At 49.9% G+C, this 71,697-nt stretch overlaps 2 protein-coding genes across 2 annotated transcripts; both read left to right on the top strand.

Annotated features, from left to right (window-relative positions):
- Positions 1-40,404: 40,404 nt before the first annotated feature.
- Positions 40,405-41,241, top strand: LOC109944240 (probable amidase At4g34880). The gene is made up of 2 exons (XM_020548935.1): positions 40,405-41,019; positions 41,224-41,241. The coding sequence occupies exons 1-2, from the start codon at positions 40,405-40,407 to the stop codon at positions 41,239-41,241; spliced, it is 633 nt and encodes a 210-aa protein (XP_020404524.1).
- Positions 41,242-65,640: 24,399 nt separating this feature from the next.
- Positions 65,641-66,928, top strand: LOC103646736 (probable amidase At4g34880). Its single transcript, XM_020548372.3, has 4 exons — positions 65,641-65,849; positions 65,914-66,153; positions 66,220-66,421; positions 66,517-66,928. Exons 1-4 carry the CDS (start codon positions 65,704-65,706, stop codon positions 66,871-66,873), a joined length of 945 nt encoding a protein of 314 aa, XP_020403961.1. The 5' UTR covers positions 65,641-65,703; the 3' UTR covers positions 66,874-66,928.
- The last annotated feature ends 4,769 nt before the right edge of the window (positions 66,929-71,697 follow it).

The raw sequence follows: 71,697 nt of genomic DNA, 5'->3' as shown, positions 1-71,697 counted from the left end.
CCATGCCGAGCAGTCGGTCGACGTTGTCCTGCCACTGCTTCATGGCCCCCGGTGAGGCCGTGGAGCTTGGAGGGTGACGCAGCAACTCCCTGGCTGCTGACAATGCTCCCGGAGCCGCCCTCGACGGAGTCCGGGATGTCTGCGCAGTTGTATGCTGTCGTGCAGCCTGCACAGCAGTAGTGCCCGACACTTGGCGGTTGGGAACTTGTGGCGTGGAAGAAACAGTTTCTTCCTCCACTAGGAAATCCGTTGATGTCTCGGCGCGGTGCTCAACGATTTGCACCATCATGCTGAGCGAGGAAACAAGCAAAAACCTAATGTCTGGTCCCCTACCTGGCGCACCAAAATGTCGGAGAGGGAATTCTCCGACCGGGTGGCGGAGTGCACCCGCCCTAAATCCTAAGATGAGGAAGGGGCTTAAGCGTTTTACCTATCCTTCTAAGCGATCACCGAGCACATGAACACGTGAGGATTTAGAGTGGTTCGGGCCGCCAAAGCGTAATACCCTACTCCACTATGTGTTGGATTGTTGTGGAAGCTTGAGCGTTCAAAGTTTCAGTTAGGTCACAGCCAACCTATTTTGTAACGTTGCATGCCTCCTCTTTTATAGCCAAAGGGGGGCATGCACAAGGATACTGAGCCCCGACATGTGGGCCCAGGAACATAATAGATGTAGTACTTGGCACTACTCATGTTTGCTGCTGGGGCAATCTTCTTATGCCCTGACGTCTGAGATCTGCGTAGCATCGGCGTGCAGGGGAAGCTTCTCGTATAAGGGATGATGAGCACAGCGCGCCCCGCAGCACTGGTGCACTATTTAACAATGGACTCGATAGGTGCACCGACTGCATGATGGCCCTGGCACCGCCTGCCAGCGGAGTGGACAGGACGCATTAAATGCTGAGGGGGCACATCGCCTGTCAGCAAGGTGGACAGCCGGTGCGTCCTCTCCGCAATAAATGCAAAGACCGCGCGACCTAGAGTCCTTACGTCAGGCTCCGCCCGTTGGCTAATGTCACGGGCAACGAGCTACGTGGTAGCATCGGGCCTCCGCCTGAGCGGGGAGCGTAAGCGCACAGGATAAGGCCTGGACACATGTCAGTACCGGACCCTTGCTTATGCCAGGGTCTCCCCTGTCCCGGGACCTCGTTGTGGCCCGGACCTTACTCGGGGGGATCTGGGCCCCATCCAAGGGGCTCGGCGTGCTTACTTGGGAGTCCCAGGCCGTAATCGGGGGTCCGAGCTGTGCGTACAGGGGTCCGGTGCACCCTCATGGGGGTCCGGTCCAACTGATACATTCTGGGATGTATCATCTTTCCTTGCCACGTGGTGCCCCTTGAGCGACCCATGTGGTGGGGTCGGGTGCTGCTCACCGTGTGGCTAGGGAAAGCCGTACGGGCACCGCTTCTTCATACTATAGTAGGGGGTACCCCTGGTTTAGGGTACCGACACTAGCGCTTCCATAGAGTCTACCCTCGTGTCGTGACGGAGGCAGACCTATTGCAACCTGGTCTTTTAGTATACTATTGCAAAATGGTCCTCCTGACTCAATGGCCTCTTCGGTATAGTACCCCTCTATCATGGATGCCTTGGCACGAGCAAGGGTTGATACATAACCATTCAGTATTGACATGAAACGCTCGTACGTCCACATTTCGTGCAAGTACATAGGACCCAATGCCTCTATTTATGGTACCAAGTGCACCACAAGGTGCACCATAATATCAAAGAACGATGGAGGGAAACACATCTCAAACTGTGATATTGTCTCCACTGCGAATTCCTGAAGAGATGCTAAATCATCCCGGTCAATTACCTTCTGTGAAATTCTATTGAAAAAGTAGCACAATCGTGCGATTGCCATCTTTAAAAATAAAGGATTTATAGCCCTGATGGCAATAGGTAGGAATGTAGTTAACATGACATGACAATCATGTGAGTTGTAGTTGGTGACCGTCAGGTCTTTGATTGACACAATACTCCATATGCTAGAACAGAATCCGGATGGGACTCTCAAATTCTTGAGCCAAACACACATCGCATGTTTCTCATCTACATTAAGATTGTAGCTTGTTGCCGGGAGATGGTACTTCCCATTTTCTTGAAGAACAGAATGTAGTTCTTTTTTTATGCCTAAGTTTACCATGTCCACGCGTGAATTGAGCCCTTCTTTTGTTTTGCCCTTTATGTCTAGCAAGGTGCCAATTATGCTTTCAAAAACGTTTTTCTTAACGTGCATACGATCGATTGCATGTCGCACATCAAACTCTTTCCAGTAAGACAAGTACTCGAAGAAAATAGACTTCTTTTTGAATATAGTCCCCAAAGCTGGTTTGGCATTGTTGGGGCGAAGGCGAAAATGCCACCCTTCGCTCGATGCCTTCGTCGTCCTCGCTGCACCAACGGAGACAAGACAACGGGCAGACTAACCCTTCGTCCCATACGTCACCGGACGAAGGCCTGTGACGAGGTCGTCTCATCTTGCGACCTCGTCCAGCATGGAGGCCCACGTGTGATCCGGCCCATTGTAACAGGCCCTGCGTGGCCGCTGCGCATTACGGGCCTAATTTGTAAAGGCAACCCTGTAATTACGGTCTGTAACCCTGCTTTATGGGAATATTCCGGGGATAACCTAGGTGTCTGAGGGCACATGCGTCTTTAACACAGGACGCTGGGCACACGGATACCTATAAATACCCCCGCACAGTGCCCTTGAGAGGCTAGATTAACAGAGCTATTGCCATCTCGTGCAAAAACCCTGTTTGCGTTGCTACACTCCCCCATTGGATCAACTTGCACCGGAGAGCAAGTTCCAACATTTGGCGCCCACCGTTCGTGCTACGAAAAAAACCACCCGCGATGGCACCCAAGAAAGCTAGCTTGAAGGTTGACGAGGCTACGAAGGCAGCACTGCTGGCCGCAAAAAAGGGCAAGGCCCTCGCCCTCACCCACTCCACCCACCAAGAGGCCACTGAAGACGACGTTCTCCGCACCTGCGAAGACGACGCTCTCCGCACCTACGGCCCTGAAGGACAGCCGCAACCTCCCCCAGGCTTCGCTCCACCAGAGGGCACGGACTTCACCGAGGACGGCGAAGTCATCGGTGTCTCAGTAGAAGAACAGCTACAGCTGCGCGCCCTGTGCATCAAGAACCGCAATCTCCAGAAGCAAAAAGAGATACTTGAGGCCAAGCGCCAACGTGTGTCTGCACAAGCCAAGGTGCGGCAAATGATACGAGACGAAGAGCAGAAGGCCCAGGAGCTCGAGCAAGAGATCGCGCTAATGCAGCGCGAAGGCCACTTCGGCCTGCAACACGGGCCACCCCTACAACAGCGCGCACAAGTCGAAGACCTGCACTTTCCCCACCGCGACCATGCCATCCCACACGCCGCGGCATTCCAAGGTGTCAACTACCTCGACGAGCGAAGTCCCCTGACGCCACACCTGCAAGTGACACCCTGGCCTGCCAACTTCCAGGCATGGACCTATCCCAAGTACAACGGCAGTACTGACCCAACACAGTACATCATGAGTTATCAGGTCGCCGTTGCATCTTCTGGAGGGGACGATGCCACGATGGCCAAGTCTTTCATCATTGCCCTCGAGGGCCCAGCTCTCACCTGGTTCACCAGGTTGCCCCCGTTGTCCATTGACTCCTGGAGAAGCCTCCGGGACAAATTCCTGCTCAACTTCCAAGGGTACCGCCCAGACACCGACGCCTTGGCCGAACTCTCACTCTGCAAGCAACTGGAAAAGGAGACTCTGCGGGAGTACTACCGCAAGTTTCTGACACTCAAGTCACAACTACCCTCGGTCGATGACCAAATCGCCATCCACTACGCCATCAGTGGCCTTCGGGCCGACGTCCTCTACAGCCACTGCATCAGGGATCCACCCAAGAACCTCCAGAAGTTGTATCAGCAATTCGAAAAGTACGCCAAATCCGAAGAACTCCACCAGCGCAAAATTGAGTCTCAAAGGAAACCCAAAGACGCTCCACAGTCCAGCCGCACGTGGACGAGGACTCTGCAACCAGACTCCGGTCGGGACGACCACAATCAGCAGCAGGTGCACAACATCGCCAACCAGCACCCCGCTGGTGAGGCCCCTCGCCGCCAGGAATATCCCCCTAGGGCCGTGGAAACGAAACTCACGGACGGGGCTGGGGAGGTGCGCAACCGCCGTGCCGATTTTACTGCCTGTTCCACGGCGAAGACTGCGCCCACCAAACGAGAGACTGCCCAGAGACGAAGGCCACCAGAGACAGGATGGCACGAGCGCAACCAGCCGACAACCCTAGAGTTGTCGCGCACACATATCAGCAGCCCCCTCCACCATACATCCACGCCCCCGCTCCGCATCCACCGCACCACGCATACCAACACCACCAGGAAGTACAAATCGTACCTCCCCCACCCCCACCTCCACATCAGCAACAACAAAACATCCACCACCCCCATGCCCCAAAACAAGAGGACTTCGCCGATCAGCCATATCGCGGAGTCATTCATATGATCACTGGGGGGTCCAGCACCGACTTCGACACGAAGCGGTAGAAGCGGGACCACTACCGCAGCATCAACCACGTCGCCATCACCGGTCCGGTCGTGCAGACGAAGTGGTCCCATGTGCCACTAACCTTCGATGCCCGAGACGTCGATCTGCGCAGCGCCCCCCACATCGACGCCATGGTTATCAACAGCAGCGTGGCAGGCTGGGACCTGCACAAAGTCCTAGTCGATAATGGCAGTCAGGCAGACATCATTTTCCTCCATGCCTTCGACCGCATGGGCATAAGCCACAGTCTGCTCAAGCCTTCGGACAACCCGTTGTATGGTTTCGGCGGCAAGGGCACATTTCCAGTCGGCAAAATAGAGTTGCCTCTCTCCTTCGGTGTAGCACCCAATGCCCGAAGTGAGCAAGTGACCTTCGATATCGTCGATATGGTGTATCCGTACAACACCATTATGGGACGGGGCTCCATCAACAAGTTTGAGGCCGCCATTCACGGCCTTTACCTGTGCATGAAGATACCAGGTCCGTTAGGCGCCATCACGGTCTACGGCAACCAGCAGACTGCACGAAACATAGAATGGGACTTCGTCCCCGGCCAAAGAAACATGCACTGCCTCACGGCCCAGTGCGAGATCCCTGCGTCCACCAGCCCAACTGACAAAGAACATGACAAAGCACAGCTACAGAGCAACGACGGGACCAAGACTGTTCCCCTCGACCAGGCCACGCCCAAGCAGACAGTCACCATCAGCGAAGACCTCATTTCGCATGACGAGGAGAAACTCCTCTGTTGCTTATCCAAGAACAAAGACGTCTTCGCCTGGTCCGCCCTCGACCTGGTCGGGGTCAGCCGATCCATAATTGAGCACATCTTGGGAATCGACCCTTCGGTGCGACCGAAAAAACAGCGGCTCCACAAAATGTCTGACGAGAAGACAGAAGCCGCCAAGGCCGAGGTACATCGCCTCCTGGAGGCCAAATTTATCGAGCCAGTGGCTTACCCCACGTGGCTCGCCAACGTTGTGATGGTGCAGAAAAAGAGCGGCAAGTGGCGAATGTGCATCGACTTCACCAGTCTCAACAAGGCCTACCCAAAGGACAACTTCCCGCTGCCTCGGATCGACAAAATAGTCGATAGCGCGGCCGAGTGCGAAGTCATGTCACTCCTCGACTGCTTCTCCGGTTACCATCAAATATATATGAAGGAGGAGGACAAGGCCAGCACCAGCTTTATAACACCCTTCGGCACATATTGCTTCATCAGAATGCCGGAGGGACTCAAGAACGCCGGGTCCACGTTCTCCCGGCTTACCAAAATAGTGCTCGAAGGGCAAGTCGGCAGAAATATATTCACATATGTGGACGACATCGTCGTCGCCAGCAGGAGCAAGGAGGACCATCTTGCTGACCTCGCTGAAATATTTGCGAACATGCGGGACGCACGACTTCGCCTAAACCCCGAAAAGTGCGTCTTCGGCGTTCGCCAAGGGAAAATATTGGGCTACCTGGTATCACACCGCGACATCGAGGCCAACCCAACCAAAATTCAGGCCATCATCAACATGACGCCCCCGCAGTTAGCCAGAGACGTCCAGCGCCTGACGGGCAGATTGGCCGCCCTCAACAGATTCATCTCCAAATCCGCAGAGCGAAGTCTCCCCTTCCTCAAAACTCTCCGCGGCGCAAAAGACTTCGCCTGGGGACCAGAGCAGGCGGCGGCCTTCGCCTCATTAAAACAGTACCTGTCGGAATTGGCGGTTCTTACAAGCCCCGACTCTTCGCTACCCCTGTTGCTTTATGTTGCGGCCTCGCTGCACGCGGTCAACGCGGCACTAGTTCAGGAGCAGACAGTAGAGGGCGTGATCAGGCAGTGTCCAGTTTATTACGTCTCCAAAGTGCTCACACCATCAAAATGTAACATGACGGAACTGCAAAAGATTGCCTATGCAGTCGTTATGTCTTCGCGCAAATTGCGCCACTATTTTGAAGCATTCAAGGTCCGAGTCACCTCAAACAGGGGACTCGGCGAATTGTTTAGAAACCCGGAGGCATCGGTACGGATCGCCAAATGGGTGGCCGAACTCTCCGGCTACCACATCACTTTCGAGCCCAGGACAGCCATCAAGTCACAAGTTCTAGCAGACTTCGTCGTCGACTGGACTGGGCCAATAACACAGTCGGACCTGTCCACAGAGAAATTTTGGACAATCTACTGCGACGGCGCATGGTGCCATGCGGGGGCAGGCGCTGCTGCAGTCATCACCTCACCCGCCGGGGTCAAGCATAGATACGCGGCACGCTTTAGCTTCGCTCTGGAATCTGACAGATGCACAAACAACATAGCAGAATACAAAGCTGTCATCCTCGGCCTCCGCAAGCTAAGGGCTCTTGGTGTCACCACCTGCATTGTCAGAACAGACTCCAAGGTAGTCGCCGGCCAAGTCGAGAAAGACTATGCAGCAAAGGACTCCGCACTTATGCAATACCTCGCGGCCATCCAAAGTCTCGAGAGACAATTCAAGGGATTCACCTTGCAGCATGTGGACCGGGCCAAGAATGAAGAAGCCGACGCATTGGCCAAGGCTGCCGCCAGAGGCGAGTCCCCGCCCTCCGACGTGTTCTACCATGTTATCGGCACGCCAGCCGTCCGGAGCCCCGAAGGGCTCCAAATAACCAATGACAGCGAGGGCCACCGCATAGTCAACCTTATTATGACCGAAGACTGGCGGGCACCAATAACCCTGTTCCTACAGGGGTACTACCACCCAACCGACATCAACGAGGCCAAGCGCCTCAAACATCGAAGCCGAGACTTCGCACTGATTGAGGGCCAGCTCTACAAGAAGGGGGTCAGTCAGCCAATGCTTAAATGTGTCACCGAGACCGAAGGCGTCCAAATCCTGCGCGAAGTCCACAGTGGTACTTGCGGCTCTCATGCAGGGCCAAGGGCCCTAGCCGCAAAGGTGATCCCTCAAGGTTTCTACTGGCCCGCAATGATCTGCACCGCAAATCGGGTCACAAGGTCCTGCGAAGCCTGCCAGAAGTTTTCTCCTCGATCAGGCAGCCCTTCGCAATTCACAAAACTGATCGCCCACAGATGGCCTCTTCAGCGCTGGGGCCTGGACATTGTCGGGCCCCTGCCCACGGCTCAGGGGAACCTCAAGTTCACCTTCATCGCTGTCGAGTATTTTACCAAATGGATCGAGGCGAGGGTTGTTTCCACAATAACATCAAAGACTGCACAGAAATTCTTCTGGCAAAACATTGTTTGCCGCTTCGGAGTACCGTCCGAACTCACAGTTGACAACGGCAAGCAGTTTGACAGCCAAGACTTCAAGGATTTCTGCTTCTCCATTGGCACCAAGCTTGCCTTCGCCTCAGTATACCACCCGTAGTCCAACGGAGTTGTGGAACGCGCCAATGGAAAAAATTTCACAGCTATCTAGAAGATGCTCCTCGACGAAAAAAGGGCAGGTGGGCCGATTTGTTACCTGAAGCGGTCTGGGCGCTAAACACGACTGAGTGTAGGGCGACTGGGTTCACACCTTTTCGCCTTCTATATGGATCGGAGCCCATGACCCCGCAAGAAATAAAACATGGGTCCCCGCGAACAGTTTCGTCAGCTGTCCCCGACGTAGACGAACCCACTTCGAAGGATCTTATCGATGGAGACCACGTCTTCGCTCTACAGGCTCTAAACAAATACCAAGCCAGACAAAAGCATGGCGCGACCATGCAGTCATCCCGAGGGAATTCAGCGAAGGGGACCTCGTACTCGTCCGAACAGCTCGGACAGAGTCCAGGGGCAAGCTGGAGCCCAAGTGGGAGGGCCCCTTCATTGTCAAGACGAAGGCATCCCCCAGCGCATACAGGCTCGCAACACCAAACGACGAAGACTTGGAGCATTCCTGGAACATCGATAATCTCCGCAAATTTTTTGTCTGACTCATCAGGGCCAGCTCGCCCTTGTAATTCGCAAAAACAATTTTATTCTGGCCCGCACTCTTTTCCTCCCGGGGGGTGAGGTTTTTAACGAGGCGGAGACATGTAATATACAAGTGAAAAATCCCCCGCAAAAATCTACGTCGAAAAAAGACCGTGCCGACGGTCTTCGACATTCGACCAATACAAAGTCACCGCGAGGCCCAGCGCTAGCTACCCTCGCGTGCGACAATCCGTGCAAAAGTCGCCGAAGGGTGCAGCCGGACTAGCACAACAAGTGCGAAAAAATCAAAGTCTTCCTCAAAAAAGACTATCCGTGCAAAAGTCGCCTAAGGGTGCAGCCGGACTAGCACAGCAAGTGCGAAAAAATCGAAGTCTTCCTCAAAAAAGACTATCCGTGCAAAAGTCGCCTAAGGGTGCAGCCGGACTAGCACAGCAAGTACGAAAAATCGAAGTCTTCCTCAAAAAAGACTACCCGTGCAAAAGTCGCCTAAGGGTGCAGCCGGACTAGCACAACAAGTGCGAAAAATCGAAGTCTTCCTCAAAAAGACTATCCGTGTAAAAGTCGCCTAAGGGTGCAGCCGGACCAAGCACAACAAGTGCGAAAAAGACTACACCAAACTGTCTGCGCAAAGATCGACTACATGCGCGCCAGACCGACATAACAAATACACCAGACCAAGTGCGCAACGCCTTCGTGAGCATAGCCGAATGTGCGAAGGCACTCAACCTCATCATACAAGCCATTACATATGTACAGCGAGGGCATCACACTTTACATTGGTTCAACCTTCGGAATGATTCCCATCTTCCTATAGTTAAATAGCATTATCCTCAGCTCCTCACACTCAAAAGACTTCGCAGCTCCTCCTCACCTACACTCGCAACGGCCAGCAAGGACAACAGTTCCTGCCTGCCAGCCCTGCCCACACGAAGCCGACCGCCGTCCGCCTCACTCACTCTACGCTTCGCAACCGCCCTTCGCCGCCTCCGCCCAGCACTTGGACCAGGCACAACTTCAGCATCCGCAGCACGCGGCGAAGCCTCCGCCGCTGCCACATCCAAGGCTGCAAAGTAATCCAAGTCCTCATCCGACGACTCTTTAGTCCACTCAACCGAACTCCCAGAGTCACCAAAATCAGAAAACTTAGACGCAGATTCATCCGATTCATTCCCATCATCCACGGTCGAAGCCGCCAAAAAATTAGCAGTAGCGGTTGCGTGCGCAGGCCCAAAATCTTGAACCTGCGCAGCAACCAAGGTTTAGCAACATATACAAAATTCCCTAACTACCCACACCCACTAAGCCACCTGCGAAGATGTTGGTACTCGCTCTCAGTCGCAAGGAGGCCAACAAGGGTGAACAGTGATGACAACAGGGTTACGTGCTAGGAGGCAATAGCTCTGTTAATCTGGCCTCCCACGGGTACTGTGCGGGGGTATTTATAGGTACCTGAGCGCCCAGCGCCTTGTGCTAAGGACGCATGTGCCCTCAGCTACCTAGGTTATCCCCAGAATATTCCCATAAAGCGGGGTTACAGACTGTAATTACAGGGATGCCTTTACAAATTAGACCCGTAACGCGCGGTGGCCACGCAGGGCCCGTTACGATGGGCCGGATCGCACGTGGGCCTCTGAGCTGGACGAGGCCGCACTGTGGGATGACGTCGTCGCTGGTCTTCGTCTGGTGCCGATCAAGCGAAGGGTGTCCCTGCCTGTTTTGTCTCTGTCAGACCAGCGGCTGCAGCGAAGGCTTCGAGCGAAGGGTGGCGTCTTTGCCTTTGCCCCAACATTTGCCCTCCGAGGGACCAGTTCGACAAAGTCACCTGGTGCCGAAGACGTCGCTAGATGGCGGAGACGCTGCCCTCGCTCGAAGTGGTTCCGCGGGGGTTTTTGATGTGACCATTGATTGACGGCGTACTGTTGGATTGCGGGTTTCCCGAAGCGCCGCGCCCTGTTGGATTGCGGGTTTCCCGAAGAGCCGCGCCCTGCCTATAAAAGGGGGCGGGGGTCGGCGCTTTTTGAACTTCACTTTCCGCGCTCCGTGAAAACCCTAGCCGCCCGCCGTCTTGCTGCTCGTCTACCCGCCTTGCTCTTATTCGCCGGAGATCTGGCTCGAGTGAAGCAGACCGCCCGCCGCCATCGACGGTACGTAGCGATGCCGACCTCCTCTTCTTCCGCTGCCGCTACGCCGCCGGTCGATCCCTCGCCGCCGGCCGCTGCCTCGTCTGAGGAGACGCTGAGTAGTTTGATGGCGGAGGAGTTGCGCGCCGGCGATTCTGTTGATTTTGGCGTGTCGCGGATGTCGTCGGTCCGCGTGCAAGATATGCAGCGGTTGGGTTACTTCGGCGGCGGAGTTGCTCGTGTCCCGGGGACGGAGGAAGTCCCCGAGCCGGAGGGCGAGTTGGTTGTTTTCGAGGCGTTCTTCGCCGCCGGTCTCCGCTTGCCTGCGCACCGATTTGTTGGCGAAGTCCTGCGCAGGTTCAACGTTCAGATACATCAGCTGACACCGAATGCTGTGGTGTCTCTATCGAAGTATGTCTGGGCGACGACTTCGTACGGCGGACAGCCATCGGTCGAAGTTTTTGCGAAGTATTATTGTTTGCACTGGCAGAAGAGGATGATTGGAGACGAAGTTGCTCAGTTTGGGTCCTGCACATTCACGCCGAAGACCGGCAAGACCACGATGCAGGTAGTCGAGTTGGTTCCTTGCGCCCGCAACAAGTGGGGCAACTGGAATGAATTTTTGTTCTACGTTGCTGAGGGTACCGTCGAAGGCCATGAGGGACTCCCCGTGTCCGAGATGTGTTCTCATTTTTACTCAGCGTACCCGCCCTTTGAAGTGGCAGAGGAGGATGTGGACGAAGGGGCCCTTCGGTGCGCCGCCGGCCTGAGCAGTGGGCGCGATTTGGTTGAAGAGTTTGTGGCGTACGGGGTATGGCCCTTGGCGCATGGCTGGGCGTTGGGAGAAGTGTGCCCTCGCTAGATGCCTTTTCATGGTGGAAGGGTGGTGCGAAGTCCTGCCTTCGCGCTGAATCTGCAAAGCCGCGACCCGGCCGCCTTTGTGCGTGAGGCGGAGGATGGGGCGGTGCGGCTCGTTGGACGTTACGTGCCGAGGACAGAGGGCCAGCGCAGCTTTGATATCCGCGGGTCGAATGACCGTTTGAACAGGGTTTTTGAATTAAATCAAGTTCCGTATGACGGCTATCCTGGTCAAGACGATGTGGACCGCCGTGGGAAGAAGCCGGTGGTGGAGACTGGAGACGACCCTGCCCCGGCGGCCGCCCCATCCTCTAAAAAGAGAAAATTAGGTACTGCTATGGGAGGACTTGGGGTTTCTGATAGTTTTGCTAGAGAGTTGATGAGGACGTGCGCGGCCCCGGGGGGAAGGATGTCTTCGCCCGAGCTCCGGGAGTCTTCGGCTCGGATGTTGAGGGTTACCGGGGGTTGCTGGCCTAGGAATGTTCCTATCCCCCGCGCGGCTGGCGAGGACTTTTTTACATCTCGCATGGTTCGTGAATGGAGAGTTTTTCCTTACGGGCGGAATATTGCTGCTGTTGTGTCGGCAGTGATGGACAAGGATCGCCAGGGAGCAGCACAAAAGCGCCAGGCGGTTGTCAGGCTCGTTGAAGCTAGGCCGAAGAGGCAGCGGGGGTCTGCGAAGGCTGCGGCCCCCGGCGGAGGCAAGCCGCCGCTGGCGGCGAGGTCGGGCGCCCCTGCGTCTAGCAAAGCGCAGGAGGCGACGGCAGGCGCCGGGGGCTCCAAATCGACGAAGGTAGTGCTGCCGGCCAGCAGAGTGCCGGAGGTCGCGAAGGCGGCCCGAGCATTGCCGTCGGCAGGCAAGCGTGTCGCCGACTTCGCCACCGATATTAGTGTGGAGGACTATCTTGGTGGTAAGTCGTTGGCTCCTTTTTTTTATTATTTATTCGATGATACTTCGCAGGGTCGGACGAAGGCCAACTTGCTATAGTTGCGCCTGCCGCGGCGACAACGACGGCTGCCGTAGCGCCGAAGGCGAAGGGCGGGGCTCTTAGCGTCGGAGGCGAGGTGGCGGCCCTCGCGGCTGTCAGGGATGAGGCGGGCGCTGCATCCCGCCGGCTGAAGGAGGTGGCGGAGTCGCTAAGTCAGGTCCGCTGAGCCAGACTTCGTTTTTTTTTATTATTATTATTTGCCGGGGCCGCGGTCTTATGTGTGTTGTGTAGGTGGCTGACTTCGCCAGCCGCACGGCGTCGGGGGCCCTCACGACAGTTGTGTCTGCCGAAGTCGAGAGACTTCGGACACAACATGCTGACGCCGTCCGAGAGAAATCGGTCGCCGACAGCAAGTGCCGCAAGCTGGCGGACAAGGTGGCCGCGCTGGAGGGAGAGAAGGCTGACCTCCGGCGCCAATTGGCGGGGGAGATGAGGGAGACCAACGAGGCCCTCGTCAAGGCATAGGCTGCGCAGGCGGAGGCCAATCTGGCACGGGCGGAGGGCAATCTTGCCAGGGAGTGCGTCGAGCAGCTGCAGGAGCGGCTCATCGCCCTGGAGAGCCGTGTGGAGCGGGCCGAGGCCACGACGCGCGCGGAGGCCGAACGGACGCGCACACAGCTTATGGATACATATCGTGAGCCGGGTGCGCGGATCGGTGACTTCGAAGTGCCGGACCGAGAGCCCGGACTTCGCTGTCTGGAATGGGTGCAGGAGGAGCTGCAGGCACTCCCCACTATCGTGGAGGGGTTTATGTCGTACGCCTCCCTGGTCACCTGCGAGGGGGCGATGAACACGCTCTCCCGCGAAGGGTGCCGGCACTTCGAGGTCTTCGACCAGGCCGATGAAGATTTTGAGCGAGATATCTATAAGGTTGAAGACCCCGTAGTGAAGGAATCCGCCGGGGCCATCTACGACCGGATGTGGGGTCCGCACGGTCGCGAGGTGGTCAGGGAGCGGGCCGAGACGGCGAGGGCTCAGGTAAGGTTTTCGTTTGTTTGGCGTTTGTTGGATGTGGGCTGTGCGTGTGTTTGCTGAATTTTGTGTGTTTTGTCTTAGGCGGCGCGTGGCGAGCGGGTGGACGACTTCGGGGCGTTGAACAGCGCGCTGCCTGACCCGGAGCCGACCCCGGCGGAGGCCGTGTCTGGGGTCGCCCTGGAGCCGACCTCGGAGACTGCGGAAGACGCACCGGATGCCCCCGCATCCGCTGCGGCCAGCGAAGACCTGCCCCCAAAGGTCGCCGAAGGCGCGCCTGATGCCCCCGTAGCTGCTGTGCCGAGTGCTGAAGATCCCGCGGCGGTGGCGGCAGAAACAACAGCGGAAGCGATGGCGGAGCCAACGGCGGAGGCTCCCGCAACGTCAGGGCCTTCGCAGGTGGCGTAGTGGGTGTAGAGGGTTGGGGAATTTTGGATATGTTGCTGAATTTTGTTTGCTGCGCAGGTTCAAGATTTTGGGCCTGCGCACGCAACCGCTACTACTAAATTTTTGGCGGCTTCGACCGCGGAAGGTGGTAATGAATGTGGTGGATCTGCATCTGAGTTTTTTGATTTTGCTGACTCTGGGAGCTCGGTTGAGTGGACTGAGGAGTCGTCGGAGGAGGACTTGGACTACTTTGCGGCCTTGGATGTGGCTGCGGCGGAGGCTTCGCCACACGCCGCGGACGCACAAGATGTGCCAGGTCCTAGCACCGGGCGCCGACGACGAAGGGCGGTTGCGAAGTGTAGGGTTAGTGGGGCGGAGGGGGCTCGGCTTCGTGTGAGTAGGGCTGGTCGGCAGGAACTGTTGTCTTTGCCGGCCGCCGCGAGTACAGGTGAAGGGGAACTGCGAAGTCTTTTTGCGGGTGAGGAGCTTAGGATAATGTTATTTAATTATAGGGAGATGGGAATTATTCCTATGGTTGAGCCGATGTAGAGTGTGGTGCCCTAGCTTGTATATGTGTAAAGGCTTGTATGATGAAGTTGTGTGCCCTCGCTTGTCTATGCATGCGAAGGCGTTGTGTACTTTGTCTGGTGTGTTTTGTTATGCTGTGCTGGTGCGATTATAGTCGGTCTTGGCGCGGACGGTTTGGTGTTGTCGTTTCTGCTTTTGTTGTGCTAGTCCGGTTGCACCCTTAGGTGTCTTCTGCACGGACAGTCTTCGCGGTAGTCTTCGGTTTTTTTTTCGCACTTGTTGTGCTAGTCCGGCTGCACCCTTAGGCGACTTCTGCGCGGATAGTCTTCGCGATAGACTTCGGTTTTTTCGCACTTGTTGTGCTAGTCCGGCTGCACCCTTAGGCGACTTCTGCGCGGATAGTCTTCGCGGTAGACTTCGGTTTTTTCGCACTTGTTGTGCTGGTGCGGCTGCACCCTTAGGCGACTTCTGCGCGGATAGTCTTCGCGGTAGACTTCGGTTTTTTCGCACTTGTTGTGCTAGTCCGGCTGCACCCTTAGGCGACTTCTGCGCGGATAGTCTTCGCGGTAGACTTCGGTTTTTTCGCACTTGTTGTGCTAGTCCGGCTGCACCCTTAGGCGACTTCTGTGTGGATTTGTCGCACGCGAGGGTGGCTAGCGCTTAGCCTCGCGGTGACCTCGTATTGGTCGAATGTCGAAGACCGTCGTCGCGGTCTTTTTTCGACACATGTTTTTGCGGGGGATTTTTCACACATATATTACATGGCTCCGCCTCGTTAAAAACCTCACCCCCCGGGAGGAAAAGAGTGCGGGCCGGTACAAGATTGTTTTTGCGAATTACAAGGGCGAAATCAGCCCTGATGAGTCAAACAAAAAATTTGCAGAGGTTGTCGATGTTCCAGGAGTGCTCCAGGTCCTCGCCGTTTGGCGTTGTGAGCCTGTAAGCGCTGGGGGAAGCTTTTGTCTTGACTATAAAGGGGCCCTCCCACTTGGGCTCCAGCTTGCCCTTGGACTTCGTCCGAGCTGTTCGGACGAGTACGAGGTCCCCTTCGCTGAACTCCCTCGGGATGACTGTGTGGTCGCGCCATGCTTTGGTCTGGGCTTGGTATTTGTTTAGGGCCTGTAGGGTGAAGACTCGGTCTCCGTCAATGAGATCCTTTGAAGTTGGCTCGTCCACGTCGGGGACGGCTGATGGAACTGTTCGCGGGGACCCATGCTTTATTTCTTACGGGGTCATGGCCTCCGATCCGTATAGAAGGCGGAAGGGAGTAAACCCAGTCGCCCTGCACTCAGTCGTGTTTAGTGCCCAGACTGCCTCGGGTAACAAATCGGTCCATCTGCCCTTTTTTCATCAAGGAGCATCTTCTTGACAGCTGTGAAGATTTTCCCATTGGCGCGTTCCACGACCCCGTTGGACTGCGGATGATAAACTGAGGCGAAGGCAAGCTCGGTGCCAATGGAGAAACAAAAATCCTTGAAGTCTTGGCTGTCAAACTGCTTGTCGTTGTCAACTGTTAGTTCGGACGGTACTCCGAAGCGGCAAACAATGTTTTGCCAGAAGAATTTTTGGGCAGTCTTTGATGTTATTGTGGAAACAGCCCTCGCCTCGATCCATTTGGTGAAGTACCCGACGGCGACGAAGGCGAACTTAAGGTTCCCCTGAGCGGTGGGCAGGGGCCCGACAATGTCCAGGCCCCAGCGCTGGAGAGGCCATGTATGGGCGATCAGCTTTGTATACTACGAGGGGCTGCCTGACCGAGGAGAAAACTTCTGGCAGGCTTCGCAGGACCTTGTGACCCGATTTGTGGCGCAGATCATTGCGGGCCAGTAAAAGCCCTAGCGGATCACCTTGGCAGCTAGGGCCCTTGGCCCTGCGTGTGAGCCGCACGTGCCACTGTGGACTTCACGTAGGATCTGCATGCCTTCGGTTTCGGTGACGCACTTAAGCATTGGCTGACTGACCCCTTTCTTGTAGAGTTGGCCTTCAATCAGTGCGAAGTCCCAGCTTCGATGTCTGAGGCGCTTGGCCTCGCTGACGTCGGTTGGATGATAGTACCCCTGTAGGAACAGGGTTATTGGTGCCCGCCAGTCCTCGGTCATGATTAGGTTGACTATGCGGTGGCCCTCGCTGTCATTAGTTATTTGGAGCCCTTCGGGGCTCCGGACGGCTGGCGTGCCGATGATATGACAGAACACGTCGGAGGGCAAGGACTCGCCCCTGGCGGCGGCCTTGGCCAATGCGTCGGCCTCCTCGTTCTTGGCCCTATCCACATGCTGCAAGGTGAATCCCTTGAATTGTCTCTCGAGACTTCGGATGGCCGCGAGGTATTGCATAAGTGCGGGGTCCTTTGCTGCGTAGTCTTTCTCGACCTGGCCGGCAACTATCTTCGAGTCTGTTTTGATGATACAGATGGTGACTCCGAGGGCCCTTAGCTTGCGGAGGCCGAGGATGACTGCTTCATATTCTGCTATATTGTTTGTGCATCTGTCGGATTCCAGAGCGAAGCTGAGGCGTGCTGCATATCTGTGCTTGACCCCGGCTGGTGAGGTGACGACTGCAGCGGCGCCTGCCCCCGCATGGCACCATGCGTCGTCGCAATGGATCATCCAAACCTTCTCTGTGGACAGGTCTGGTTGTGTTATTGGCCCAGTCCCGTCAACGACGAAGTCTGCCAGGACTTGTGACTTGATGGCTGTCCTGGGCTCGAAGCTGATGTGGTAGCCGGATAGTTCGGCTGCCCACTTGGCAATCCTCACCGATGCCTCCGGGTTTCTGAATAATTCGCCGAGTCCCCTGTCTGAGGTGACTCGGACCTTGAATGCTTCAAAGTAGTGGCGCAGTTTGCGCGAAGACATAACGACTGCGTAGGCAATCTTCTCCAGCTCTGTCATGTTGCACTTGGACGGTGTCAGTACCTCGGAGACATAGTAAACAGGGCACTGCCTGACCACGCCCTCAACTGTCTGCTCCTGCACTAGTGCCGCGCTGACAGCATGCGGCGATGCCGCGACGTAGAGCAATAGGGGGAGCGAGGAGTCGGGGCTTGTGAGGATGGCCAGCTGCGACAGGTACTATTTTAGTGAGGCGAAGGCCGCTGCCTGTTCCGGTCCCCAAGCGAAGTCCTTTGCACCGCGGAGTGTTTTGAGGAAGGGGAGACTTCGCTCGGCGGACCTGGAGATGAATCTGTTGAGAGCGGCCAATCTGCCTGTCAGACGCTAGACGTCCCTGGCGAACTGCGGAGGCGACATGTCTACGATGGCCTGGATCTTGGTTGGGTTGGCCTCGATGCCGCGGTGTGATACCAGGTAGCCCAATATTGCCCTGGCGAACGCCGAAGACGCACTTTTCCGGGTTTAGGCGGAGTCGTGCGTCTCGCATGTTCGCGAATGTCTCGGCGAGGTCGACGAGATGGTCCTCCTTGTTCTTGCTGGCGACGACGATGTCGTCCACATATGTAAATATATTTCTGCCAACCTGCCCTTCGAGTACCGTTTTGGTGAGTCTGGAGAAGGTGGACCCGGCGTTCTTGAGTCCCTCCGGCATTCTGATGAAGCAATATGTGCCGAAGGGTGTTATAAAGCTGGTGCTAGCCTTGTCTTCCTCCTTCATGTATATCTGGTGGTAACCGGAGAAGCAGTCGAGGAGTGACATGACCTCGCATCCGGCCACGCTATCGACTATTTTGTCGATCCGCGGCAACGGGAAATTGTCCTTTGGGCAGGCCTTGTTGAGACTGGTGAAGTCTATGCACATTCGCCATTTCCCGCTTTTTTTCTGCACCATTACAACATTGGAGAGCCACGTGGGGTAAGCCACTGGCTCGATGAATTTAGCCTCTAGGAGGCGGCGCACCTCCGCCTTGGTGGCCTTTGTCTTTTCGTCGGACATTTTGCGAAGCCTCTGCTTTTTTGGTCGCACCGAAGGGTCAATTCCCAAGCTGTGCTCAATTATGGATCGGCTGACTCCGACCAGGTCGAGGGCGGACCAGGCGAAGACATCTTTATTCTTGGATAGGCAGCAGAGGAGTTTCTCTTCTTCATGCGAGGTGAGGTCTTCGCTGATAGTGACTGTCTGCTTGGGCGTGGCCTGATCGAGGGGGACAGTCTTGGTCCCGTCTTGGCTCTGCAGCTGTGCCTTGTCATGCTGTTTATCGGTTGGGCTAGCGGGCGCAGGGACCTCGCGCTGGGCCGTGAGGCAGTGCACGTTTCTCTGACCGGGCACGAAGTCCTGCTCTATGTTGCGCGCCGTCTGTTGGTTGCCATAGACTGTAATGGCGCCTAGCGGACCTGGTATCTTCATACATAGGTACAGTCCGTGAATGGCGGCTTCGAACTTATTGATGGAGCCCCGGCCCATGATGGCGTTGTATGGATATACCATATCCACGATATCGAAAGTCACTTGCTCACTTCGGGCATTGGGTGCTACACCGAAGGAGAGGGGCAACTCTATTTTGCCGACGGGAAAGGTGCCCTTGCCGCCGAAGCCATACAACGGGTTGTCCGAAGGCTTGAGCAGGCTGTGGCTTATACCCATGCGGTCGAAGGCGTGGAGGAAGATGATGTCCGCCTGACTGCCGTTGTCGACTAGGACTTTGTGTAGGTCCCAGCCTGCCACGCTGCAATTGATAACCATAGCGTCGATGTGGGGGGCGCTGCGCAGGTCGATGTCTCGTGCGTCGAAGGTTAGCGGTATGTGGGACCACTTTGTCTGCACGACTGGGCCAGTGACGGCGACATGGTTGATGCTGCGGTAGTGGTCCCGCTTCTGCCGCTTGGTGTCGAAGTCAGTGCTGGACCCCCCCAGTTATCATGTGAATGACTCCGCGATATGGTTGATCGACGAAGTCTTCCTGCTTTGGGGCATGGGGGATGTTTTGATGTTGCTGGTGTGGTGGTGGGGGTGGAGGAGGTACGATTTGTACTTCCTGGTGGTGTTGGTAAGCGTGGTGCGGTGGATGAGGGGCGGGAGCGTGGATATATGGTGGAGGGGGTTGCTGGTAATTGTGCACGACAATTCTGGGGTTGTCGGCTGGCTGCGCCCGTGCCATTCTGTCTCTGGTGGCCTTCGTTTCGGGGTAGTCTTTGGTTTGGTGGGCGCAGTCTTCGCCATGGAAAAGGCAGTAGAATCGGCGTGGCGGCTGCGTACGCCCTCGGCCCCTACCACGAGTTCCATTTCCGCGACCCTGGGGGGGATATTCCTGGCGACGAGGGGGGTCAGCAGCGGGATGCTGGTTGGCAATGTTGTGCACTTGCTGCTGATTGCGGCTGTCTCGACCGGAGTCTGGCTGCGGAGTCCTCGTCCACGTGCGGCTGGACTGTGGGGCATCTTTGGGTTTCCGCTGTGACTCAACCTTGCGCTGGTGGAGCTCTTCGGATTTGGCATATTTTTCAAAGAGCTGATATAGCTCCTGGAGGTTCTTGGGCGGATCTCTGATAAAGTGGCTGTAGAGGACGCCGGCACGAAGGCCACTGATGGCGTGGTGGATAGCGATCTGATCATCAACGGAGGGCGGCTGTGACTTGAGTGTTAAAAATTTGCGGTAATACTCCCGCAGAGTCTCCTTTTCTAGCTGCTTGCAAAGCGAGAGCTCGGCCAAGGCGTCGGTGTCTGGGCGGTACCCTTGGAAGTTGAGCAGGAACTTGTCCCTGAGACTTCTCCAGGAATCAATGGACAGCGGAGGCAATCTGGTGAACCAGGTGAGAGCTGGGCCCTCTAGGGCGATGATGAAAGACTTCGCCATTGTGGCGTCGTCCCCTCCGGCGGATGCAACGGCGACCTGATAACTCATTATGTATTGCGCCGGGTCGGTGCTGCCGTTGTACTTGGGATAGGTCCCTGCTCGGAAGTTAGCTGGCCAAGGCGTCACTTGCAGGTGTGGCGCCAGGGGACTTCGCTCGTCGAGATAGTTGACCCCTTGGAATGGCGCGGTGTGCTGGAAGGTGTGGTCGCGCTGGGGGAAACGCGGGTCTTCCGGTTGTGCTCGGTGTTGCAGGGGTGGCCCATGTTGCAGGCCGAGGTGGCCTTCGCGCGTGTCTTCCAGTTGTGCGCGCTGCTGGAGGGGTGGCCCTTGCTGCAGGCCAAGGTGGCCTTCGCGCTGCATCAGCGCGATCTCCCGCTCGAGGTCTTGGGCCTTCTGCTCTTCGTCGCGTATCATTTGCCGCACTTTGGCTAGTGCGGACACACGCTGGCGCTTGGCCTCCAGTATCTCTTTCTGCCTCTGGAGATTGCGGTTCTTGAGGCGCAGGGCGCGCAGCTGTAGCTGTTCTTCCGCTGAGACGCCGAGGACTTCACCATCCTCGGTGAGGTCCGCGCCTTCCAGTGGGGCGAAGCCTGGGGGTGGCTGCGATTGTCCTTTAGGGCCGCAGGTGCGGAAAGTGTCGTCCTCGCAGGTGCGGGGAACATTGTCTTTAGTGGCCTCTTGGTGGGTGGATTGGGTGAGGGCGAGGGCCTTGCCCTTTCTTGCGGCGAGCAGTGCTGCCTTCGCAGCCTCGTCAGCCTTCGGGTTAGCTCTCTTGGTGTAACACCCGGTTTTAAAGGGACAAAGCCGGGTGCATCTCATACATGCGCCAAGAAGACAACATATATAATAACAGAGTGTATAGAGATAAATGTCATAATACATCAGAGTATTTATTACATAGCGGAAGTCTTATTACAAAATAAAGATAAATATAAAACGAACTAAGGATCGTCGGCGCCAATGTCGACCGAGACACGCCACCTAGATCAGATCGAACTCCTCAGTGTTAGGCGGCTCCTCTTCGACCACCTGCTCTTCTCCTGTGGGGGGGGGGGTGTGAGACAGCAAGAGTGAGCTCACATACGTTCATAGCTCAACAAGTCGTGGGGAATAATGTGGCATGAACTCACCAAAGGTGGGAGTTCGTGTAGTGTAAGGCTAATCAATGGAATAAAGGCTGAGGCTGAGCATTGCTTTTATAAGTTGGTCAAAATTTTATTAGCAATTACTAAGTGTAAGTAAATACCAACCTTAATAATAATAAAGAAAAGTAATAGTAAAATAATCCCAAATGCGATGCAAATGTCAAATTGAATTTAAGTTCCATATTTAATCATGTGAGGGTCCGAGCCGCTCATGACCGTGAGCACGGCTAGTATACTAGTTTTACACTCTGCAGAGGTTGCGCATCTTTACCCACAAGTCGTGTATCCCATGTCGCCTGGGTTTGCAAGGCCCTTAGACACTACCGAGGTGAATGGCTAGGGATCCACTACGAGGCCTTTACAAAGTTCCACTAGCTTCCGAAAACCCGCTACAGTTTATAGGAAGATCCAGTACAGGGTTCCTGGCTGACAGCCATCGCAGCAAAATCAACCAGGGACCTCCCCGCACTGACCTCTCCCCTACTGCCCTTGCCCCTTTCGGGTAAGGTAGTCTTCCACTAGCTTTCCTAATTAGTCAGCCAAGGGCGTCCCATTATACCCTTGTGGTAGCACTGTTTTCCCGGGTGGTCGCTCCATGTTCCCATTAATTTAATGATCTTAACATGAACAATAATAATAACAAGTTAATAACAGAATAATCATGAATAGTGTATCTCCATACCCAATCCACATAAAGCAATAGCAAGTACTACCCAAAAATATTTCAGGGGTGAACAAGGTATAGAGGTAATCAAAACTGGGGTAACATAAAGGCTCCCATCAAAATTATCCTATGCAGATCATTAAAATTAATAAGAACATGGCTGGGAAAGTAAGTGATCAAGGGCACAACTTGCCTTCAATGAGCTCCTGCTCAGCTACTTCTACTTGTTGAAGCTCAGGTTCCACAGTGGGTTGCTCGTCTACTCGCATCAACACAATACATACATAGTATAGCCAAAATCAACATCACACCAAACAGATGAATGAAATATACAGTAAAAATCTACACATTAAAATGAAACCATAGGAACTGGAATCACTAAATTTTGAGTTATAGAATTCAAGTTATGAATTTCCTAAGATTTAATGTGATTAAAATAGGATTAAATGTTAAATAATTTTTCTTACTGTTTTCATGTCAAAACAGAGCCACTATATGATAGAGAACATTATTACAAAATTTTAGAAATTGGAATGGCTAAATTTGGAGCTAAAATGAATTTTCTATGAATTAACTAAGTTCTAGGAATTATTTTTGTATTAAAAATACATTTACTAATTCATTTATACATTTTAAACGTGCTCTGGACTGGGCCCCAATTCCTGGATAGGTCAGGGGCTAGTGCAGAAGATTCCCTAGACTCAATAAATAGTGAGTGAGGACGGCGGGTTGGTTTTATGATTCTGCGGGGGCTCTTTTATAAAATGTACCCGCGAAGGGGTACGGATGTTTTCTGGCCGTCCGATCTCAGGTCTAGGGTCTGGATTAGATCGGCGTGATCTCGAAGCGGTACGCAATGAGAACCGTTGGATTCAAAAGTGACGGGGAGGATTTTATTACACTAGATTGGTTTCCACCCGTCCGATCCAACTGAACGGACCAGATCGGCTCAACGCGAAAGGGTATCTTCTATCTAATCAGAGCCGCACCTGCTAGATCTAACGGTGCCCGCACCATCTTCCCCACGAGGCAGAATAGAGCCTCGACGCCCACACCCCACGGCGGCGCCGCCGCCAGTGACCGCCCCCCAATCGGCGCCCAGGCGTGTAATACCCTCATCCTAAGAATGCTACACGATGCGGGGGCAATGGTTAACAGGCTGGTAACACACTTACAGGCAATTACGACGCGACGACCGCCACCCACGGAGCAGTGCCGATACGCGGTGGCGCGAACTTCACTGGCTTTTCCTCGTATCTCACTGCTGGCTCTCGCGATAGGATTGAGGCAACGGTGGCAGGGCCTTCAGGGTATTATAGGCGCGCGGACTCCGGGTGAACATGCACAGGAACTCGGCGCCCGCTACCGACTTATCGCGGCGGACCGTGCGATTCGCACGCGGGTTGTTATGCGACGGCGCAAGGAAGATGCACAGTATCCCCACGCCCTGTCATGCGGGACCCATACACCAGTCACGGTGCGCAAGGTTGGGAGGGCCGAGTGAGAGCTGCGACCTGGCGTGTAGGCCCCACGACTCAGCGAAACGCGGAGATCTCGCGTTGTGGGGTGAGTGCGCGGGACCCGCAGGGCAGCGTAATAGCGCGAGCGCGAGGGGGAAGTTATTGGGCTGCGCGGGTGTGATTGGCCACATGGGCCGATTTGGTGGAAGTTGGCCCAGTAAGGGTTTTATTCTTTCTCCTTTTTGTTTTTTTCTGTTTTCTTTTCTTTCCTAAGTTTATGTTTTTTAAATTTTGAATTCAAGTGCTGTTGTGAAGTTTATTCCTTAACCAAAGATATAAATTTATAATATAGTATGCTCAAGTACAAATATTTGATTAATCATATTTTATTTATATTTATATAGTACTTTTCTCCTCTTTTCTTCAAATTCTAAGATTCCTTTTAGCTCTTAAATTCCACTTTTGGGCTTTAATATATTTCCTTGTCTCATTATTTCCATGAGTGCATGCTCAATCATATAAACACCAGCATGATGCAAAATTTTTAATGGCATATATTCTTTTTATTAATTATTTGCTTTTGAATATGTTGTTCACATGGGATGATGCATAAAGATCAAACTCACATAAAGAGAAATTGTTTCTCTATTGGTATTATTCTTAGCAAACTACAAAGTGGGTGTTACAAATCCTACCCCCCTTAAAAATAATCTCGTCCTCGAGATTTAAGAAGAACGAGGGAAAAGGTGGGGAAAATCTATGCGAAGCTCTTCTTCTCTTTCCCAAGTTGCTTCATCTTCACCGTGGTGGCTCCATTGAACTTTGCACATCTTTATCACCTTATTTCTCGTAACCCGAGTCAAAGTATCCAAAATCTTGATCGGGTACTCCGTGTAAGTCAAATCACCTTGAACACTGAGTTCATCCATGGGTAGTTGTTCCTCGGGAACACGGAGACACTTCTTGAGTTGAGACACGTGAAACACATTATGCACATCCGATAGACTAGCAGGTAACTCGAGTTGGTATGCCATTTCCCCAACTCGCCTAAAGATCAAAAATGGTCCAATATAACGGGGGACAATTTGCCCTTAACTTTGAATCTCCTCATTCCACGCAGTGGTGACACCTTGAGGTACACGTAATCTCCTTCTTCAAATTCCAGTGGCCTCCTTCTATTATCAGCATAACTCTTTTGCCTGGTTTGAGCCACTCTCAAATTCTCTCGAATTATATGGTCTTGTTCTTCTGCTTCTTGAATCAATTCAGGCCCGAAGAACTGTCTCTCTCCAGTCTGATCCCAATACAAAGGAGTTCTGCACTTCCTTCCATATAAAGCTTCAAAAGGTGACATCTTCAGACTGGCCTGGTAACTATTATTATACGAGAACTCAGCATACGGTAGACTCTTATCCCAACTTCCTCCCTGCTGAAGGGCACATGCTCTCAACATATCTTCCAATACTTGATTAGTTCTTTCAGTCTGTCCATCAGTCTGAGGGTGATAAGCCGTACTAAAATTCAACTTTGTACTCATATTCTCATGAAAGCTTCTCCAAAACCTTGAGGTAAACTGCGAACCTCGATCAGACACGATCTTCTTTGGTACTCCATGTAAACACACAATCCGAGCCATATATAACTCTGCTAGATGAGAACCTTTATAAGTAGTCTTGACAGGAATAAAGTGAGCCACTTTAGTCAATCTATCCACAATCACCCATATAGCATCATATCCTTTCTGGGTGCGAGGCAATCCAGTAATAAAATCCATACCAATCTCTTCCCATTTCCACTCGGGTATCTTTAGTGGGTGCAGTAGTCCAGCTGGCCTCTGGTGTTCAACCTTAACTCTTTGGCACACGTCGCACATAGCCACATGTGCAGCCACATCTCTCTTCAAACCATACCACCAATACTTTTGCTTCAAATCCTGATACATCTTGGTGCTTCCAGGATGGATAGAATAAATTGAGTCATGTGCTTCCTTCAATATAGTTTCCCGAAGACTATCAATATCGGGAACACAGATCCGATTCTTGAACCATATCGTGCCTTGCTCATCCTCTATGAATTCCGAACCTCAACTTTCAGTAATCAGATCCTTAATCTCTTGTATTTTAGCATCACCAATCTATCCTTCTGCGGATTTCTTGCTCCAAGGTAGGTTCCACATCCATAATAACTCCTTTAGTGTGAGCAACTATCCCCAGGTTAAGTCTCCTGAAATCTCCAACAATCTCATCGGGTAGCTGGGCAACAATAGCTGAATGAACATGCTCCTTTCGACTCAAGGCATCCGCAACCAAATTTGCCTTGCCCGGGTGATAGTGAATCTCCAAATCATAATCCTTAATAAGCTCCAACCAACGGCGTTGCCTAAGGTTGAGATCCTTCTGAGTGAATATATACTTCAAACTCTTATGGTCCGTGTATACTTGGCACTTAGTTCCCATAATGTAGTGTCTCCAAATCTTAAGTGCATGCACAACGGCAGCCAACTCTAAGTCATGGGTGGGGTAGTTCAATTCATGCTTCCGCAACTGACGAGATGCATAAGCAATCACATGACCATCTTGCATAAGCACACATCCAAGTCCTTGGCCACATGCATCACAGTAAATGTCAAATCCCTTCTGCAGATCTGGCATAATCAATACTGGAGGTGACATCAATCTCTCCTTTAGTTGATCAAAACTCTCTTGGCATTTCTCATCCCACTTGAATTCTTTCCCTTTCTCCAAAAGCGAGGTCATAGGCTTGGCAATCTTAGAGAATCCTTCAATAAATCTCCGATAATATCCTGCGAGTCCCAAGAAACTCCGAATCTCAGTAACTGTATTGGGCACTCTCCACTCCATTATCTCCTTAACCTTAGCAGGATCCACTGATATTCCTCCATTAGAATTGATATGTCCAAGGAATGACATCTCGTCAATCCAAAACTCGCACTTACTGAACTTAGCGTAGAGTTGATTATCTCGCAGCTTTTGTAGCACCAATCTCAGATGTTCCTCATGATCACTATCACTCTTGGAATAAATAAGAATATCATCGATGAATACTACGATGAATCTGTCCAGATCATGAACACCTTATTCTTCAGATCCATAAAATAGGCTGGTGCATTAGTTAGTCTAAATGACATAACAGTTAACTCATATAATCCATATCGGGTCAAGAAATCCGTCTTGGAAATATCTGATGGCCTAATCTTCATTTGATGGTAACCCGATCGGAGATCAATCTCTGAGAATGCTCTTGCATCCCTTATCCAATTAAATAAATCCTCAATGCGGGGTAATGGATACTTGTTCTTCACAGTAACATCATTAAGGGATCTATAGTCCACGCACATCCTTTGTGATCCATCTTTCTTCTATATAAATAGAACCGGTGCTCCACAAGGTGAAGAATTCAGACGAGTGTATCCATCCTCTTGTAATTCCGTTAATTGCTTCTTAAGTTCCTTTAGTTCTTCTACGTACATTCTATATAGCCGTTTAGAAATAGGAGCAGTCCCAGGTAAGAGATCCATGACAAACTCAACTTCCCTATCTGGTGGCATCCCTGTTAACTCCTCTGGAAAGACATCCGAAAAATCTCTAACCACACGGATGTTGACACCAACAAACTTCTCATCTACTAAGAATGTCGCTAGTCTAATGGTGGTAGTTATTGCAATTCCAACTTCAAATCTTTCTCCTTTGGAACTGGTGAGTTCTATGGTTCCCTTAGCACAATGTATAAACTGTCTTTGCCTTTCTTAACCATGACATACCAAGGATCAAGTCTATACTGCTCTCTTCTAACAGTATAGGGGTAGCCCATCTGGGTTAGAAATATAGGGTAAGAAAGGAAGAATTATAGACAAGGTGCGTAATTACGATGAATGTTACTGCGGGGATTTATTAGCTAAGTAGATTAGTGTGTTATCCACTAAAGCTAATACATTACCTTATGATGGTACATGCTAAGATGCCCAACTATACTATTTCAATCAATCAAAGAAGCAAATCAGGCATTGATCAGCAGAACAATCAACCAACATTTTTAATAGAGAAAATAATTTTTAATTTCTTTTTTTAGGTCTCCTATCTCTTAAAAAGGTTATAAATGTAGGATTCCAAGGTGTGAAATCCATCTTGTCTAAGAGTAGAAAAGGTAAGAATGATCAGAGTAGAACAGTAGAAGGTGAGACAGGATCAAGATGAGTATAGAAAGAATCAGAGTAAGGTAAGTATAGAATGAATCAGAATAAGATAAGTAAGTAAGGGTTTGTCCATTCTATCTAGGTTTCGTCCTACAGTCAACATTTCCTCTGATACCACTTCTGTAACACCCGGTTTTAAAGGGACAAAGCCGGGTGCATCTCATACATGCGCCAAGAAGACAACATATATAATAACAGAGTGTATAGAGATAAATGTCATAATACATCAGAGTATTTATTACATAGCGGAAGTCTTATTACAAAATAAAGATAAATATAAAACGAACTAAGGATCGTCGGCGCCAATGTCGACCGAGACACGCCACCTAGATCAGATCGAACTCCTCAGTGTTAGGCGGCTCCTCTTCGACCACCTGCTCTTCTCCTGTGGGGGGGGTGTGAGACAGCAAGAGTGAGCTCACATACGTTCATAGCTCAACAAGTCGTGGGGAATAATGTGGCATGAACTCACCAAAGGTGGGAGTTCATGTAGTGTAAGGCTAATCAATGGAATAAAGGCTGAGGCTGAGCATTGCTTTTATAAGTTGGTCAAAATTTTATTAGCAATTACTAAGTATAAGTAAATACCAACCTTAATAATAATAAAGAAAAGTAATAGTAAAATAATCCCAAATGCGATGCAAATGTCAAATTGAATTTAAGTTCCATATTTAATCATGTGAGGGTCCGAGCCGCTCATGACCGTGAGCACGGCTAGTATACTAGTTTTACACTCTGCAGAGGTTGCGCATCTTTACCCACAAGTCGTGTATCCCATGTCGCCTGGGTTTGCAAGGCCCTTAGACACTACCGAGGTGAATGGCTAGGGATCCACTACGAGGCCTTTACAAAGTTCCACTAGCTTCCGAAAACCCGCTACAGTTTATAGGAAGATCCAGTACAGGGTTCCTGGCTGACAGCCATCGCAGCAAAATCAACCAGGGACCTCCCCGCACTGACCTCTCCCCTACTGCCCTTGCCCCTTTCGGGTAAGGTAGTCTTCCACTAGCTTTCCTAATTAGTCAGCCAAGGGCGTCCCATTATACCCTTGTGGTAGCACTGTTTTCCCGGGTGGTCGCTCCATGTTCCCATTAATTTAATGATCTTAACATGAACAATAATAATAACAAGTTAATAACAGAATAATCATGAATAGTGTATCTCCATACCCAATCCACATAAAGCAATAGCAAGTACTACCCAAAAATATTTCAGGGGTGAACAAGGTATAGAGGTAATCAAAACTGGGGTAACATAAAGGCTCCCATCAAAATTATCCTATGCAGATCATTAAAATTAATAAGAACATGGCTGGGAAAGTAAGTGATCAAGGGCACAACTTGCCTTCAATGAGCTCCTGCTCAGCTACTTCTACTTGTTGAAGCTCAGGTTCCACAGTGGGTTGCTCGTCTACTCGCATCAACACAATACATACATAGTATAGCCAAAATCAACATCACACCAAACAGATGAATGAAATATACAGTAAAAATCTACACATTAAAATGAAACCATAGGAACTGGAATCACTAAATTTTGAGTTATAGAATTCAAGTTATGAATTTCCTAAGATTTAATGTGATTAAAATAGGATTAAATGTTAAATAATTTTTCTTACTGTTTTCATGTCAAAACAGAGCCACTATATGATAGAGAACATTATTACAAAATTTTAGAAATTGGAATGGCTAAATTTGGAGCTAAAATGAATTTTCTATGAATTAACTAAGTTCTAGGAATTATTTTTGTATTAAAAATACATTTACTAATTCATTTATACATTTTAAACGTGCTCTGGACTGGGCCCCAATTCCTGGATAGGTCAGGGGCTAGTGCAGAAGATTCCCTAGACTCAATAAATAGTGAGTGAGGACGGCGGGTTGGTTTTATGATTCTGCGGGGGCTCTTTTATAAAATGTACCCGCGAAGGGGTACAGATGTTTTCTGGCCGTCCGATCTCAGGTCTAGGGTCTGGATTAGATCGGCGTGATCTCGAAGCGGTACGCAATGAGAACCGTTGGATTCAAAAGTGACGGGGAGGATTTTATTACACTAGATTGGTTTCCACCCGTCCGATCCAACTGAACGGACCAGATCGGCTCAACGCGAAAGGGTATCTTCTATCTAATCAGAGCCGCACCTGCTAGATCTAACGGTGCCCGCACCATCTTCCCCACGAGGCAGAATAGAGCCTCGACGCCCACACCCCACGGCGGCGCCGCCGCCAGTGACCGCCCCCCAATCGGCGCCCAGGCGTGTAATACCCTCATCCTAAGAATGCTACACGATGCGGGGGCAATGGTTAACAGGCTGGTAACACACTTACAGGCAATTACGACGCGACGACCGCCACCCACGGAGCAGTGCCGATACGCGGTGGCGCGAACTTCACTGGCTTTTCCTCGTATCTCACTGCTGGCTCTCGCGATAGGATTGAGGCAACGGTGGCAGGGCCTTCAGGGTATTATAGGCGCGCGGACTCCGGGTGAACATGCACAGGAACTCGGCGCCCGCTACCGACTTATCGCGGCGGACCGTGCGATTCGCACGCGGGTTGTTATGCGACGGCGCAAGGAAGATGCACAGTATCCCCACGCCCTGTCATGCGGGACCCATACACCAGTCACGGTGCGCAAGGTTGGGAGGGCCGAGTGAGAGCTGCGACCTGGCGTGTAGGCCCCACGACTCAGCGAAACGCGGAGATCTCGCGTTGTGGGGTGAGTGCGCGGGACCCGCAGGGCAGCGTAATAGCGCGAGCGCGAGGGGGAAGTTATTGGGCTGCGCGGGTGTGATTGGCCACATGGGCCGATTTGGTGGAAGTTGGCCCAGTAAGGGTTTTATTCTTTCTCCTTTTTGTTTTTTTCTGTTTTCTTTTCTTTCCTAAGTTTATGTTTTTTAAATTTTGAATTCAAGTGCTGTTGTGAAGTTTATTCCTTAACCAAAGATATAAATTTATAATATAGTATGCTCAAGTACAAATATTTGATTAATCATATTTTATTTATATTTATATAGTACTTTTCTCCTCTTTTCTTCAAATTCTAAGATTCCTTTTAGCTCTTAAATTCCACTTTTGGGCTTTAATATATTTCCTTGTCTCATTATTTCCATGAGTGCATGCTCAATCATATAAACACCAGCATGATGCAAAATTTTTAATGGCATATATTCTTTTTATTAATTATTTGCTTTTGAATATGTTGTTCACATGGGATGATGCATAAAGATCAAACTCACATAAAGAGAAATTGTTTCTCTATTGGTATTATTCTTAGCAAACTACAAAGTGGGTGTTACACTTGGGTGCCATCGCGGGTGGTTTTCTCGTAGCACGAACGGTGGGCGCCAAATGTTGGTACTCGCTCTCAGTCGCGAGGAGGCCAACAAGGGTGAACAGTGATGACAACAGGGTTACGTGCTAGGAGGCAATAGCTCTGTTAATATGGCCTCCCATGGGCACTGTGCGGGGGTATTTATAGGTACCTGAGCGCCCAGCGCCTTGTGCTAAGGACGCATGTGCCCTCAGCTACCTAGGTTATCCCCAGAATATTCCCATAAAGCGGGGTTACAGACTGTAATTACAGGGATGCCTTTACAAATTAGGCCCGTAACGCGCGGCGGCCACGCAGGGCCCGTTACGATGGGCCGGATCGCACGTGGGCCTCTGAGCTGGACGAGGCCGCACTGTGGGATGACGTCGTCGCCGGTCTTCGTCTGGTGCCGATCAAGCGAAGGGTGTCCCTGCCTGTTTTGTCTCTGTCAGACCAGCGGCTGCAGCGAAGGCTTCGAGCGAAGGGTGGCGTCTTTGCCTTCGCCCCAACAAAAGACCCAGCCGCCGCGGGATCCTCCGCTGCCGGCTCCGCCGCCGTCTTCACAGGATCCTCAGCCCTCGGCGCAGCAGTTGGCGACGAGCCACCGCCGGCCGCAGGGGCTGCGGGGGCATCAGGGGCGCCTTCGACGGTTTCTGGGGGCGGCACCGGAGCGACCTCGGGCCCAACCGCCACCGGGTACGACTCCGCCTCAGGCCGCGCGCTGTTCAAAGCCCCGAAGTCATCCACCTTCTCGTCACGCGCCGCCTGAAACACAGCACACAGATTCAGCAAGCCCACATATAACCCACATTCAACAACACCAGACAAAAATCAAACATTACCTGACCCCTCGCCGTGTCGGACCGCTCCCTGACCACCTCCCGACCGTGGGGGCCCCACATCCGGTCAAAGAGGGCTCCCGTGGACTCCTTCACCATAGGGTCCTCAACCTTGTAAATCTCGCGTTCGAAATCCTCATCAGATCGGTCGAAGACCTCGTAGTGACGGCACCCTTCGTGGGACAGCGCGTTCATCGCCCCCTCGCAGGTGACCAGGGAGGCATAGGACATAAATCCCTCCACAATGGTCGGGAGCGCCAGCAACTCCTCTTGCAGCCACTCGAGGCAACGAAGGCCTGACTCTAGGTTAGACACTTCGAAGTCAGCGGTTCGCGCGCCCAGCTCGTGGTATGAGTCCATAAGTTGCTTGCGCGTCCGCTCAACCTCTGAGCGCGTCGAAGCCTTAGCCCACTCCACGCGGGCCTGCAGAGCGTTGAATCGCTCCTCCCATTCCTCGGCGCGTTGCCTGGCGAGGCTACCCTCCACCCGCGCCAGATTGGCCTCCGCCTGCGCAGACTGCGCCTTGGCGCCGGAGCTCAGTCCTCTCGCCCTCCAGCATGGCCACCTTCTCCGCCAGTTTGCGGCACTTGCTATCGGTGGCCGACTTTTCCCGGACGGCCTCAGTATGTTGCGCCCGAAGTCTCTCGACTTCGGCAGACACAACTGCCGTGAGGGCCCTCGACGCCACGCGGTAAGCGAAGTCAGCCGCCTAAAAGACACACATAAGACAGCAATCCCAACGAAGCCGGTAAAAACCGAAGTCCAGCTCAACTTACCTGACTTATCCGCTGCGACGCCTCCTTCAGCCGGCGGGACACAGCGCCTGCCTCGTCCTTGACGGCAGCGAGCGCCGAAATCTCACCGCCAGCGCTGAGAGCGCCACCCTTCGCCACAGGCACTGTGGCAGACACCGTTGTCGCCACCGCAGGCGGAACACCAACCAGTTGCCCCTCGCCCGATCCTGCGATGCATCAACAGTAAAAAAAACGGGCCAACGACTTACCAGTCAGATAATCATCCACGCTAATATCAGTGCCGAAATCGGCAATGCGCTTTCCCGGTGGAGGCAATTCTCGAGCCTTCGCGGCTTCGGTCGAGGTAGACTTGGCTCCGCCGGCGCCAGCTGCCTTCACGACATCCGGCACCTTGCTGGACCCAGGGCCGGCCGACTTTGCCGCCAGCGTCGGCTGGCTACCGTCGGGGGCGGCAGCCTTCGCGGTCCCCCGCGCCCTCTTCGGCCTAGCCTCGGGCAGCCTGACGACCGCCCGACGCTTTTGCGCAGCCTCCTGACGATCCTTATCCATCACTGCCGACACAACAACAGCAATATTCCGTCCATAAGGAAACACTCTGAAGTCACAAACCATGCGAGATGTAAAAAAGTCTTCGCCGGCCGCACGGGGGATCGGAACGTTCTTAGGCCACCAACCCCCGGTAACCTTCAGCATCCGTGCCGAAGACTCCTGGAGCTCGGGCGAAGACATCCTTCCCCCGGGGGCCGCGCATGTCCCCATCAACTCCATAGCAAAGCTATCGGAGACCCCCAGTCCTCCTATAGCAGTACCTAGCTTCCTCTTCTTAGAGGATGGGGCGGCCGCCGGTGCAGGGTCGTCTCCGGTCTCCGCCGCCGGTTTCTTCCCGCGACGGTCGACATCGTCCTGCCTGGGATAACCGCCATACGGTAGACGGTTCAACTCGAAGACCCTGTTCAAGCGATCGTTGGACCCGCGAATATCCCAACTACGCTGGCCTTCCGTCCTTGGCACGTACCGACCAACAATCCGCACCGCCCCATCCTCTGCCTCACGCACGAATGCGGTGGGATCGCGGCTATGCAAATCCAGCGCGAAGGCGGGACTTCGCACCAGCATCCCACCACGGGAAGGCATCTGGCGAGGGCATACTTCACCCAGCGCCCAGCCATGCGCCAAGGGCCACACCCCATACGCAACAAATTCCTCAACTAGATCCCGCCCGCTACTCAGGCTGGCCGCGCATCGGAGAGATCCTTCGTCTGCATCCTCCTCCGCCACTTCAAACTGCGGGTATGCTGAGTAATAATGCGAGCACATCTGGGCCACGAGGAGCCCCGGATGGTCTTTGACTGTGCCCTCCGCAACGTAGAACCAAAACTCCCACCAGTTGCCCCATTTATTGCGGGCGCAAGGAACCAACTCAACGACTTCCATCGAAGTCTTGCCGGTCTTCGGCGTAAATGTACAGGACCCAAATTGGGCAATCTTATCTCCGATCATCCTTTTCTGCCAATGCAGACAATAATACTTCACGAAGACTTCGACCGATGGCTGCCCGCTGTACGAAGTCGTTGCCCATACATATTTTGACAGGGCCACCACGGCATTCGGCGTCAGCTGGTGGACCTGGACGTTGAATCTGCGTAGGACTTCTCCCACGAATCGATGCGCGGGCAGACGAAGACCAGCGGCGAAGAACGCCTCGAAGACAACCAACTCACCTTCTGGCTCGGGGACCTCCTCCGCCCCCGGGACACGTGCCACTCCGCCGCCAAAATAACCAAGCTGCTGCATGTCTTGCACGCGAATCGAGGACATCCGCGATACGCCGAAATCCACTGTGTCGCCGGCGCGCAACTCCTCCGCCGCCACGGTGCTTAGTGTCTCCTCAGACGACGCGTCGGCCGGTGGCGTAGCGGCAGCAGAAGAAGAAGAGGACGGCATCGCTACGTACCGTCGGCGGCGGCGGGCGGTCTGCTTCACACGGGCCAGATCTCCGACGAGCAAGAGCAAGGAGGGCAGACGAGCAGCGAGCGGTTTCAGAAGGCAGTTAGGGTTTTTGCGGTGCGCGGAAGGATAAAGTTCAAAACGCGCCGCCCACCGCCCCCTTTTATACACTGGGCGCGGCGCTTCGGGAAACCCGCAATCCTACAGTACGGCGTCAATCAATGGTCATGTCAAAAACCCCCGCGGAACCACTTCGAGAGAGGGCAGCATCTCCGCCATCTAGCGACGTCTTCAGCACCAGATGACTTAGTCGAACTGGTCCCTCGGAGGGCAAATGTTGGGGCGAAGGCGAAGACGCCACCCTTCGCTTGATGCCTTCGCCGTCCTCGCTGCACCAACGGAGACAAGACAACGGGCAGACTAACCCTTCGTCCCATACGTCACCGGACGAAGGCCTGTGACGAGGTCGTCTCATCTTGCGACCTCGTCCAGCATGGAGGCCCACGTGTGATCCGGCCCATTGTAGCAGGCCCTGCGTGGCCGCTGCGTATTACGGGCCTAATTTGTAAAGGCATCCCTGTAATTACGGTCTGTAACCCCACTTTATGGGAATATTCCGGGGATAACCTAGGTGTCTGAGGGCACATGCGTCCTTAACACAGGACGCTGGGCACACAGATACCTATAAATACCCCCGCACAGTGCCCTTGAGAGGCTAGATTAACAGAGCTATTGCCATCTCGTGCAAAAACCCTGTTTGCGTTGCTACACTCCCCCGTTGGATCAACTTGCACCGGAGAGCAAGTTCCAACAGGCATCCTTCCTTGTTTTCCCATCTTTTGTCTTCTTCCCGAAAACAAAGTTGATATTCTTGACTATTTCAAAAACTCTATGACCTCTATTGTTACCCGATGGATGAGTAGAATACAGTTCACCATTATTGTCGAAGTACTTATCCATCTTTCGCATGCGGTACCTGTGTCCTTCCAATAAAAGGCGTATGTGCCTCATGTACACTATCTTCTTAGATGCAGCAAGGGACACGTAAGCAGTTTCATCAATACATACCGTGCAACCAACCTTTCCCTTGAACTGGCCTGATAATGTGAAGAGAGCAGGGTAATCGTTGATCGTAACAAAAATAATTGCTCTTAGTGTGAACGAATCTTTACGATACTCATCCAACATTTGAACACCTGTTTCCCACAGTATTTTCATATCCTCCATTAAGGGCTCCAAAAATACATCCATATCAACTCCAGGTTGTGTAGGTCCAGAAATAAGAATGGTTAACAAAATGTACTTTCATTTCTGCATCAACCATGGAGGAAGGTTGTATATGGTGAGGATCACCGACCATGTGCTATGCTTACTGCTCCTCTCAGCAAATGGATTCATTCCATCGGTACTCAGTGCGAACCTAACATTTCTTGGTTCATCGGCAAAGTCTCGATGTTTGTCATTGAAATCTTGCCACTGCTTCCCATCGGCTGGATGTCGAAGCTTCCCATCATTTTTGTGCTCATCAGAAGCATGCCAGCTCATAAGTTTGGCATCCTCGGGGTTAGCGAACAAACATCTCAATCGATCGACGACGGGGAGGTACCACATCACCAAAGCAGGAATCTTTTTGAGCGCATAATAGTCTACTTCCTTTTCTTTGCCCGTGGATTTTGAAGTCTTCTTTTAGGCTTTCTTTCGCTTCTTGCCCTTAGACACGGATGCAACACACTCATCCTCTTGATAGTCGTTGCCGGATCCGCCCTCCCTCCGTCGTCCTAGCCAAAGTGAAGTAGTCGGTGGGCTCGGCCGTCGACTCTGCACACCGCCACACCGCGTGCCAGACACCAGATCTAGGTGAACTGCTCTCCATTTTACTGTTGCTATCTGCCCTCGTGCCTCCATTTTAATGCATTAAATCACTCTTCTTTTTCGGCGCAGTTCCTGCATAAGTTTGCCCAATCTGGCACATTCATTCACTGATTCTTGTTCCCCGGACAAACCGGCGCGTGACAAGAGAACTGCACCTGTTCAGTACAACCTACGCAAGAAGCGTGCCAAAACCACTTCCACGGTAAGTTCTTTTGTGCATAACTTATCTTGTTTCTTATGTCCTCTGTTTCAGAAATTGTTAAATGCGCCTTTGTATTCATTGACCTACAACAAGTTCTTATCTTGTTTCTTTGACCATGGCAAGTTCTTGTTTCTTTTACTACATGTCCTCTGTTCCAAATAGTTACGTGCATGTGCAACTTGCCCACAGATGAGTTCGTCGGACTGTGCCAGTTGGGATCCGATGACAACTAAAATATTCATTGACCTATGCATCAATCAGAAGGACCTTAATAACTTCAATAGCATGGGCTTAACTAAAATATGGATGGCAACAAGTGTATCGCAGCTTCAGAGAGCAGACTGGTCTTCATTATGATAACAAAAAACTGCAAAACAAATTGAACTTGCTCCGAAGGTCTTTCCAACATTGGCAATACTTGTAGAACCATACTGGGCTTGGCCTTGAACCAAGGACTGGTGATATAGCAGCAGATGATTCGTACTGGGGGACCCAGGAAGGGGTACATTGTTCATGAATTGATTACAAGTTTTTTTATGGACCAATACTAAATCTGCACTATGTTCAAACACAGGATCCTAGTCCTCAGGGCAGTCGAGGAAAACCACCACCCTTTCTTGATGAGATTTACACTTTGTTTGGTCGAACCACACACGATAGGGGCAATTTGATTAGTGTTGGAGGTGTCCGTGAACCCTTGCGAAGCTATGGCAGCCACGGTACTCCTGATGACGGTGTGGGTTGCTCGTCCAAAAGGATCAGAGAAGCCACAGTGGATAGCCCCCCTAAGGCGAAAAGGATGAGTTTGGAAGATCACATTGCTAATATTTCTGATTGCATTAGCATCAGAAACTAGCTGGACTTGAAGAAGACTCTTAATCATGGAAACAAAGAAGTTGTGCGACTCTTAAAGGAAGATGGACTTGAAGAAGACTCTGATTTGTACTGCATGGCAAATATTCTTTGCAAAAACGATATAAATAGGAAGTTTTTTCTTCAACTGACAAGCAAAGAGGGACGACTCCATTGGATTAGGTCCCAATGGAATCATATTAATAACAAGTAGCTTGTCTGTGTGGTGTTGTAATAATGCTTTGATACACTGTTAAGTTTTCCCGTCTAGTTTTGAATGTGTGTGTTGTAATCACTCTGGTATTATTTGATGTTTGCGGACATATTGTAGTTCAATTTAATTTATGTGCTTGTGCACTTTAGTTTTATAACATTATATGTTAAGTATTGTATTTCTGTTTTGAATGGTCTATAATCAAATTGGTGAGTATTGCATTTCTGTTAAATGTAGGCAACTCTGAGATGAGTAGTGTAGAAGACTCCAGCCATAGCGACACGTCAAGTGATCATAGCTCCAACATATTCCAACAAGCTGGTGCAGCGGCGGTTCTAGCTGCTTTCGCTTCTAGTTCGTATACTCTTACTCCTATGATCAATCTTCATACTCCATTGCCGCACGTGACAGGACAACGATGAGTGGAACTTAATATGAGGGACTTCAGGAGGTGTCACGACAATTTTCGTATGACTCCAAATTCTTTTAGAGAATTGCATGATACTTTAGTGAGGTATCATGGGTTAAGGTCAACACAAGAGGTGGAGTCATGTGAAGCATTAGGATGTTCTTATGGGCATGTGGGACACAACAAGCAACACGACAAATTAGAGACAGATTTGAAAGGTCTTTGGATACCATCCATAGAAAAATGGCTATGGTGGCAGATGCACTGTATAGTTTTGCACAAAACACTATATGTCCAAAGGATCCAACATTTTCTAAAGTGCATAACAAGCTTAGACCTTATGCCCCTTTCTTTGATGGGTGCATAGGAGCCTTAGATGGCACACACATTCCAGCTCATGTATGTCATGAGTCGAGGCTTGAACACATAAATAGAAAAAGGGTGGCCTAGCTACAATGAATTAGCTATAGTGGACATGGATATGCGGTTCACTTTTGTAGGTGCTGGGTTACCTGGTTCTTGCCATGACATGGCAGTGCTCAGGAGTTGTATGAGAGAAGCGAACTATCCACACCCACCAGCAGGTATGGTGGTATGCATCATGCATGTTATGTTGGCGCTATTGCATACATGCATTACGATGTAGTAAATCTTTTTCTGGATTTATTTGTTTATACAGGGAGGTATTATCTAGTGGATGCGAGTTACTCAATTCGCGAAGGTTACTTGCCACCATATCGGAATCAGAGACATCACGTAGAAGATTTTAATCAAACGGGAGTAGAGAGGCAGGAACAGTTTAATTTCCACCACTCGAGTCTACGTAATGTAGTTGAACGGGCTTTTGGACTACTCAAATCAAGGTGGCATGTGCTACGAGGACTCCCATTTTACGAAAGAAGCATGCAAGTGAAGATTATAATTGCTTGTTTTGCTTTGCATAACTATTTGTTGGACCGAGGCCACATAGGAGGATCAGGGAGTAGTTCGCATGGCCAAGCTGATTACGATGTGTCAGATTGGCTGAATGTAAATGCAAGTATAAAAATGACATTATTGAGAGATTGGATCGCTGATGGAATATCAATGATGTAATGTATGTAATGAAGTAGTTAGATGTAATGAAGTAGTTAGTGATATATTGTTTATCTCAGATGTATTGATCACCTCTCTGGTATTGATGCAATGTATTGGGGTACCGATCACTGAGTAATCACGCAATGTATTGGGGTACGGAATCCTCTCTGGTACCGATTATTCATGCAATGTATTGACGATTTCAATAAGTGAATGTCAGTGTATATACATACTTTACACTGACGGTGTACTTTATACAGCCGCTAGTGTATATGATATTTCCACTGGCGACGTACTTTATACAGCCGCCAGTTTATATATATCCTTTACACGGACGGTGCACTTTATACAGCCGCAAGTGTATATGATATTTCCACTGGCGGCGTACTTTATACAACCGCCAGTGTATATACATCTTTTCCACTAACAATGTACTTTATACAGCCGCCAGTGTATATGATATTTCCACTGGCGGTGTCCTTTATATAGCCGCCAGTGTATATATATCCTTTACACTGACGGTGCACTTTATACAGCCGCTAGTGTATATGATATTTCCACTAGCGGCGTACTTTATACAGCCGCTAGTGTATATATATCCTTTACATTGACGGTGCATTTTATGCAGCCGCCAGTGTATATGATATTTCCACTGGCGGTTTACTTAATATAGCCGCCAGTGTAAATGCATCTTTTGCACTGACAATTCTGTTAAGTGAACCATCAGTGTATATATATTTATACTGCCGGTTCGTTAAGGCGGGCCCGCCTGTTTTTTTCACTGGCGTGCTGTAACTGAAACCGGCAGTATAAATTTCTGTGTGCTGCCACCTTAGAGCTCTTTTCTACTAGTGGTATTCACTCGCAATCACGCCTGGATTTTTACATTCTGTCAAGCCGAAGGTATAAATGCAATTCGATATTATTCATGTTTATTCATGATGATATAATAAAAATATTCTAATGATGTCATAAGATTATTCATGTTATTTTTCATGTTTCATAGCTTCTACTTTCATAATTATATACTGAGATGATGAAGGTACATCTTGCATAACCTTCGTCCGAAGATCATTATTTACTAAGGGAGATAATGCTTCGAAGGATAAAGATACTTAATTATTAATATTTTGTGTTGTCTTATTTTTAACTCATAACATTTGATAACAAGTACCCAACACTGGGGAATAACTCTTAAAAGCCTGTTGGTGTTATTCCATCCAAAAATTAATAGAAAGTTTGTTGTGGTATTGGTAACCATGTTTTAAGCGATTGTGATACGGAAATAAGGGGTACCAGCCACTACCAGATTTTGGAAGTTCGTGAGAGGGATCAACGTTTTTGCTACAAGGAATCTAACATTCTCATAGAATATGTTCAACGTTCATGGCCTGCCAAATGGAAGAACGTAAAAACAGAAACAGAATTCTATACAAGGGTGACGAGTCATTTATCGTGCTCGCCAGCAGAGTACTCAACAGTGAGAGCATGGCCCGGCTACGGCTGCTCCTGCTCGCGGCCGTCCTCGCGCTCACCGCCGGCACCTGCCGCAGCTTCGAGTTCCAGGAGGCCACCCTGGACGCCATCCACCTGGGGTTCAAGAACGGCAGCCTGACGTCGATGGCACTCGTCCAGCACTACCTGGGCCAGATCAGCCGCCTCAACCCGCTGCTGCACGCCGTCATCGAGGTCAACCCGGACGCGCTCAGGCAGGCGGCGCGGGCAGACGCCGAGCGGCGGTCGTCCGGTGACGGTCGGGTCGGCGGGCTGCACGGCGTGCCCGTGCTGCTCAAGGACAACATCGGGACCCGCGATGTGCTCAACACGACGGCCGGGTCCCTGGCGCTGCTGGGGTCGGTGGTCAGGCGTGATGCTGGCGTGGTGACCAGGCTACGCCGCGCGGGCGCCGTCGTGCTCGGGAAGGCCAACATGGACGAGTGGGCCAACTTCCGCAGCGCCATCGGCACCGGCGGGTGGAGCGCGCGCGGCGGGCAGGGCAAGGTGAGTGCTGTTGTTGGCTTTCCGCTTTCCTTGAACTGTTTATTATCGCCGACCGACCTAGCAGCATAGTACTTGGTAGAGTTGGAGTATATAGGTTAAGCCAAATCTGGTCGATATTGTAGATAGTACGAGTACGAGCACTCGTAATGCTGACACTGCATGGCAACTTTTCTTGTTTAATTTCTGGCGTCTTCCATGAATTAGATACGCATCATGTATTAATGAATGGAGACCAGAAGCACGAGACAATCTTTGGGATTAGTGACGTAGTTTGAGAGTTAAAAGATTCGTCAAAAACAATCTCTACTTTACCAAAAGTTAATCAAACAGTTTACGAAATATAAATTTATCAAATTAGACTCCTTGGTAGAGTTTCTCTCATAGCTCCTTGAAAAAATCTACCAAAAAAAGAGATTCTTTAATGGCCTCTTCTTAGAAAAGGGAAGGAACTACTCAAAATATAACAGGAGCTGGAGCCCTAAAAATGAACTTCTACTAACTGTCTTCTATGTTTTTCATTTTGTCAGCCTCACATCGTAGGAAGAGTTGTGTTTTCAATCAAATGGGAGCTTGTTGAATCTAAGGACCAGATTTATCATTTTGGTAAAGCTTCTCAAGATGTATTTCATCAACTTAGTTTTAGAGTGATAAAAAATAACCACCGCTACCATTAGATAAAAATGGGCTTTCTCATTCTTTCTTTCTTATTTCTGTTTGTTTCTATATGGTTCGTTTTTCCATCGCTTCCTCGTCTGTTGTCACTCGGCTTTCTTCAACTACGGCTTGTCATCTCCCTCCCTATGGCGCCAACAGTCACGCCCCTCCAACCGCGCATCGCATTGCCCATCCCGAAGTCCCGAACGGACCTGCCTCAGCGGCCGCGCCCTTCGCTTACGGCCGTACCCCCACGTGTTTGACGTTTTTTTCCTAAAGAAACAAAAATAGATCAGCCATTGATATGTGAGGCCTATACATGAGAAAAAAAGAGTATTTTAACTGAAGCAAACGGTTTTATGGTGGATTTAAGGCCTGTTTGTTTCAGCTTATAGATTATATAATCTGGATTATAATCTAAATTATATAATCCAGATTATAATCTAGATATATTATAATCTATATGTAGTTGTTTGGTAGTTTAGATTATACAAATGTAGATTATTCACAAAGACAACAATACTCTTATTGTTTATTTGAGGTGAGAAAAAAAAGATGGCATATATTGTAATTTCTATTTACATTATCATGGGTAGTAGGTCTTTTGCCAAAATAATTTCAAATAAGCTAGTCTTGAGGAGATTATGAGATTATCATAATCTGAAGTTTAGATTATATAATCTGAACTTATAATCTATGTGTTTGTTTAACTATTGAATTGTTTGCTCTGGATTATATAATCTAGAGAGATTATAATCTGAAATAAACAGGGCCTTAGATTCACGATAGAGCTGCTTGATAACGGATTTTAGACTTAAATTAATTTTCCACTATTGAAAGTGTCAGAAACATATTCTAATGCGCGCACCTTAACCACTAGTACCCTTGTGCGCACTAAGGCTATCTCCATGGGTCTTACTTATCTCATTTTATATTTTTAAACTCAACTATGTTAATAATACAGTCTATAGTGTAAAAAAATATTTTACATAATCATATGAACCATCTATTGACCTTAGTAAAGCGCGGATAAACAAGGGGGCACATATTTTATATGGACCGAAAATCCTTTTTTCTGTCTCCGTTCTTGTCTCTAGTTTTACGAACTGCTTTTATTGGTTATTTTAGTGGGTGTTTGATTTTAAGAATTAATTCATTCTAGATAAGGTGGTCTATCATGAGTCTATTTCATAAATTTGGTGGAATAAAATCATTCTTAATATTATTACTAATTATTAGCCTATAAAAAATAAAATGTTTATAAATCAACTTATTTAATTTCACAAACCAAATAAAAAGTAATAAGCGAGAAGATGATGGACTACATTATTCTTATTCTTGAAACCAAACACGCTTTTATATTTTTTTCTATCAAGTTTCAAGACCATTGCTATTGGCCATTGAGTTATACTGGTTTTGTCTTTCGGAGTATTAGGTATGTGGAAGATGAAATATAAGATATGATTTCATATCTAATATACATTGAAAAACAGTATTTTGAAAACTTATACTAACAGTTTTGTACAGAAAAAAATAAATAAAAATAGTCCATAAAAATATTCAAAGTTATATCAATTCACCAGAAATAAATAGAATATAGTCCATCTCATTATTAAGATATATACATATGTCTTTGCAGATAGCTGATAGAAAGGATATGCAGCTTCTGTTTTTAGTAATAATGTTGTCATTAATACCCTGAATCCTAAAAAATAAGATAAAGAATTAAAATATTTGGTATGTATAATAAACTTTGCACTATAGATTTCATAACTTTGCTCTAGCTCGATTGAAACTTAGTGTTGCACCTGAAACTTAGGACATTTCGTCTAGCGTACATCTAATTAAAAATTTTTGTAATACAAAATGTTGGGCTTCAGGTCTCATCCAAATTTACTCCTAAATCCAAAAAAATTACATAACCAGATATTAAACCTTTCAACTTTACAGATCGCGACACATTAAATAGAAAAACTATTGCTATAAAGTGAGGGGGTGTGTTGGAACCTTTCCGTCCGGGCAGCGCCAAATGTTGGGAACCTTTCCGTCCAGGTAGGTTAATCCAATGGGGAACGGGAGGTGTGTTTACAAGGTTTAGTAAGGAATGCCAAAAGCTTTTCTCATTATTGTTGCGGGCACTGTACAGGGGTATTTATAGGCACTCGAGCGGCTGTTTGTCCCTTGTCAAAGACGTTTATGCCCTCGAGTACCCGGTTTATCCCCAGAATACTGCCACAAGGAGAGGTTACATGCAGTCATTACAGTAAGGCTATTACAGACACGACCCTTAACGCGCTTATCTTTGTGGGGCCCATTACCATGGGCCGAATCCCACATGGGCCTCCTGGGGCGGCGACGACGTGGGAGACCCGTAGACTTCGACAGAGCCATCGTCGTGCAACCCGTCCGCGAAGGGGACCGCGCAGGTCTCCGTCCAGTCGGCGCCTTCGGCCTGCCTTGCGACGCGTTGTGGATGTGACCATCTGCGCAATGGGCAGGCGAAGTCATAGAGTGAAGGGTAGCATGTTCGCCTTCGCCCCAACATTTGCCCTCTGAGGGGCCAGTTCGACCAAGTCAGCTGGTGTCGAAGACTGCCGCTAGATGGTGAAGATGCTGCCCTCGCTCGAATTGGTCCCGCGGGGGTTTTTTGAAATGTGACCGTTGATGGACGTGTTACTGTTGGACCGTGTGTTTCCCGAGGCATCGCGTCGTGCCTATAAAAAGTCGACTGCGGTCGGCTCTGTTTCCTGCTCTTGTTTTGCGCTGTAGAAAACCCTAGCTTTTGCAAACCGCTCGCCTGCCCTCCTTGCTCTCCCGCTTCGGAAATTTGGCCCGTGTCAAGCAGACCGCGCGCCGTCGCCGACGGTACGTAGCAATGTCTTCTTCCTCGTCTGCTGCGAGTGCGTCATCAGCCGTCCCATCGTCCGAGGATACGTTGAGTGATTTGGCAGTGATGGAGTTGCAGCCGGGCCACACCATGCAGTTCGGCACTTCAAGGATTTCCTCGGTCCGCGTGCTGGAGATGCAGCGACTTGGATACTTTGGTGACGGTGTCGGGCTGGTTCTGGGCACAGAGGAGATCCCTGAGCCTAAGGGCGAATTGGTTGTGTTTAAGGCCTTTTTCATCGCCGGCCTTCGTCTCCCGGCGCATCGCTTCGTGGCGGAGGTTTTGCGGAGGTTCGAAGTGCAGGTCCACTAGTTGACGCCTAACGTCGTGGTTGCGCTGGTGAAGTATGTTTGGGCGGTTGCTTCTTATGGCGGGTAACCGTCTGTGGAAGTCATCGCCAATAATTATTGCCTGCACTAGCAAAAAAAGGAAAATAGGAAATAAGAATGCACAATTTGGATCGTGCACCTTCACGCCGAGGACTGGAAAGACTTCAGCGGAAGTGGTGGAGATGTGCCAGGAACAAGTGGGGCAACTGGTGGGATTTTTGGTTTTATGAGTCTTGTGGTGAAGTCGAAGATCTGCCTGGGCTCCCTCCGGCCATTCTATGCTCTCACTGTTATGTGGCATTCCCTCGATTCGAGGTGACGGAGGATGAAGAGGACGAAGGGGCCCTTCGGTACGCTACCCGCCTGAGTAGCGGGCGCGATTTGGTTGAGAAATTTATCGGATATGGTGTGTGGCCCTTGGCACACGGCTAGGTACTAGGCGAAATGTGCTCTCGCCGGATGCCGACCCTGGGCGATTGGTTGGTACGAAGTCCTGCCTTCGTTGTGGATTTACGAGGTCAGAACCCGGCGGCGTTCGTGCGCGAAGTGGAGACCAAGGCTGCGAAGATTGTAGGGCAATATGTGCCAAAGACTGAGACTCTGCGGAGTTGGGATATCCGCGGTTCGAATGTTCTGTTGAACCGTGTTTTTGAGTTGAACCGTCTACCATATGCTGGATACCCGGGGGACGACGATGCCGATGTTGCTGACCGCCGAGGAAAAAGGGTGGTGGCAGTGGTTGACGAAGGGCCTTCACGGGGAGAAGTGCCAGCTGCGGCCGCCAAGAAGAGGAAATTAGGTACAACAGCTGAGGGGTTGGGGGCTTCCGATCGTTTTGCTGTGGATTTATTGGAAACTTGCGCGACTCCCGGGGAGACGATGTCTTTGCCCGAGCTCCGGGAATCTTTCACGTGAATGCTGAAGGTTACCGGGGGTCATTGGCCTAGGAATGTTCCGATCCCTCGGGCGGCTGGCGAGGACATGTGTACGTCTCGATTATCTCGTGAGATGAAGATTTTTCCTTACGGACGGAATGTTGTTGCTGTTGCATCGGTAGTGATGGAGAAGGATCGCCAAGACGCGTCATGGAAACGTCGTGCGTTCGCGAGGGTCGGGGACCCGCGCCGCGAGGTCAAGATGGCGCGGGGAGCGCGAAGTCTGCCACCCTCGGCTCTAACAAGCCACCGCTAGGCGCAAAGTCTGCTGCCCCCGGCCCTAGCAAGACGCTCCCTATCATGCCCACATAGGAGCGAAGGCCTCCATCCCCGCCGCGTGCTGCTAAGACGGAAGTGGGTGGGGCCGAGGTCTCCATGAATATTTCCGTGGACGACTATCTTATGAGCGGGGTCGCGATGTTTGATGCCCATACAGGGTGGGGACCTATCGGTGAGTTTTTTTTATGACGGGGTCTGGGTGTCTAACGTGACAGTGGTGCAGGGTCGGAGGCTGGGCAACTGGCTGTTGTCCCGGCGTCGGTGGCGCTTGTGTCGGTGGCCGTGGCGATTGGGGCGAAGGGGTCTTCGCAGGACCCATGGTCCAGGTTTTGCGCCAGCGGCGAAATTGCTTCGACCGCCGCCGCTATGGACATGGCTGGCTTAGTTGCACAGCAGCTGAAGCATGTGAGTAGTCCTTGACTTCGGCAGATTGCTCTTATGTTATGACTTCTAATTTGACAGTTTTTATGACAGGCGGCCGCCTTCGCCGAGCACATTGCATCGGGGGCCCTGACCTCAGAGTTCACTGCCGAAAGGTGACGACTCGAGGGAGGACTGAGCGCCTCCGGACGCAGCACACTGAGACTGTGCGAGACAAATCGGTCGCGGAAAACAAAAGCCGCAACCTGATGGAGAAGCTGTCGGCTGCGGAGGCCAAAAAAGAGGACCTCGGCCGCGGCTGGCGGTGGAGAAGGAGGATGCGGACAGGGCCTACGCGGAGGCCCAGGCTGCGCGTGACGAGGCCAAACTCGCGCGTGCCGAGGCCAGCCTCGCTCTCCAACGTGCTGCTGAGGCGGAGTTGAGCCACGGGAGCCTCCGTGGCTATCTGGACAAAGCGGAGGCCTCTACCCGCACGGGGTCGACTGAGCACACGCGTTGCTCGTGGACGCATATCGGCAGCTTGGTGCGCGTACTGCCCCCTTTGATGTGTCCGGTGAGGAGGTGGGCCTCCGCTTTCTCGGATGGCTGCAGGAGGAACTGGAGCTACTTCCGGCGATTGTGATGGGTGTCATGTCCTTCGCCTCGCTCATCACCAGTGAAGGCGCCGCGAATGCCCTGTCCCATGAGGGATGCAGGCACTTCGAAGTCTTTGACCGATCCGACGAAGACTTCGACCGCGGAATTTTCCAGGTCGAAGACGAGGTGCTAAAGCGGTCCGCTGGGGCACTTTACGACGGGATGTGGGGCCCTCACAGGCGTGAAACCGTCTGGGAAAGGTCTGACCGGGCGATGGAGCAGGTGCAAACTTTTTTATATGTATTTATATTTGGTGTCGTTTCTGTAGTTGGCGAACGATGAAGAGGTTGATGACTTCGGAGGTCTGGAGAGCACGGAGCCCCTGGCGGAAGATGCGAGGGCTGGGGAGCAACCGGTGCCGCCGACTGGTGCTGGCGAGGACCCTGTGGCAGCCGCCGCGCCGTCTAGTGAAGGCACTTCGGTGGTATCCGCGCCAGCTGCTGAAGACCCCGCTGCGCCGGCTGCCCCTTCGCAGGTGGCGGGATAGAGTTAGGGGTGTTGAATGTAGGACTTTGTTTTTGTGATACTGAAAGTCGGTTGGTGCGCAGGTTCCTATGTCTGGGCCTATGCAAGCAACCCCTATTGATGATAGTAATTTTGTGGCGGCTATGAGTGCGATGCCTGTGAATGAAAATTTGTTTGGTACGAAAACTGAGTCTTGGTCATCTCATGGGGGTGAGTTTGGGAGCCTGTTCTCGTGGACGGAGGAGTCTTCGGCTGAGGATTTGGATTATTTTGCTGTGTTGGATGTGGTCGCGGCGGAGTCCATGCCGCAGATGGAAGCGCGTGGAGCGTCCGAGTCCCCGGCCGTGGCGAGGACCGGGGGAGTCCCGCCGGCGAAGGGTGGTGGCGAAGCATAGTGTTGGTGGCACGTCGCGAAGTAGTAGGCGTTGTTGGATGGGGATGGAACGGACTCGCCCTCGGCTAGATCGGGATGGCCAACGAGATTTGTTTTCTTCGACCGGGAGTCTGTTTGGGAAGGGGGATCTGCGGAGTCTCTTTGAGGGTGAGGAGTTGAGGATGATGTTGTTTAATTTTCGTGAAGCAGGCCTTATCCTAAAGGCTGAGCTGATGTAGTGTTTGTGCTGCCCTCACCCTTGTATTGCGGTAGTGAGTGAAAACGTTGCCCTCCCCGGCTCGCGATAAAGAGGGAGGGCAACGAAATGCGGTAGGTGTTTATTTGTGCGAAGTGGCTATGTGTATGTAAACTATGATATTGTTTGTTGTGAAATGAGAAGGGAACTTTGTTTGCTGCGGCGATTTGTAGGTGCCGAAGACACGTGCTTGGTTGAATCCGTGGGTGGTTCCGTTCGACTGTAATGTGCCCTTCGCCATTAGGGTGATTCTTGGCCTTCGGCGCACGTGTAGTGTATATCCGGCTGCACCGTTGGGCGGCTTTTTGTGCGGATGCCTGTTAGTGAAGGCTTCGTATCATGCGCTTGTCCTGCACCGTAGGCGACTTTTGCACGGATGTCTTTTTAGTTAAGACTTCGTGTTGCGCACTTGTTGTGCTTGTCCGGCTGCACCCTTAGGCGGCTTTTGCACGGATGTCTTTTTAGTAAAGACTTCGTGTTGCACACTTGTTGTGCTTGTCCGGCTGCACCCTTAGGCGGCTTTTGCACGGATTTGTCTCACGCGAGGGTAGTCTGCGCTACCTGTCGCGGTGACCTCGTACATGTCGAATGTCGAAGGCCGTTGTAGCGGTCTTTTTCGACACTTTTTGGTAATGATGCATGGAGTTTTTTGCGGGGGTTTTTTGTTGGTATATTACATGGCGCCACCTCTTTAAAAACCTCACCCCCGGGAGGAAAAGAGTGCGGGCCCGAATAACATAGTTTTGAGAATTACAAAGGCGCTTGTGCCTTGGATCTTAAATAAAAAACTTGCAAAGAGTATCGATGTTCCATGAGTGTTCTAGGTCTTTGTCGGATGATGTTGCTAGCCTATAAGCACTGGGGGCGCCTTTTTCTTGACTATGTATGGTCCTTCCCACTTCAGCTCCAGCTTGCCCCGGGACTCTGTCTGGGTAGTCCTTACGAGTACGAGGTCCCCTTTGCTGAATTCTCTTGGTACGACTGTGTTGTCGCACCATGCTTTCGTCTAGATCTGGTACTTGTTGAGGGCCTGCAGAGCGAGAACGTGGTCTCCGTCGATGAGATCCTTGGAGGTTGGTTCGTCGACTTCGAGGACATCTAGCTTGTTTGTTCGAGGGGACCCGTGCTTTAATTCTTGCGGCATCATTGCTTCGGATCCATACATCAAGCGGAAGGGTGTGAACCCGGTTGCTCGGCACTCTGTCGTATTCAGGGCCCATACGACTTCAGGTAATTAGTCAGCCCATTTGCCCTTTTTGTCGTCAAGTAGCCTTTTCTTGATGGCGCTAAAGATCTTGTCGTTGGCGTGTTCGACGACGCCGTTGGATTGTGTGTGGTACACAGAGGCGAAGACAGGCTTAGTGCCGATGGAACTGCAGAATGCTCTGAAGTCTTCACTGTCAAACTGTTTGCCGTTGTCGACGGTGACTTCGGACGGGACTCCGAAGCAGCAGACAATATTTTGCCAGAAGAATTTTTGGGCGGTCTTCGATGTTATCGTGGAGACTGCCCTAGCCTCAATCCACTTTGTGAAATATTCAATGGCGACGAAGGTGAACTTGAGGTTCCCTTGAGCTGTGGGTAGTGGACCGACGATGTCCAGCCCCCAACGTTGAAGTGGCCATGTGTGTGCGATGAGTTTGGTGAATTGCGAAGGGTTGCCTGAGCGAGGAGAAAACTTCTGGCATGCTTCGCATGACCTGGTGACTCGGTTGGTTGTGCAGATTATCGCGGGCCAGTAAGATCCCTGACGGATCACCCTGGCTACGAGGGCTCTTGGTCCGGAGTGTGAACTGGAGGTTCCACTGTGGACCTCGCGGACGATTTCTATGCCTTCGGTTTCGGTTATGCATTTGAGCATAGGATGGCTGGTTCCCTTTTTGTACAGCTTACCCTCGACTATTGCGAAATCTCTGCTCCTGTGCTTCAATCATTTTGCCTCATTGCGGTCGGTTGGGTGATAGTGGCCTTGCAGGTATAGTGTGATTAGGGCTCGCCAGTCTTCGGCCATGATGAGGTTGACAATTCGGTGGCCCTTGGCGCCCTGAGTTATTTGCAAACATTCAGGACTGCGGACAGTGGGCGTGCCGATGATGTGGTAGAACACGTTGGAAGGCATGCCTCCATCCTTGGCCGCCGCCATGGCCAACGCGTCGGCCTCTTCGTTCTTGTTGTGGTCGACATGCTGTAGTGTGAAACCCTTGAATTGCTTCTCGAGGCTGCGGACGGCGGTGAGATATTGCATGAGCATGGGCTCCTTTGCTAAGTACTCCTTTTCGATCTGGCCGACGACAACCTTGGAGTCTGTCCTGATTATGCACGTGGTGACACCGAGGGCTCGTAACTTGCGAAGTCCCAGGATGACAGCTTCGTACTCTGCTATGTTGTTAGTGCACCTGTCGAACTCTAAAGCAAAGCTGAGGCGCGTTGCGTATCTGTACTTGACGCCGGCGGGTGATGTGATGATTGCTGCAGCGCCTGCCCCCGCATGGCACCTTGCGCCGTCGTAGTGGATAGTCCAGATTTTTTCCAAAGACTCCTCTTGTGGCCGCACAGATCTTGTCCAGTCGATGATGAAGTCGGCAAGGACCTGTGATTTGATCGCCATTCTGGGTTCGAAGGTGATGTGGTACCCGGATAACTCAGCTGCCCATTTGGTAATTCTGGCAGATGCCTCCGGATTCCTGAACAATTCTCCCAGACCCCTGTCCGAAGTGACCCGTACTTTGAATGCCTCGAAGTAGTGTCTGAGCTTACGTGAAGCCAAGACAACTGCGTATGATATTTTCTCGATTTCAGTCATGTTGCACTTAGAAGCCGTGAGGACTTCGGAGACATAGTATACTGGGCACTGCCGACTTTTGCCCTTGCTGTTCCGCTCTTGGACTAGTGATGTGCTGACTGCACATGCTGAGGCCACGATGTAGAGAAACAGTCGTAGCCAAGGGTCAGGACTTGTGAGGGTGGCCAGGTCGGTCAAGTGTTGTTTGAGCGACTCGAAAGCCGCCGCTTGCTCTGGTCCTCAAGCGAAGTCTTTTGCACCATGCAGTGTCTTGAGGAAGGGTAGACTCCACTCTGTGGATTCAGAGATGAATCTGTTCAGGGTGGCCAATCTGCCTGTCAGTCGCTAGACGTCCCTGGTGGACTGCGGGGGCGCCATGTTTAAGATTGCCTGTATTTTGGTGGGCTGGCTTTGATACCTCGGTGCGATACTAGGTAACTGAAAGTCGCCTAGAGGGGGGTGAATAGGGCGAAACTGAAATTTACAAAGTTAATCACAACTACAAGCCGGGTTAGCGTTAGAAATAATAATGAGTCCGAGAGAGAGGGCGCAAAGCAAATCGCAAGCGAATAAAGATTGTGACACACGGATTTGTTTTACCGAGGTTCGGTTCTTGCAAACCTACTCCCCGTTGAGGTGGTCACAAAGATCGGGTCTCTTTCAACCCTTTCCCTCTCTCAAACGGTCCCTCGGACCGAGTGAGCTTCTTCTTCTCAAACAAATGAAACACGAAGTTCCCGCAAGGTCCACCACACGATTGGTGTCTCTTGCCTCAAATACAAGTGAGTTTGATCTCAAGAAAGAATGAGAAAGAAAAGAAGTGATCCAAGCGCAAGAGCTCAAATGAACACGCCAAATCACTCTCTCTAATCACTAACGCTTTGTGTGGAGTTGGGTGAGGATTTGATCTCTTTGGTGTGTCTTGTATTGAATGCTAGAGCTCTTGTAAGTAGTTGGAGGGTGGAAACTTGGATGTCTTGAATGAGGGGTGGTTGGGGGTATTTATAACCGCAACCACCAAACTAGCCGTTTGGTGAAGGCTGATGTCGACGGGCGCACCGGACAGTGTCCGGTGCGCCAGCCACGTCACCCGGTCGTTAGGGTTCCGACCGTTGGAGCTCTGAGGAGTGGGCATGCCTGGCTGTCCGGTGGTGCACCAGACAAGTCCTGTAGACTGTCCTGTGTGCCACCCGCGCGTGCAGGCGCACATTTAATGTGTTGCAGTCGACCGTTGCGCGTGAAGTAGTCGTTGCTCCGCTGGCTCACCGGACAGTCCGGTGTGCACCGGACATGTCCGGTGAATTTTAGCGGAGCGAAAATCTGAAGCTGGCGAGTTCAGAGTTGCTCTCCCTTGGGGCACCGGACACTGTCCGGTGGTACACCGGACAGTCCGGTGGTACACCGGACAGTCCGGTGAATTATAGCGAAGCGCCTCTGAGAATTCCCGAAGGTGTGGAGTTCAGCTTGGAGTCCCCTGGTGCACCGGACACTGTCCGGAGGTGCACCGGACAGTCCGGTGCGCCAGACCAGGGCACACTTCGGTTATCCCTTGCTCTTTTTGTTGAGCCCTTTTCTTGGTCTTTTTATTGGCTTGTTGTGAACCTTTGGCACTTGTATAACTTATAGACTAGAGCAAATTAGTTAGTCCAATTATTTGTGTTGGGTAATTCAACCACCAAAATCATTTTAGGAAATAGGTGTAAGCCTAATTCCCTTTCAATCTCCCCCTTTTTGGTGATTGATGCCAACACAAACCAAAGCAAGTATAGAAGTGCATAATTGAACTAGTTTGCATAATTGTAACTGCAAAGGTTACTTAGAATTGAGCCAATATAAATACTCATAAGATACGCATGGATTGTTTCTTTCTTATTTAACATTTTGGACCACGCTTGCACCACATGTTTTGTTTTTGCAAATTCTTTTGTAAATTCTTTTCAAAGTTCTTTTGCAAATAGTCAAAGGTAAATGAATAAGATTTTGCAAAGCATTTTCAAGATTTGAAATTTTCTCCCCCTGTTTCAAATGCTTTTCTTTTGACTAAACAAAACTCCCCCTTAATGAAATCCTCCTCTTAGTGTTCAAGAGGGTTTTGATGTTAATTTTGAAGAGGGTGTACCAATTTGAAATTACATCACAAATAAGATACCAATTTGAAAATCCTTCTTTAAAACCAAATTGAAAGAATAAATTTTTTGAAATTGGTGGTGGTGCAGTCCTTTTGCTTGGGGCTCATGCTCTCTCTCCCCCTTTGGCATAAATCGCCAAAAATGGAATCATTAGAGCCCTTGGAACTACTTTCTCCCCTTTGGTAAACAAAATAGGAGTGAAGATTATACCAAATGCGGAGAGTTGCTTGAAGCGACGGCGAAGGATGAGTTATGGAGTGGAGTGGAAGCCTTTGTCTTCACCGAAGACTCCAATTCCCTTTCAATATACCTATGACTTGGTTTGAAATATACTTGAAAACACATTAGTCATAACACATGAAAGATATATGATCAAAGGTATATTTATGAGTTATGTATGCAAGATATCAAAAGAAATTCCTATAATCAAGAATATTTAGCTCATGCCTAAGTTTGTTAAAAGTTTGTTCTTCTAGTGGCTTGGTAAAGATATCGGCTAATTGATCTTTAGTGTTAATATATGCAATCTCGATATCTCCCTTTTGTTGGTGATCCCTTAGAAAATGATACCGAATGGCTATGTGTTTAGTGCGGCTATGCTCAACGGGATTATCAGCCATGCAGATTGCACTCTCATTATCACATAGAAGAGGAACTTTGGTTAATTTGTAACCATAGTCCCTAAGGGTTTGCCTCATCCAAAGTAATTGCGCGCAACAATGGCCTGCTGCAATATACTCGGCTTCGGCGGTAGAAAGAGCTACGGAATTTTGCTTCTTTGAAGCCCAAGACACCAGGGATCTTCCCAAGAACTGGCAAGTCCCCGATGTGCTCTTTCTATTAATCTTACACCCCGCCCAATCGGCATCCGAATAACCAATTAAATCAAAAGTGGATCCCCTAGGATACCAAAGCCCAAACTTAGGAGTATAAGCTTAATATCTCAAGATTCGTTTTACGGCCGTAAGGTGAGCTTCCTTAGGGTCGGCTTGGAATCTTGCACACATGCATACGGAAAGCATAATGTCCGGTCGAGATGCACATAAATAGAGCAAAGAGCCTATCATCGACCGGTATACCTTTTGATCTACGGATTTACCTTCCGTGTCGAGGTCGAGATGCCCATTGGTTCCCATGGGTGTCTTGATGGGCTTGGCATCCTTCATCCCAAACTTGCTTAGAATGTCTTGAGTATACTTCGTTTGGCTAATGAAGGTGCCCTCTTGGAGTTGTTTCACTTGAAATCCCAAGAAGTACTTCAACTCCCCCATCATCGACATCTCGAATTTTTGTGTCATGATCCTACTAAATTCCTCACATGTAGATTCGTTAGTAGACCCAAAGATAATGTCATCAACATAAATTTGGCATACAAACAAATCATTGTCAAGAGTTTTAGTAAATAGAGTAGGATCGGCTTTTCTGACTTTGAAGCCATTAGCAATAAGGAAATCTCTTAGGCATTCATACCATGCTCTTGGGGCTTTCTTGAGCCCATAAAGCGCCTTAGATAGTCTATAGACATGGTTAGGATACTCACTATCCTCAAAGCCGGGAGGTTGCTCAACATAGACCTCTTCCTTGATTGGTCCGTTGAGGAAGGCACTTTTCACGTCCATTTGATAAAGCTTAAAGCCATGGTAAGTAGCATAGGCAAGTAATATACGAATTGACTCAAGCCTAGCTACGGGTGCATAGGTTTCACCGAAATCCAAACCTTCGACTTGTGAATACCCCTTGGCCACAAGTCGGGCTTTGTTCCTTGTCACCACACCATGCTCATCTTGCTTGTTGCGGAAGACCCATTTGGTTCCTACAACATTTTGATTAGGACGTGGAACTAAATGCCATACCTCGTTCCTAGTGAAATTGTTGAGCTCCTCTTGCATCGCCACCACCCAATCCGAATCTTGTAGTGCTTCCTCTACCTTGTGTGGCTCAATAGAGGAAACAAAAGAGTAATACTCACAAAAATGTGCAACACGAGATCTAGTGGTTACCCCCTTATGAATGTCGCCGAGGATGGTGTCGACGAGGTGATCTCGTTGGATTGCTTGGTGGACTCTTGGGTGTGGCAACCTTGGTTCTTCATCCTCCTTGTCTTGATCATTTGCATCTCCCCCTTGATCATTGCCGTCATCTTGAGGTGGTGGAGATGCTTGCGTGGAGGAGGATGGTTGATCTTCTCCTTCATCAACTTGAGCCTCATTCTTATTTTGAGTTGGTGGAGATGCTTGCGTGGAGGAGGATGGTTGATCTTGTGCATTTGGAGGCTCTTCGGATTCTTAGGACACACATCCCCAATGGACATGTTCCTTAGCGCGATGCACGGAGCCTCTTCATCACCTATCTCATCAAGATCAACTTGCTCTTCTTGAGAGCCGTTAGTTTCATCAAACACAACGTCACAAGAAACTTCAACTTGTCTAGTGGACTTGTTAACGACTCTATATGCCCTTGTGTTTGAATCATATCCTAGTAAAAAGCCTTCTACAGTCTTAGGAGCAAATTTAGATTTTCTACCTCTTTTAACAAGAATAAAGCATTTGCTACCAAAGACTCTAAAATATGAAATATTGGGCTTTTTACCGGTTAGGAGTTCGTATGATGTCTTCTTGAGGATTCGGTGTAGATACAACCGGTTGATGGCGTAGCAGGCGGTGTTGATTGCCTCGGCCCAAAACCGATCCGAAGTCTTGTACTCATCAAGCATGGTCCTTGCCATGTCCAATAGAGTTCTATTCTTCCTCTCCACTACACCATTTTGTTGTGGGGTGTAGGGAGAAGAGAACTCATGCTTGATGCCCTCCTCCTCAAGGAAGCCTTCGATTTGAGAGTTCTTGAACTCCGTCCCGTTGTCGCTTCTAATTTTCTTGATCCTTAAGCCGAACTCATTTTGAGCCCGTCTCAAGAATCCTTTTAAAGTCTCTTCGGTATGAGATTTTTCCTGCAAAAAGAACACCCAAGTGAAGCGAGAATAATCATCCACAATAACTAGACAGTACTTACTCCCGCCGATGCTTATGTAAGCTATCGGGCCGAATAGGTCCATGTGTAGGAGCTCCAGTGGCCTGTCAGTCGTCATGATGTTCTTATGCGGATGATGAACACCAACTTGCTTTCCGGCCTAACATGCGCTACAAATCCCGTCTTTCTCAAAATGAACATTTGTTAATCCTAAAATGTGCTCTCCCTTTAGAAGCTTATGAAGATTCTTCATTCCAACATGGGCTAGTCGGCGGTGCCAGAGCCAACCCATGTTAGTCTTAGCAATCAAGCAAGTGTCGAGTTCAGCTCTATCAAAATCTACCAAGTATAGCTCACCCTCTAACACTCCCTTAAATGCTATTGAATCATCACTTCTTCTAAATACAGTGACACCTACATTAGTAAAAAGAAAGTTCTCGCCCATTTGACATAATTGAGATACAAAAAGCAAATTGTAATCTAAAGAGTCTACAAGAAAAACATTGGAAATGGAATGGTCAGGTGATATAGCAATTTTACCCAAACCTTTGACCAAACCTTGGTTTCCATCCCCGAATGTGATCGCTCTTTGGGGATCTTGGTTTTTCTCATAGGAGGAGAACATCTTCTTCTCCCCTGTCATATGGTTTGTGCACCCGCTATCGATTATCCAACTTGAGCCCCCGGATGCATAAACCTACAAAACAAGTTTAGTTCTTGACTTTAGGTACCCAAATGGTTTTGGGTCCTTTGGCATTAGACACAAGAACTTTGGGTACCCAAACACAAGTTTTAGATCCCTTGTGTTTGCCCCCAACATATTTGGCAACTACCTTGCCGAATTTGTTAGTTAACACATAAGATGCATCAAAAGATTTAAATGAAATGCTATGTTCATTTGATGCATTAGGAGTTTTCTTCTTAGGCAACTTAGCATGGGTTGGTTGCCTAGAGCTAGATGCCTCACCCTTATACATAAAAGCATGATTAGGGCCAGAGTGAGACTTCCTAGAGTGAATTCTCCTAATCTTGCTCTCGGGATAACCGGCAGGGTATAAAATATAGCCCTCGTTATCCTGAGGCATGGGAGCCTTGCCCTTAACAAAGTTGGACAATTTCTTAGGAGGGGCATTAAGTTTGACATTGTCCCCCTTTTGGAAGCCAATGTCATTCTTTATGCCAGGGCGTCTCCCACTATAAAGCATACTATGAGCAAATTTAAATTTTTCATTTTCAAGTTCATGCTCGGCAATTTTAGCATCTAATTTTGCTATATGATCATTTTGTTGCTTGATTAAGACCGTATGATCATGAATAGCATCAATATCAACATCTCTACATCTAGTGCAAATAGAAACATGCTCAACAGTAGATGTAGAGGGTTTGCAAGATTTTAATTCTATCACCTTAGCATGTAATATATCATTTTCACTTCTAAGGTTAGAAATAGTAACATTGCAAACATCAAAATCTTTAGCCTTAGCAAGCAATTTTTCATTCTCTATCCTAAGGCTATCAAGAGAGATATTCAATTCTTCAATCTTAGCAAGCAAATTAGCATTATCATCTCTAAGATTGGAAAGTGAAGCATCACAAACATTTGAATCAACCTTAGCAACTAAACTAGCATTCTCATTCCTAAGGTTGACAATAGTGTCATGGCAAGTGCTTAGCTCACTAGATAATTTTTCACATTTTTCTACTTCTAGAGCATAAGCATTCTTAACCTTAACATGCTTCTTGTTTTCTTTAATAAGGAAGTCCTCTTGGGAATCCAAGAGATCATCCTTTTCATGAATAGCACTAATTAATTCATTTAATTTTTCCTTTTGTTGCATGTTAAGGTTGGCAAAAAGGGTGCGCAAGTTATCCTCCTCATCACTACAATTATCCTCATCACTAGAGGTTTCATATTTAGTGGAGGATCTTGATTTTACCTTCTTCTTTTTGCTGTCCTTTGCCATGGGGCACTTGTGGCCGACGTTGGGGAAGAGAAGACCCTTGGTGACAGCGATGTTTGTGGCGTCCTCGTCGAAGGAGGAGTCAGTGGAGCTCTCATCGGAGTCCCACTCCCGGCAAACATGGGCATCGCCGCCCTTCTTCTTGTGGTACCTCTTCTTTTCCTTTCTTCTCCCCTTCTTGTCGCCGACCCTGTCACTGTCACTAGAAATAGAACATTTGGCGATAAAGTGACCGGGCTTACCACACTTGTAGCAAACCTTCTTGGAGCGGGGCTTGTAATACTTCCCCCTCCTTTGCTTGAGGATTTGGCGGAAGCTCTTGATGATGAGCGCCATTTCCTCATTGTCGAGCTTGGAGGCGTCGATTGGTTGTCTACTTGATGTAGACTCCTCCTTCTTTTCCTCCGTTGCCTTGAATGCAACCGGTTGTGCTTTGGGCGCGGAGGGGCCATCAAGCTCGTTGATCTTCTTTGAGCCTTTGATAATCAATTCAAAGCTCACAAAATTCCCGATTACTTCCTCGGGAGTCATTAGTGTATATCTAGGATTGCCACGAATTAATTGAACTTGAGTAGGGTTAAGGAAAACAAGTGATCTAAGAATAACCTTAACCACCTCGTGGTCATCCCATTTTTTGCTCTCGAGGTTGCGCACTTTGTTCACCAAGGTTTTGAGCCGGTTGTACATATCTTGTGGCTCCTCCCCTTGGCGAAGACGGAAGCGACCGAGCTCCCCCTCGATCGTTTCCCGTTTGGTGATCTTGGTCACCTCGTCTCCTTCGTGCGCGGTCTTTAGCACGTCCCAAATCTCCTTAGCACTCTTCAACCCTTGCACCTTATTATACTCCTCTCGACTTAGAGAAGCGAGGAGTATAGTTGTGGCTTGGGAGTTGAAGTGTTGGATTTGGGCCACTTCGTCCTCATCATAATCTTCATCCCCTACGGATGGTACCTGTACACCAAACTCAACAATATCCCATATACTTTTTTGGAGTGAGGTTAGGTGATATCGCATCATATCACTCCACCTAGCATAACCTTCACCATCAAAAGTTGGTGGTTTGCCTAATGGGACAGAAAGTAAAGGTGTATGTTTAGGAATGCGAGGATAGCGTAGGGGGGTCTTACTAAACTTCTTGCGCTCATGGCGCTTAGAAGTGACGGACGGCGCGTCGGAGCCGGAGGTGGAAGGCGATGAAGTGTCGGTCTCGTAGTAGACCACCTTCCTCATCTTCTTTTTCTTGTCGCCACTCCGACGCGACTTGTGGGAAGAGGATTTCTTTTCCTTCCCCTTTCCCTTGTTGCGGCACTCTTCCGATGAAGTCTTCCCATGGCTTGTAGTGGGCTTGTCGCCGGTCTCTATCTCCTTCTTGGCGTGATCTCCCGACATCACTTCGATCGGTTAGGCTCTAATGAAGCACCGGGCTCTGATACCAATTGAAAGTCGCCTAGAGGGGGGTGAATAGGGCGAAACTGAAATTTACAAAGTTAATCACAACTACAAGCCGGGTTAGCGTTATAAATAATAATGAGTCCGAGAGAGAGGGCACAAAGCAAATCGCAAGCGAATAAAGAGTGTGACACACGGATTTGTTTTACCGAGGTTCGGTTCTTGCAAACCTACTCCCCGTTGAGGTGGTCAAAAAGACTGGGTGTCTTTCAACCCTTTCCCTCTCTCAAACGGTCCCTCACACCGAGTGAGCTTCTTCTTCTCAAACAAATGGAACACGAAGTTCCCGCAAGGACCACCACACGATTGGTGTCTCTTGCCTCAAATACAAGTGAGTTTGATCTCAAGAAAGAATGAGAAAGAAAAGAAGCGATCCAAGCGCAAGGGCTCAAATGAACACGACAAATCACTCTCTCTAATCACTAACGCTTTATGTGGAGTTGGGAGAGGATTTGATCTCTTTGGTGTGTCTTGTATTGAATGCTAGAGCTCTTGTAAGTAGTTGGAGGGTGGAAACTTGGATGTCTTGAATGAGGGGTGGTTGGAGGTATTTATAACCCCAACCACCAAACTAGCCGTTTGGTGAAGGCTGCTGTCGACGGGCGCACCGGATAGTCCGGTGCGCCACCGGATAGTGTCCGGTGCGCCAGCCACGTCACCCGGCCGTTAGGGTTCCGACCGTTGGAGCTCTGACGAGTGGACCCGCCTGGCTGTCCGGTGGTGCACCGGACAAGTCCTGTAGACTGTCCGGTGTGCCACCCGCGCGTGCACTGCTCCTCTGCGCGCGCAGGCACGCATTTAATGCGTTGCAGTCGACCGTTGCGCGCGAAGTAGTCGTTGCTCCGCTGGCTCACCGGACAGTCCGGTGTGCACCGGACATGTCCGGTGAATTTTAGCGGAGCGAAAATCTGAAGCTGGCGAGTTCAGAGTTGCTCTCCCTTGGGGCACCGGACACTGTCCGGTGGTACACCGGACAGTCCGGTGAATTATAGCGAAGCGCCTCTGAGAATTCCCGAAGGTGTGGAGTTCAGCTTGGAGTCCCCTGGTGCACCGAACACTGTCCGGTGGCACACCGGACAGTCCGGTGCGCCATACCAGGGCACACTTCGATTATCCCTTGCTATTTTTGTTGAACCCTTTTCTTGGTCTTTTTATTGGCTTGTTGTGAACCTTTGGCACCTGTATAACTTATAGACTAGAGCAAACTAGTTAGTCCAATTATTTGTGTTGGGCAATTCAACCACCAAAATCATTTTGGGAAATAGGTGTAAGCCTAATTCCCTTTCAGTAACCAAGTATTTTCCCCTGATGAACTCCGAAGACACACTTCTCAGGGTTGAGACGGAGCCGTGCATCGCCCATGTTGGCGAATGTTTCTGCAAGATCGGCTAGGTGATCTTCTTTGTTTTTGCTGGCAACTACGATGTCGTCCACGTAGGTGAAAATGTTGCGGCCGACTTGGCTTTCGAGGACCCTCTTGGTGAGGCGAGAGAAGGTGGATCTGGCATTCTTGAGTCCTTTTGGCATTCTTACGCAGCAGTATGTGCCGAAGGGTGTGATGAAGCTTGTGCTTGCCTTGTCCTGCCCTTTCATGTAAATCTGGTGGTATCCGGAGAAACAATCAAGGAGTGACATGACTTCGCAGCCTGCTGCGCTATCGACTATTTTGTCGATCCGTGGCAAGGGGAAGTTATCCTTGGGACAAGCCTTATTGAGGCTTGTGAAGTCTATGCACGTGCGCCACTTGCCGCTCTTCTTTTGCACCATGACCACATTGGCGAGCCATGTCGGATAAGCGATTGGCTCGATGAATTTGGCTTCTAGCAGGCGGTGCACCTCGGCCTTGGCTGCTTTAGTTTTCTCATCGGACATTTTTTGTAATCGCTGTTTTTTTGGGCACACCGAAGGGTCGATGCCCAGGCTGTGCTCGATGATGGAGCGGCTGACTCCGACCAGGTCGAGGGCCGACCAAGCGAAGACATCCTTGTTGCGGGAGAGACAAGAAATGAGCTTTTCCTCGTCTTGCAAGGTCAGGTCTTCGCTTATTATGACCGTTTGCCTGGGCGTTGCCGGACCGAGGGGTACCCGCCTTCGTTTCGTCGTTACTTTGGAGCTGCGCTTTGACTTTTTCGTCTGCGATCGTGTGACTGCTTTCAAAGTCTTCGCGCTTTGCCGTGAGGCAGTGTACGTTCCGTTGCCCGAAGTCCTTTTCAATGTTGCACGCTGTTTGCTGGTTGTCGTAGACAGTGATCATGCCTTGCGGGCCTGGGATTTTCATGCAAAGGTAGAGTTCGTGAATGGCCGCCTCAAACTTGTTGATTGACCATCGACCCATTATGGCATTGTATGGATAGATCATGTCGACAATGTCGAAGGTGACTTGCTCACTTCGTGCATTGGGCGCTGTACCAAATGACAGGGGGAGCTCGATCTTGCCGACGGGGAAGGTGCCCTTGCCACCGAAACTGTGAAGGGGATTGTTTACAGGTTTGAGTAGGTTGTGGCTTATTCCCATGCGATCAAAGGCGTGCAGGAAAATAATGTCGGCTTAACTCCCATTGTCGACCAGCACTTTGTGTAAATCCCAGCCTGCCACACTGTAATTGATCACCAAGTCGTCTGCGTGAGGAGCGCTGCGTAGGTCGACGTCTCTCGCGTCGAAGGTGAGCGGTACATGGGACCACTTCGTCTGCACTACTGGACCAGTGAGGGCGACATGGTTCACGCTTCGGTAGTGGTCCTTTTTAGTCGCTTTGTGTCGAAGTCCATGCTCGATCCCCCGGTGATCATATGGATAACTCCCCGATATGGTGGTTCAGCGAAGTCCTCCTGTTTGGATGCTTGTGGGTGGTGGTGGTGGTGTGGTGGATTTTGGTGATGCGGAGGCGGTGGTGGTAGGACCTCGACCTCTTGGTGCTGATAAGCGTGGTTGGGTGGATGCTGGATTTGCTCGTTGTGGTAGGGTTGTTGTTGATGGTTTGTGTGCGCTACTACCCTCTAGTTGTCGGCCGGTTGAGCTCTGGACATTCTGTCTCTGGTGGCCTTGGTCTCCGAACAATCCCTTGTTGGGTGAGCGCAGTCTTCGCCGTGAAACATACAATAGAATCTGCACGGCTGCTGTGTCTGGCCGCGGCCTCTTCCCCTTGTTCCATTGCCACGGCCCTAGGGTGGTATTCCTAACGACGGATGGTTTCTCTGGCGGGCTGCTGGTTGGCAATGTTGTGCACCTGATGATGATTGCGGTTGTCTCGGCCGGAGTCTGGCTCCGCCGGCCGGGTCTAGGTCCTGCTGGGCTGCGGAGGGTCCTTGGGCTTCCGCTGAGACTCGACCTTGCGTTGATGGAGCTCTTCGGAGCTGGCGTACTTCTCAAATAATCGGTATAGCTCTTGTAGATTCTTGGGTGGGTCCCTGATGCAAAGACTATACAGGACACCAGCCCGAAGACCGCTGATGGCGTAATGGATTGCGATGTGGTCGTCAACTGATGGCAGTTGCGATTTGAGCGTCAGAAATTTCATGTAGTACTCGCGAAGGGTTTCCTTCTTTTGCTGCTTGCAGAGAGACAATTCGGCCAGGGCGTCTGTGTCAGGTCGGTACCCCTGAAAGTTGAGCAGGAACTTGTCGCGAAGCCCTTTCCAGGAATCAATGGATAGTGGCGGTAACTTGGTGTACCAAGTCAAGGTCGGGCCTTCGAGTGCGATGATGAAGGATTTGGCCATTGTGGCGTCGTCCCCTCCCGACGATGCGACGACTACCTGGTAGCTCATGATGTACTGAGTCGGGTCGGTACTGCCGTTGTATTTGGGGTAGGTGCCGACCCTAAAGTTGGCGGGCCAGGGCGATGCTTGGAGTTGTGGAGCCAGGGGGCTTCGCTCGTCGAGGTAGTTGATCCCCTGGAAAGATGTGACTGGTGGGATTAAAGGGCCGCGCTGTGGTATGCATGGGTCTCCGGCCTGGACATACTGCTGGAGAGGTGCTGGCGGTGCGGGCGGGCCGCGCTGTGGGTTGTACTGGCCTTCGCCTTGCATGAGCGCGATCTCTTGTTCGAGCTTCTGAGCTCTCTGCTCCTCGTCTTGTATCATCTAGCACACCTTGGCTTGCATGGTGACTCGTTGACGCTTGGCTTCTAGGATTTCTTTCTGCTTCTGGAGGTGGTGGTTTTTGATGCGCAGAGCTCGTAGCTTGCATGATGACTTCTCCGTCCTCTATAGTGTCTTCGCCCTCTGGTAGAGCGAAGCCTGGCGGTGGTGCCTGGGGCGCGTCTTCGGAACTACATGTGCGTACGGTGCCGTCGGGGGTGAGGTGGTCTTCGTGCTGCCTTTTGCTATTGACAGCGTCTTCTTCGAAGGCCTCTTGGGGGGTGGCGTCCGCGAGGGCCTTGCCTTTCTTGTCCGCCAGAACCGCTGCCTTCGCCACGTAGTCGATGGATGGGGCAGCCTTCGAATTAGCTCGCTTGGGGGCCATCGCGGGTTGTTTTTCGTAGCACGAACGGTGGGCGCCAAATGTTGGGAACCATTCCGTCCGGGCAGCGCCAAATGTTGGGAACCTTTCCGTCCGGGCAGGTTAATCCAACGGGGGAACGGGAGGTGTGTTTACAAGGTTTAGTAAGGAATGCCAAAAGCTTTTCTCATTACTGTTACGGGCACTATACAGGGGTATTTATAAGCACTCGAGCGGCCGCCTGTCCCTTGTCTAAGACGTTTATGCCCTCGAGTACCCGGTTTATCCCCAGAATATTCCAACGAGGGGAGGTTACAATCAGTCATTATGGTAAGGCTATTACAGACATGGCCCTTAACCCGCTTATCTTTGCGGGGCCCATTACCATGGGCCGAATCCCACATGGGCCTCCCGGGGTGGTGACGACGTGGGAGACCCGTAGACTTCGACAGAGCCTTCGTCGTGCAACCCATCCGCGAAGGGGACCGCGCAGGTCTCCGTCCGTTCGGCGCCTTCGGCCTGCCTTCCGACGCGTTGTGGATGTGACCATCTGCGTAATGGGCAGGCGAAGTCATAGAGCGAAGGGTAGCGTGTTCGCCTTCGCCCCAACAGGGTCCAAACATTAACCAAGTTGCCTAGAACAATATGATAGTCATAACGAATGTTGCAACCCCAAAAGGGTTTCAAAGCATAGTACAAAGAAGCTCTATAGTGACGGTTTTGAATCTATTTTTACTAGCGTTTTTTTAGAATCGTCGTCATTTTCACGGGTATTGAGGACCACCATTTTCACTGGCAGTTCAGTTAAGAAAACCACCAGTAAAAATTATTTTTTAGAAACATTAAACGGGTTTTAAAGACATCAAGTCACGACATTTTTCGTGCACTACGAGGTTGTTAGAAATTGAACCACCGACGTCACCCTCGTGCATACCCTCCACTACCACTCCGTCTATAGCATGTTTTGTGTCTAGTTTGTAGTTTTTTGTCCACATATTACAATCAACTGAGTACAAATTGCTTATTTGAGACTGTAAACAAATTCAAATATAAAAGTTGTCAACTACAAAGTTGAATAACTTTTGAAGTTCTACAACTTTTATTTTGACACTTTTTTTATCCGAGGTAGTTTGCAAAATTTGAATTTTTAATTTAGCATACTTAGATTCAATTTATGAGAACCGAAAAGAGTTCAAATAAAAATGTTATCAACTACAAATTTTATAACTTTTAGAGATTTACAACTTTTATTTTGATGGTTTCATCATACGAGGTCGTTTGAAAATCTCGAAAAATTAATGATAAAAATGATTTCTAGTGACGGTTTTTAAGAAAACCGTCACTAGAAATCGATTTCTATATGCGGTTTCTTAAGAAAATCGTCAATACAAATCGTATTTCTACCGACACTGTAGAAATACGATATCTAGTGACGGTTTTATTAAGAAATCGCTATTAAAAATAGCACAGACGGTTGATAACTGAATCCACATGTAAAAATATATTGTCCTGTAGATTTTAAGCTTTTTTTTACTAGTGATGAGCTCTGCCACACTTGAAACCATCCAAATTCTCCACCGCATCCACCTCGATCCTCTTGTTGGCAGCACCAGCAGCGTCCTCGTATTGAGTTCATAGCAGCGAAGCCATCATCATAATGATTTCAGCCACTGTTCTTGTATGTACATGTAGAATCCGTATGTTCTGTCCTCGCCCCCCTGTGGATCAAGCACAGGCCCGGCAATCGCAGCGGCGGCGAACATGGCGGCAGTGACGCTAGGAACAGAAACCGACGGGTCCATACTCTGCCCATCCTCGTTGAACTCCGTGGTAGGAATCAAGCCGACGGTGGGACTCACGAGCCGGGCCGGCGTCATCCCCGTCTCTCCGCGGCAGGACACAGTCGGGTAAGCAGCAGCAGCACGTGTATTGATAATCCTATTCAGTTAATTAATCCACAAACGCATGCAGGCCGATCTGCCGCACAGTGGCTGACGCCGTCCACGTGCTCGATGCGATCGTGGGCTACGACGAACCTGACGCGGTGGCTACGGGAGCAGCGGCCAAATACATCCCTGACGGTGGATACGCGCAGTTCCTCAAGATGGATGGGTTGCGGGGCAAGCGAATTGGCGTCCCAGCTGGGTTCTTCGGCTTCCCAGATGGATCCGTCAGGCAGATGGTGTACCAGCAGCACCTCGACACGCTCAGGTGAGTGATGCATGATTCTCAAGTAAATCAAATGGTTTTGGGTTTCTAACGTGTAATTACTGAAAGGCGACATGGAGCGGTGGTGACAGAGGACCTTTCGATTGCGAACCTGGATGTGATACAGAACGCCACTGTGAGTGGGGAGCTGGCAGCTCTAGCAGCAGAGTTCAAGATCGCCCTGAACGCATATCTGTCGTCCGATCTGTCACGCTCCCCCGTGGCCTCCCTGGCTGAACTAATAGTGTTCAACAATGCGCACCCGGATGAGGTTACCACTTACCATTACCTCCCAATAATTTTGTTTTTTAATGATGCATGGGATCGAACAACTCACCGACAGAGTTTTTGTTCCGGAATTGGCAGGAGATGCTCAAACAGTTCGGGCAACTCATCTTCTTGGTGGCCCAGAACACCACCGGCATCGGCGCGGCAGAGACGGCGGCGATCCAGCAGCTGGACGATCTGACGGCGGGTGGCGTGGAGAAGGTGATGCGGCAGCACCAGCTGGATGCCATCGTGGCGCCAGACTCGAGCTCGGCCACGGTCCTCGCCATCGGTGGCCTCCCTGGGATCGCCGTTCCGGCTGGCTACGATGAGCTGGGAGCACCCTTTGGTATCACCTTCGGCGGGCTCAAGGGCTATGAGTCAAGGCTGATTGAGATCGCGTATGCGTTTGAGCAGGCTACTAAGGCAAGGAAGCCTCCCATGTTCAAGAACTAGAGAACATATATACATATATATATACTATTCACCATCTAAGGTGATGAATTCAACAGTGCATAAGCATATCACGTGGCTCTTTTCTCCCTATCCCGGGACTTCCTCCGTGCGCCCGCACGGCTCCTAAGCATACGTTACGTGGCTCGGCTCCCTCTACACGTGTCGGCTCCTCCCCCATCTGGCTACCCCCACGCCACGCACCGACTCCATGAACCCACGTGTCTATTAAATCATTTTTCCTTCCAATTCAGACATTCCATTATTTTTCCAGTCATTCTTCATGTTTTTCTTAGACATTCATTTTGTTATTGGTTCAGTCATTGCATGCAATATTAAGACAATATAAAGTTCTTCCAAAATCCAGACAAAGTCATTCACGCATTCATGCAACATTAAGTTATTCCAGTAGATATTAATTTATTTTAGGAAACATTAAGTCATCCTATTTGTTTTCAGTCATTCTTCATGTTCTTAGATATTCCTTTATATTGGTCAATCATTTTCAAGCAATATTAAGTCATTCTGGCGTACAGACAACATTAAGTTATTCAAGCTCGGTATGTGATTTTCTCGAGTCGGCTCGGTTTTTGGCTCGGCTCGCCTGGGGCGCATGAGGTGGCCAATGCACAGGGAGCACGCGCATGGGAGGGTGTGGACCCGATCGGCTAGGGCACGTGCTGGGATGCAAGCCAGGACAAAACCATATATGATCATAGAAGGGGAATTGTTCAAACAAGGAGTTTGTTCTCCACTGTTGAAATGCCTTTCTAGAGCCGAAGGTCAAGAGCTAATGAAAGAGATACATGTAGGGATATGCGGAGCTCATATCGGATCCAGGCTTGGAAAGGTTTTTAGACAAGGATTTTATTGGCTGAAGGCAGCTTCGGATGCAGCGGATCTAGTTCAAAAATGTGAAAACTATTAGAAGTGCGCTAGAGATCAAAAGCAACATTCATCTCTAACTCAGCTGATTCTGTCCACTTGGCCACTACAAAGGTGGGGCTTAGACTTACTAGGCCCACTTCCACCAGCACAAGGGCATCTGAGATATGTTGTAGTAGCAGTGGAATATTTTTCAAAATGGATCGAAGCTAAGCCTCTAGCCACAGTCACTTCTGCCACAGTTCAAAAGTTCTTTTGGCAGAACATCGTTTGTTGTTTCGGTGTGGCGAAGGCCATTACAATTGACAATGGAACACAATTTAAAACTTTTTGTGATCAAATTGGCACTAAGATACACTTTGCATCTGTGAGACATCCAGAGTCCAATGGTTTGGTAGAGCGAGCCAATGGAATTATTATCACAGGGATAATGAAACCAATTTTTAATCTGCCGAAAGGAAAGTGGCCAGACGAGTTAGTAAAAGTAGTGTGGAACCATAACACTATTGTCTCAAGGTCAACAGGGTTCACTCCGTTTACGCTTTTATTTGGAGACGAAGCAATAACACCCGAAGAAGCAAGGACAAGATCTATAAGGACCTTAGCTTTGGTAGAGGACGAAGACAGTTGCAAAAATAACAAAAGACACTATAGAAGGGTCAGACTTCAGGCGATAGATCACATCAATAAATATCAAACCAAAATAGTCAAGTGGCAAGACAGAAAAGTAAGACTAAAGAATATTAAGCCAAGACATTTGGTGCTTCGAAGAATAGCCAACCCAGACACAGTGGGGAATCTACAACTCAAGTGGGAAGGTCCCTTCCTGGTAGTGTCTTCGTTAAGACCCGGATCATACAGGTTGAAAGACATGGACGAGAATGACATTCCAAGATCTTGGAATGCAAATGAGCTTCAGCGATATTATGCGTGAACCATGTAATTTTCTTTCTTTTCCCTATGGCACCCTTTTCCTTTCAAGAGGAGAGAAAGGTTTTTAATGGGGCCATAGCTTGTAATTTTCATTTTTTCTTACGCAGCCCTGTGCAATACAAGGGCTAGCTTCCCCCACATGTAAAATGTAAAGATCTAAGATTACACCATCGAGTGTAAAAAAGTATGAAAAATCTCCAAAGTCGTCCCTAAGGGGATGCAGAGCTAAAATGCCTCCTAAGTCAAAGGTGAAGAAGCTCCAAAGTCGTTCCTAAGGGGATGCAGAGCTAAAATGCCACCTAAGTCAAAGGTGAAGAAGCTCCAAAGTCGTTCCTAAGGGGATGCAGAGCTTAGCTCCAAAGCCGTTCCTAAGGGAATGCAGAGCTGAAATACCAGCTAAGTAAAAGGTGAAAAGACACCAAAGTCGTTCCTAAGGGGATGCAGAGTCTGGGTGTGTATTTTTGTGAGTTTTTTATCTTTGGCATACATTTGCATATTTCAACACACCATTTTCTGCATTCATACAAACATACATTAGACATCTGTAGCTTCATCGCATCATGACATATCGCATAAGGCAATAACGGAAAAGAAGAGAAGGTTTCTGCCTTCAGCGTAATAATGCTTCGTTACGAACGAAGATGCATCGTTACGAATGAGGATGCTTCGTTATGAATGAAGATGCTTCATTATGAGTGAGGACGTTTCGTTACGAACGAAGATGCTTTGATGTGAACGAAAAGAAAGGAAGGTGTTTTTCGCCTTTGACTCAAAATAAACATGACGGTTTCGACCACAACAAAGCAGATGACACCAGACAAAGGTAAGACTACAAAGGTAATAGAATTTTACAAGTCAAACTCTTCAATGTTTCCATTTTGACTCATCTACTTAAATACAATTTCTTACACTACACCAAAAATTTCTTAGCTTCGATATTTTTCACTTCGGTTCTTCAAGTTTCGCTGACATTAGCCTGGAAAATTTAACATGAGAAGTGTTACAATGATTTGAAACAGAGAAAAATAAAAATCGAAGGCTAAGGATATAATTACTTACTTTGTCAAGAAGAGCTCGAGCTTTGTTCCCAACCAGTTCTCGATCGCCCTTCGCCTAGATCTAAGTAATGAATATATTTCCCACACTTCGAGCTTCGCTTGGTATATTCTTAATGTCGGCTGGAGAGATAGCGAAGGTGGGTTTCTTAACATCTCTTAAATGTGTGCACCCATGTTTTGCAAAAATGTTAGCTATTCCCCGGGCGGCCACTAGCGCACAAAAGTCCCCATGCCCCTCCATCACTTCATCAATTTTATTAATTTCTTTTTCCACGAACTCGTGACCTTTTGGGATATCTTTGGCAGAATAATTATTTTCTCCTGATATTGCCCCAACTAAGCTAAAAATCTCGTGCAGGCGAGTGGAACATCGAGCTGCGAAGCTCGAGCAGGTCTCCTGAAGCAATTTCAGGGCTTCAGATAATTTAGAACTTTTTCCTGCTTCGGCTTTGACCTTATCTTTCAAACCTTGTATCTGTAAAGCCCAAAATTTGTATCAGAGAAAATAATAACAGTAATAATGATACAAGGGTGATAATTATCCATAAGACAAATAGGTTCTGGTCAGGGGCATCTACAAAGATAACCTTATGCAGAATTCTCCACAAGGGTGGTATGGGACACCCTTGGATGACTAATTAGGAAAGCTAGTGGAAGACTACCTTACCCAAAAGGGGCAAGGGCAGTAGGGAAGTGGTCAGTGTAGGGAGACCCTTGAGTTGATTTTGTTGCGTTGGCGGTCAGGCGAGGGGTCCCTGCATTGGAGCTTCCTATAAACTCTAACGGATTTTCGGAAGCTAGTGGAACTTTGTAAAGGCTTCATAGTGTTACCCTGCCTCGCCTCCTAGGTAGAGGTGTATGGGAGTCGCTATCCCTTGGCAGATGCCTCTCATGAGTGACTGGGAGATGCCGAAGGAAGGTGCTGCCGGGTCTAGTCAAGACGGCTTGGTCTATCTGAAATATACCTTAAGATACAGAGGTGAGTTTGATGAGCCGAACGATGAGTGACTGAACTGTATTGAGGCAACCAGTGACGAGTTGCTTGGGGCCTATACAAGGGCCAAAGATGATGCAATGACCTTGGCCTTCGAAGGACGAGGCAAGAAAACGTTAAACAAAGTTTTTGACATTATTAGTTTTGTATACCCAGATTATAGCTATCCTTCGCAAAAGCTGGGAAAGAAAAGAAAAGCTACTACTTCGGCCATTTTTGCTGCGCTGAAGGGTAAAAAGATTAAGGTTTTGATGCACCGGCCTAGATACATTGAAACGGCCATGGTGCCGAAACTTGCTGAAGGGACATCTTCCACCGCTAAGCAAGGGTACCCTGCTCCTGCCGGCTCCAAGGGAGAATCGGCTGAAGTGCCGGAAATAATAGGGCAGGAAAAAATTGAATTGGCCAGAGCGCCAAAGCATTCTGCCGAAGCAACTGAAAAAGCAGCCGAAGTGCCGGAGCTAGGAGAATCGGCAGGATTACAAAAAATCCTAAGCCTGCAACCACAGCTGGAGTTGCCGAAGGTGCCCAGAGCTCCTGCAATAACTCCCAAGAGGAGGAGGATGGCTAGTGTGCTGGACGCTGTCTTAGAGTCGACAAGGGCGTCAACTCCTACTCCTGTAAAAGAAACTGTCGAAGTTGCTGCAGCTCATGCTGAAGTCGAAGCTGGGCCCTCAATGCCCATTGAAACAGAACCTGTTGGAACTGGGCAGATTATTGAACAAGGACCTTCAGACGTCAGTCTAGTTCTGGAGAAGGAAGACGCGCCCGAGAAGATTAAATCTCCTACTCCCGAAGCGTCTACTGAAGAGCTTGAATTTATTATTCTACACGCTTTAGGTAAAAAGTTATTGGAAGAGGAAATTGTGGAAGCCAAACACTATGCCCGGGAACTTAAGTACCCGAAAGGGGCCTTGGTGTACAATGGCACCAACAAAGATGACTTTCTATACTGTC

Source organism: Zea mays, chromosome 2 (genome assembly GCF_902167145.1).
Source record: "Zea mays cultivar B73 chromosome 2, Zm-B73-REFERENCE-NAM-5.0, whole genome shotgun sequence".
Classification (NCBI taxonomy): domain Eukaryota; kingdom Viridiplantae; phylum Streptophyta; class Magnoliopsida; order Poales; family Poaceae; genus Zea; species Zea mays.
Note: the sequence above shows the minus strand (reverse complement) of the source record. Positions and strands in the feature narration are given on the sequence as shown.

Coding starts and splice junctions, on each gene's coding strand:
- LOC109944240 (XM_020548935.1), top strand. CDS start 40,405: ATGGCCTGCCAAATGGAAGAACGTAAAAACAGAAACAGAATTCTATAC.
- LOC103646736 (XM_020548372.3), top strand. CDS start 65,704: ATGGCGGCAGTGACGCTAGGAACAGAAACCGACGGGTCCATACTCTGC. Junction 65,850..65,913: donor CCGCGGCAGGACACAGTCGG/GTAAGCAGCAGC, acceptor AAACGCATGCAG/GCCGATCTGCCGCACAGTGG. Junction 66,422..66,516: donor ACAATGCGCACCCGGATGAG/GTTACCACTTAC, acceptor CGGAATTGGCAG/GAGATGCTCAAACAGTTCGG.